The following is a 60,948-nucleotide window of genomic DNA, read 5'->3' as shown; positions in this document are numbered from 1 at the left end:
CTCCTCTTTGTCTTTGGATTTGAAGGCCCTCCTCTTCTGCTTGAGGACAGCTTTAATTTCTGGGGTAATCCAAGGTTTGTTGTTGGAGAAACACCGTACAGTCCTGGTAGGTACGGTGTTATCCACACAGAAATTAATGTAGTCAGTTAAAGCGGCAGCTTTGAATTAAAATAAATAAAATGTATAAACTCTTTCCGTCTCGCGTACAAACGGCAGAAAACACACACACGTGTACAAATATAAAAACTAATAAACCTTTAATATGAGCAGTTTGTACAATTTACAAATCGCATTAAAATGTCTGAAATTATTTGCAAATCCCAAAGTCGAACCACACCCATACAAGAGAAATCAAACTGCATATAATGGCATATTTGAGTTATATCAATACACAGGGTTTACATAAAACATCAGGTGTATGCGTTTAAGCAGAGGAGCCATCACATGAAACACTGACATGCAGCCCCTGTAATCACTGTGGCGGACACGTACAAAAATAGATTACACTGATGCACTAACAACTGGCTGATTTCTGAAAAGTCTTTATTTATGTTGTACACGTCCTGACAATATAAGGTCATCCCTGATGGAGGAAAAGATATTTAACCGGTCCAGCGACATAAGAATATATCAGCTCGGTTGTCAAAAATTAAATAAATACAAGCTTTTGGTTTCATATCAAAAGAAACTGCTACAAAACACCAAATCTCAAGATGTCACGCAGAACTGGCGTTACTCACACTTTAAACAGTTTCTCCATTTGTTAAGCCCGTTACATTATCCAGTAATGCATCACCAGTTCAAAACAATGAAAAGAAAGGGGAAAGGTTTAAGGCACCGTTGGGTCGTCTACTGCAAACTGCTGCAGCAGCCGTTGAGCATTTTAAGTTTGCGCCATCTGTTCAACTTCACACTGCAAAAAGGAAAACGCTCATTGTTCAGACCACCTGGAATCCTTGGCCTCCTTACAGTCTCTGGAATATTTGGAAATTAGTATTCTAACCTGTAAAAAACGTGATAGTGCTTTAGAGACAAACCAGTGGTTGTATCAGTACAAGAGGCTGACAGGTGAGGAAACACGATCAGTTCTGTAGGCCAGCATGTAAAGACCACACGCTGGCGCATTAACGACCCAACACGTAAGAGGGGAAACAAACAAGAGAAACAAAAAGATTCGGGTATATAAAGGACTATAACAAGAGACGAGAGCTCCAGGTGAATGTTAAACACTTTGCTATAACAGCAGAGTACTGGGGCGCCCCGCGGGCTGCTGTCCCCCAAATCGAGCCCAAAGAGTGGCTGAAAAACCAAACGCAGCGACCACGACGCGACCACGACGCGACCGACGCTCCGCTCTTCCAGCTAAACCTCGTGCATCCTTGTACTGCCGAGCGCGGCGTGAAAAATGTGCGCCGAAGGTTTACTTTGAGTACAAAGATGTCGTAAAGCTCGTGCTTCACATATTTACAGCACAACCTAGAAGCCTGTCTTTACTAAATGGTACTAAACAGGTTAAATACACTGTTGTACTGAAAGTTTATGTCGAGGCACGCTCTGCCACATGCAGCCGTACATGGCCAAACGTATTCCATTATAGCAGGACTTTATACTACGGATAATAGAAGACTGGAGTCTCTGCAAAAACCTTAAACATCCACAAGAGCTTTGCTTACTTCTAAAATCTGTGACGTTTCTAATATAAAGAGTATTAAGAAAAAAAACAAACACTGCTGAACATCTTCTCTTGCAAATTTCCTGTTTTCAGAAAAGTAAACTGAAACAAATGAAAACGCTCTGCTGTGACACACTGAAGGCTTTCCTGTTATAAAGCAGCAACATCAGACTGGTGCTGTGACGTGGGAGGAGCACACGGTAGGAGGTTCAAACACGAGCCGCCCTCACGAGAAGCCCGGGGAGCTGGCTGAGCGGTGATGCTGCAGGTGGGCTGTAGTGTTCGTGACACTTGTGGCGAGGCCAGAGGCCTTGAGCGGCGTGCTGCAGCCCTGTGCCTGTGGAAAGCGCTGGTGATAGCGGTCCAAGCGTAGATACTTCACCGTCACCAGCTTACCTGTGAAACAGAAGCAATCACTGCAGTGCTCCTCCATACATGAGCCAACCCATCACAGGGTCATAAATCATGAATATGAGCGACATGTATTCCCATAAAGCTGATTCTTTCAATGTTTGTGGCAAACTGGACCTCTAGCAGATGCGTAGCATACGAGGGTTCACCTACAGGTTGCATTTACTTCACTGTCGGCCACGTGCATCGTCACTCAGAAAGCTGGAAAACTATCACGTGAAACGCCTGAAGGACGGGTTTTTGTCCTTCGAGCATCTAAATCATGTCTGTTGATATTTTTGTTAAATTGGTACTGCTGACATAAACCACAGTGATTTGTAGACAGTGTTTCAAAGAGTACAGATTATTGCTTTAAATGTGATTATTTATTAGACTTGATGTTTTGGAGCCTCTGACGGATCCTCCAGCAGTGGTTTTTCAGTCTGGCGCTCGAATCAGTTTTAAATTTTGGTTTTAGGCACAAAAACACTTCTTGACTTGGATCAGACGCAGTTCCCTCTGACAGGCATCCAAGCAGCTGCCATTTTATTTTATTCAATTCTTACTTACAGGCCGACTCTGGAGTCACACTTTAACTTTCTTATGCGTGACACCAGACCGATTTTATTGATAGTATGCTGGTGTGTTTGGGCCTCCGTGACAAAACCATCTCACACTAATAACTTCTGTTTTTAGCCTAACATGTAGCCAGTCTTTGTTGAAGTTCAGTTACTGATATCGATGTTAAAAATCCCCCAAATTAAATTTTCTCTTTTCCGTTTCATAGCCCTACCTTTAATATTCAACACATATTTTAGTTTAATGTTCAAAGTCTTGAATGAGTTCCATCCTTGGATCGCTGTTCCCCTTGTTACAGACCATCCTTACTTACATGGCTTATATCATTTTGTAGGGAAATCCTGCTAAAGCCCAGAGTGAATATCAGAGGCTCCTCAGTGTTGAAGCACAACGTGTCCTGTTTGCTCTCATTTACAGTAGAAACTGATGTTAATCACAGGGTTGACAAACATGTTCCCTTTCTGTGCTCTTCATGTATCACATGAGTAATGATGGCTGTGCATTATAAAACCTTACGTGAGGGTTTGACATAGAAAACTATTTTTTCCAGTCATTCGTATAAAATTCTTCCATGTTTTTGGTTAAACTGAACATGTTCGACAGCAGCACCTGAGCTGTGAGCAGAACTGTTCTAAGGGGGAGATAATCTCGCATCTATCAGAGGAAATCAATCAGGTTATTTGGACGCTGCTTTAGACTCTGTGTGAACTCAATGAGGAGCAAATGTGAGCTGAACATGATTGTATTTCACAGCACGTCACTGAACTTGATCCAAACATCTCAGTTGTTCCTTTAACTGCAGCACGGGAGTAGCATCATGGAGATGATCAAAACTTTGAAAAGCAGCTGTAATCCTGGCTCCTGTTCAGCAGCATCAATACTGGCGTGGACTCTGGCAGCAGCTCCACTTACAGTCCACTTTCATTAGGAGAGTTTTGGGAGATTTACCTACGGTATCTATTTGCTTCCATCAAATTCAATATGATCATTTTTTCTTAAAACTGTATATTTTCTCAGACATTCGCTATATTTCATGTTTTATTGTGAATAACATATCATGTGTGATTTACCATCAAACCAGGAGCCATGAAGCGCCTTGAAGGCTTTCCCTGAGTACTCTGCAGAGAGACACTTGACATAGACGCAGCCCTGTGAAGATAAAGGAGGCGGGAGTGACACGTGCAGCTAACAGCATTAAAGCCAAACTGTGGGCAGGCACAACGTACCTCTCGTGAGGTCTTGTCCACAGCTATATGGACAATGCCATCATTATCGCTGCATTTCTCCAAGATGGCCTCACGAATGGCTAGGTCCCAGTTCTCCCCCACCTCCCTGAAAACATCAGGTAACAAGAGCAGAAAGTCACGTCTGTAAACACTGAGGACAGAAGCATCAATCGTTTGTCACCTCTGTTCCATCAGGACAGAAGGGCGATAACAAACGTGTAGTTCTTAAAATGATATAAAACACCAGCTTCCAACAACTTTCCACCCAAAGCAGAGCTGCTGGACAGGACTTTGCTAAATGTGCAAGGAAATTGTTGCTTCAACCTTTAGCAGGAACAAATAACACGGAGCCAACAGGTCAGCAGACGATGCTCTTAACACGGGACTGCATTTCCCCTCCAACATCTGGACTCTGCAGAAAGTTGTCTGGGAACTTTTGGGAACTTTAGTTCTGCTTTTTATAAAATCGTCCCAGCTTCCACCTGCAGCTGGATCACTTCCTGTCGGACAGACTAGGCAGGCATGCCTCACTCTCAGTGCATCGACACCAGTTCCCCCAGGACTATTTACACTTTCTCCTCCCTGTTCACCAACAGCTGCACCTTTAGTCACCAGCCCATCATCGGGCTCATCTCAGGTGCAGACGAGTCCATCTGTAGGAGGGAGACTGACAGCCTGGTGAACTGGTCGAGTCTCACAACAGCCTGTTTGTAGATATGGACACCTGGATATGCAGACTCACTGTTTGCAGCTTTAACTGCTTCAACTCTTCTGGCAAGGCTTTCCACAAGGTTTAGGTGTGTGCTCATGGGAATATTTGACCATCCAGAAGAACATGTGTGCAGTCAGACACTGGTGTTGGATGAGAATGCCTGTGAAGCAGAGGGTTGAGGGTGGGGTGCCGGGGGAAGGTTGGCTGTCCCAGCTGACAGCAGTCATCTAATCCCAGTAGGACGGCGGGGCCTGGGAGAGAGAGTAGCGACGGGCACGGAGAAAACGACGAGCGACTGAAAAGCTGCTCCGTCAAGAAACGGTAAATTAAACAAACACCAACAGCAGAGTTGCGTGTCTGTGGTGCCGGCTTTGGGGACTGGGGGCGTTACAGCATGGTGTGCAGTTCCCCCTCTGCTTCATCCCAAAGCTGTTCTCTTGGGTTGGGGTCAGGACTCCAGTTCTTCCACAACAAACTCACTCGTCCATGTTTTTAATGACTTGTTTTGTGTCCTTGGGTGCCGTCATGTTGGAACAAGAAGGGCCCATCCCCAAACTGGGAGCACGAACCTGTCCAAAATGTCTTGGTGTGCTGAAGCACAAAGAGTTCCTTTGACTGGAAGTAAGGGGGCAAGGCCGACTGCTTAAAAACAGCCCACCTCCACCAAACTGGACAATGCAGTGAATGAGCACCGTTCTCCATCCATTAAATGGTTATGGTAACATTAATATCCTAATATCACAATCCATCAACAATTGTTTTCCAAAAAGTCTCCATCACATCCCAACGGTGCTCCATAAGACTGATCTAGTGACAGAACATTAGAGTACAATGAGCTCTGTGACACGGAGTCGTATCCATGTCAGCAACAAGACTGAAGCAGCTGATGGCTTTGAAACGATGCTCAGCTGGTACCAAGAGGCCCAACGTGTGGCGATAACATCAGCCCCACACCGTGTCACTACCACCAGCCTGAGCTGCTGATTACAGGGTCGGTCCGTACTTTCAGAAACAACACATGTTCATCTTTTCCATTTATAACGTACTTAGTCTTGAAAACGTTCTAGTCCTCTACCCTGGGACATCTTTAGTGATGTATGTGATCCTAACAGATCATCAAACATGTAGAAGAAAGAACTTACATGACTGGATCAAACATGTTCCTGATTTTCAGACATGGGGTCAGGCTGTTGGGAGGTGAATTCCTCCGGTCCAACGGAAACGCTGAAACAGCAACATGATCAAACTGTTAACGGGCAGGTGATCGCAGTAAGAACATCTCCATAAAGTTTACAGACTGGTTAACGTGCCATTAGGTCCATCAGCATTTAGACAAACAAGTGGTCTGAAACGCCATCTGATCAACTAGACGCTCTTTAGTGCGTTACCTTTTCCTTGCCAGACTTTGGAGGAGCCCTTGTCACAATTAAGAGAAGGCTGGATCCACCTCCAAACCAGGAAGTCTGCTCCACCAATCCTCTGAGTCTCTGTTCGAATCCTTGATTCATTCGCTGAAAGAAAACTCACGGCTCGCTCCCAAATCTTTTTCATTTTCCTCCTGCAAAACAAAATCCCCAAATCATCAGTACCCCAACTGGGCACAACCCAGAATTTCTCTTATACAATATCCCGTCCATGATGTGGGATACAGACTCATGGAAATGTATCAAATACCTAGAAACAATTAAAATCTATAATTAAATCCAACAAATAACCCCCTATTCCACCCCAGATTAAATGAAGAAATAACAATAATGCACGTCAGAAAAATACCTTCCAAAGGTTACACATAGGGGTGGGCGATATAAACAATATACATTTGGCCAGCGACAGATTTTGACTACACCGCTCTATCGCGATAGCGCATGTTGATGATGTCATCAAGCTGCGCCGGTTTTGGTCGAAAGAATCGCAGCAGCTACAACCATTATCATCTGCAAATGATGGCGGGCGACAGTCACAGCAAAGAGATGAAGCACTTTTGGAATATGGGGAAAGCCAAAAACTGCACTTCCTCCTCTTCCGTAACATTGATTCATTAATGCTGAATCCTCTGCAGCTGCTCTGTTCCCATGTTGTTGCAGTATATTAAACACTAACCTCGTATTGTGGATGAATGATCTCAGTTGTTCTCCTGACTGAAGTTTGGCCCGTGTACAGCATCCTGCTATGCGACTGCATTTGTCCCTGACCACCAGAATCCCTCACGTTAACTTTTATCGAGTGGAAAAAAAAATTGGCTTCATCCTCCAGCTTCACTGTGCTAATGTTATGCTAACATAGCTGTGTCGCTAGCAATCACGTAGCACAACATTATATACCAGCTAGTCCAACTTCAGTAACCTGCAAACGTCACTGCTGTTTAGTTTCTGTCTTCATTTATAATGGCACACAAAGCGCTTTACAATGCCACTATGCATTCACTCTCACATTCACACACTGGTTATTTATGTTGGAAGTGGCAGCAGAGCTGTACGATTTAATTAGTTTCAGAAATCTCTCAGTCAGAACATGGTATGAAATGTTTAGGTGGAAACTAGCGAGCTAACTTCCTGTTAACTTCTAACTCCGTTAAATTTAATAACTTCTGTTTTCATGGATGCCTGGATGTTAAACTTAATTGTTACACCTGGTAAAGCAGCAACGCTGATCGTTTTATTAAAGATGAAAGAATTTAGACAGTTTTTAAACTCTCAGTGATGCTGCAGTGTTCGTTTGACTTTGGGACCTGAAGCTGACGGAGTTTTGGACCCAGATTACTCCATGAAGCTCCTCCCTACGGCAGCCGTAATGCTCTGACGATCCATCAAGCTGTGCGGCTTATCAAAGCTGTACTAAAACATTTTTAACAGATTTCTGCCAAAATCGGTCCGAGGTCAGTAAGCACAACCAGAATTCATACATAAGGCCCACTCTCGATTTTTGAGAACATTAAAGGATTTTAAGTGTGGAAAATACGTTATACAGAAGAATATATCGCGATACATATCGTTATATATCGTTACCGCACGTGCTTCAAATTATATCGCAAAATGAGTTACATACTAGTTACACAGTAATTCTACTTATTGATACCTTTCACAAACGGAGAGTTGAGTTTCAATCCAGCTCTGACGTCTGGACAGAAATGTGAAATTTCCTCAAAGACCAACGATGTAAAGTTAAATCTTATAACGTACAAAAAGTTCAGACCCACCTCAACCAAAGAAATTAAAAAATAACTAAATAAATAAATCAGTAATCTGATTACCCGAGGAAACTGCTTTGAGGTCTAACACTAAAGATGGGACTTACCGGTCCTGCGGCTGAACCAGCGAGTCTCTGACATGCGGGATGGGCAGGTAGGGCTGTAGGTCCTGGTTCTCTTGGCAAGCCTCACCATGAGTCTTCATCACATCTGGATAGGAAGAAGGTACCAAACTCATAAGCAAACACTTCCTGTCTGACATCCAAGTGAATACGGTGCGGTCCTTACCGATGATCCTCTCCACCATGTCGTACATTTGTCTCGTCTCCGCCTCGTCTCTCCTCCAGCGATACTTCACGTAGCACACCACGCTCCACACACAAGCTGCCGCTGTGCAGACAAACACAGCATTCACAGGTTCAAACAGACCAGCTAAACACTGCCTCCACATCTGTATCAATCTAAACTCTGATGGATGAATCACTGAAGCTGGTGCTGCTGACAAGAACGTATTCAGGGTATATTTAGTCATAATATTCGTTTATCCTTGTTTTAAGGAACCATTTCTTATCAATCAGCTGACAACAGAATGTCGCTCCTGCTCACCTACAAACTATTTGATCTTTCTGTTTAGTGTCAAAGTTTTTATATCATTTATTGAGAAAAATGCATGAAACAATCATCACCTGTGTGACCAGAAACTTGGTGGGTTTTGCTTTAATAACAATTTGGCCCCATTTTAGTGTCTTTGTAGCAGACCACACTTTAGTTGCCAACAGCAGCTACTGCAGCAGACCATCAAATGATGGCATTAACACCACATGGATCTCACACCTGGATGGGGTTTGACTGATTTCCAAACATCAGTCGAAAGACAAAATGTGTGTTCCTTTACAAATGACTAAAAAATAGATCCCATTAAAAAAAGAAGCTGTGTCTAAATCACGACACACTGCAAAGACATGTTTGATAATTCCTTCTAAAAATGACTCACGTCAGGTGCTCGCCCCTCATTCACAAACCAGATGCAGAAACTGCCCCCGCTACCATGAGGGGAAGGCTTTCTGAATCATCTCGTGAGGGACAGCACCCACCTGCACAGTCCTCATTATAAACTCCATGTTTACAGTTTGTGTGACGTGGTTTATTCACCGACTGCAATGAGGAGGACTCTGTTTATGATGGTGAAGAAGGCTCGGCGGAAACGGCACGTGAAGGACATCTTGGGATGAGTGGACTCCAGCCGAGCGATCTCAGACACCTTAGTCACCGGCTCATCCGGCACCGCTCCCACCAGCCTGCAAACACCGGCACAGAAAGTGAGTGCACGTGTCGCTCTCACGGAGGCAGCGAGGAACTCTTCAAAGAGGCTGAACATTACCTAATGCCAAATTCCTGGCCTTTTTGGATGATCCAGTCCAGAGAGTCATTAATTAAGCCTTTAAACGATTTATTTTGAGCCTGCACAGAAAGAAGAGACATGATTCTCATTTATTTTAAGCAATTTCTGCTGATTCACTTAAAGAGCCAGGTGCTATGATGTTTATACATGAAGACTCACATGTGCAAGCACATACGAGTAAGCTGCATTAACCTGGTTACTCCACATGGACAGCAATCAGACTGCTGCCACACTTTGATTTAACTGTGTGATAAAAGATGGAACTGCTGACGTTTCCTATTGAATGTGTTGTTGTGTGGATGTACCAGTAAATACAGCGAGGCCTCATCTATGGACACACTCCGGTTTGGATGATTTGGGTCTCCACAGTCATGCTGGCCTGTAATCACAAGATTAAACTGATGATAATCTCGCTTTAATCCAACTTCCCCAGATCAGCACACACACAACAACGAGCTGATATGAGCGGACAGACCACACAAATGTCACAGACATCTGTTTGTGCTATATGTTTCTGTAAGGACAATAATACAGCCTGTTAGAATCACCACATAATGTCCCATAATGATCATTCTCTGTACTCTGTGTGTGTCTGAAAATTTACTATTAAATCAAATTTCAAAGGAAGTTAAACGATGTAAAAATGGAGCAAATATGTTAAAATCTTGTGTTCACATTAGCTGATGTGGTAACTGTGCTGTCATAAATCTGATACTGTGAAATAACCGTTTCCATATACAGTTAATAAAAATTAAAATCATTACCAGCAACAAAGGCCAAGTGGTCATGAAGACTGAGCAGCAGCTTTTGGATCACATCCTTCTGTAAAAAGAAACGCCCGATTATATTAGAAAGTACCAACAAAACTGCACTGATCTGCATATTTATTCATTTTACTGACAAAATCTCTGCAGAGAAAAAGGCCATTACACGCAGAGGGCGTGGCCAAAAAGCAGCACGCCACTCTGAATCTTTCGGTCAAACACAAACACAACAAACATGTTGGGGATTTAAGTTCTTAAAAAACACGTTGTGAAAAGAGTCGACATCATCCCAATGAGCAGAGACGTTTCTGGACAATAAAAAGGAAGAACGACTCTGGGCAGCAGGAAGAATTTCATGGAGGCCACGTTCATGTTTCCGGTGGGCAGTGTGGCAGTGGGAGCTGAGACTAGACGTGGGTTTGTTTTTTAAATCAGTTTCCCAATTCAAATGGATTTTAGTTTGAATAAAGCGTTATTGATTCATTGAATCCTGAATGATTTTCAAGTATAAAATTTGCCAGAATCTCAGGTCAAAGTTCATAAAAATATTTCAACAATCACCAAACGAGAGCAGGACACAAAGACGTAAACACAGAGCGTGGATCGTTCACCCGACGGCACGTCTCAGTGTACCCACAGACCAGTTTACCATCAAAATCTGTTTGATCCTCAGTTACTCTGACACAAAGGCCTCTGCTGTGATGCTCACACCTCTGATCAAGTCTCACAGTGTCAGCTTTGTTTTTATACACAGATATAAACATGGAGAAGTAAGAATAAATGATCAGAATCATAATACTTCTGAGTCAAAACTCCGTGACGAGGCCCAGCTGAGGAGGCAGAGGAATCGTTTCAGAGAGCCGACTGACCCCAAGCAGCGTCTAGATGTGTCTGAGGACAAATAGGATTATTTTACTATGTGTATCTTCAGAAATGGTGCTTGTTTTGAGCCACGAGCGTACTTGTTGGTGCCAGAAAGTATTAGCACCAAATTTACATGCGTTTTTCTACCTCCACTCAGCAGCCATCTTTAATCCACTGTGGGTAGTTCTTATTTGAAGCATTATCTGAATAAACAGTAGATTCATGGTCATGGTGCCATGTCATCAGGTGTCAGGCAGGTTATCTGACCTGCAGTTTAATAGTTGGACACAGGCCTCTGACAGAAATCGCTCTTCATGAGCTTTTTTATCTGCTGTTTGTTGCAGCTTGGTCAGCTTTAGGCAAAACACTACGTAGGTTGAGATATTCTAAAATAGAAAGCATTGAAGTAGCACTTTTCCACGGTGTTGTTTTGTTTAAGCTGGGAAGTGCAGATACCCCACTTTGCTAATGACAGCGAGTCAACATCTGTCAGAACTTTAGGAACACTGCTGGCGCAGTGCTGTGAAAACATGTTGGCCACCAAACTGATGTGTTTATTTTTGCATGTTTGTTGTGCTTAAATGTTTCAGATCTTATATGAACAAAGATAAACTGAGGAAACTGAAAATGTCATTTTCAGATGATGACATCATGTTTTTAAAAAGCTATCCAACCTACACTGTCACACGCTTGGACACGCCTTCTCATTTAATGCTTTTTCTTTATCTTCATGTGTATGTATGTAGCTAACAAAGAAGTGTAAAACAACTCAAAACATGCTTGAGATTCTTCCTTTGCACATGCTGGTATTCTCCGATGAGCTTTATGAGGTTGTCTGCAACGCTAACAAACTGTGGACGGCGTGCAACTTTGAGGAGTCTAAAATATAAAACACATTTAGAGTTATTTATCAACTTTCTCTTTGCTACATAATTCCATCTTGTTTCATATATTTGATGTCTTCAGTTTGTATCTACAATGAAGAAAGCAGCAAAAATAAAGACAACATTAAATGAGAAGGTGTGTCTTCTGATTGGCTGTCAGTGTGGTTCTATGTAATATGTAAAACTGCCCACTAAGCCTAATAATTGGTGACGCCATGATTTGCAGCAAGAAGTGCAATCGAGCATGTGTGATAACTGCCAATGAGTCGTTGCTATCACTCTACAGGACTTCTGCAGACTTGTTTTTCATGTAGCCACCAAATCTGTTCATTGTTTTTACGGCCTCGATCTTTTTGGTAAGCAGTGGTTTTAGCTTCGAGCTCTCGTGGACGGCATTTTCACCCCATCTCTGTCTTATTGATGCTTCCCTCAGGGCACCAGTAAACCCACTGTAGCGTTCGCATTGCTCACCGCCGCTGATTTTCCTGCTGTTAGGGCGCAAGAAGCCGCTGCAGTATTCTTGTGAACAATAGGTGGCAGCACTCAGGCAATATCATGACATAAGTGTTGCTATAGGAAGGGAAGAAGTCACAACTGAAAGCAAAGACTTTCCCCGAGTGCCCATATTTCAAACAGCAGTAACAATCCCCTCTGCATACATGTCCATCAGAATGGGACGCCAACCTTGGCTAGGTTGTATTATTAATATTATGAAAACATATAGCTATGTTTTCATATTCAGATGACACCCAGCTTTATCAATCCATGAAATACGACGACAGGTTGTCTTAAAGACAAAGACCTGGGTGGCCTCTAATTTCTTGCTTCTAAATTCATTCAAAACTGGCGTTATTGTACTCGGCCCTGAAAAGCTTACAAACATGATGTCCAACCACATACTTTACACCGACTCTAGTAAAACCTTGGAGTTGTTGTTGATGAGGATTCAATGTGCAAAGTAAACAAATATGCAGGACTCCTTTCTTGCATTTGTGCAATATTTCTAAAATTAGAAACATCCCATCTCCAAATAATGCTAAAAACTGGCTCGTGCGCTTATTACCTCCACACTGGATTACTGTGATACATTATTGTTCAGCTGCCCTAAAAACTCCCCTGAAAGCCTTCGGTTGATCCAAAACGCTGCAGCCAGAGTGCTGTCAGGGACGAGGGCATTGATGATCATCTCTCACACTGGCTTCATGGCTCCAAGTTCATTCCAGAACCTAACTGAAAATCTTTCTCCTCACATACAGGGTTTAAGACCTCATAACAATATCATCTCAACAGAGCACTTCACTCTCGGACTGCAGGCTTACTTATGGTTCATATTTAAAAGTAGAATGGGAGGCAGCGCCTTCAGCTTTCAGGGCCACCTCCAGTTTGGCACAGACATCCTCGCTACCTTTAAGATTAGGCTTCAAACTTTCCCCTTGGATAAAGCATCTGGTCAGGGATGGATCCGGTCACCCTGAACCCTCCCTTAGTTACAGTGCAATAGGCCTAGGTTACTGTGGGCTTCCCATGATGCATTGAGTGTTTCTTGTTCGCTCACTGTGCTTACACACCTCTCTGTATGTAATCATTATTTATCTATCATCGTTTGCTCTTTTCCACAGTCTGTCACCCTCCCCTGGTTGTGCCAGAGGTTCTTCCTGTTAAATGTTGTTTTTACTTTCCACTGTGTGCTTGGTCACGGGGGGTTGTTGGGGTTGTCTCTGTATACGGTAGAGTCTCTACCTTACAATACAGAGCACCTTCAGTAACTGCTCTTGTGACTGGTGCCATACGAATAAAACTGAATTATTGTTGAATCATAAACACTGTCCTGTACTGAGGCAAGTGAGACTATCTGATAACTCTCCGTTTCTCTCGGTAGGCCGTCCACTCCTGGGGAGTTTCATCACTGGTTCAAGTTTTCTTCAGTTGTGGATAATAGCCTTCACCACAGTTTGCTCCCAAAGCCTGGCTTTGTAACCCTCTTCAGACTGATGGAGGTCAGAGTCTTTGTTTCTTACCTGTTCATACGTTTCTTTAAGTTGTAGTTAATTAATGATTAAACAAGAAGGCAATTACTTTTCAACATATGGCCCATTAGATCTGTATACCTGTGATCAGATCAAATCCTCATTTATCATCTTGTACCAACTTGGATTATCTGATATCTAATGTCACAATTCAGTTGATGATCTGAAACGTGTGACAAATACACCAAAAAAATAAATAAATCAGCATTGCAAGTTACTGAAATGGTACACACTGTTAATCTAATCATATTTTCTGTGCTGTACATTTGAAAACCTCTTAACTTAAAGAGTAGGGGGAGCCTGAAGAAAGTATTTACTTACATTAGGTGTGTCAAACTCTGGGGGAGGGCTATTAACTGAAAATGAAGAAGAGACAGACAGTCAGGACAATTCTCATAAAAGTTTCCAAAGTACACGGATTGAGAAAAACATCCATAAATTACTTTTTCTGTTAAATATAAAACTGTTAGTGTGTGCATTCGTAGCTTTTGCACATTGTGCATCATTTTAAGTGTAACGTGATTCTTTTGATAGTCACATAATCCTTTTATCTGTAGGGGCACAAAAAACAACTCAGAAATCGGTGGAAGTGAATTTGGAGCGCCGTCCCCGTCCGACTGCTGTTCTGTGCTTGGGCAGACTGACTGTACAGATTCCTGCCAGTCTAAAAATGCTCATCTTTGGATCTGTTTGTATTTGGGAATCTCTCCAACTTTGGTGTTTGTTCAGCAGGAACATCCACTCAAAATACACAAAGAATAAACACTTGAATACATTACCAGGCAATAAAACAACTGCATGCATTACAGTCCCTAAACGTTAACACTCCAAATAGGCAGTTCGCCCAGATACTCACTGACGTTATCCACCTCCATGGCTCCTGAACCCCTCATCCTGAGGTACATGAGGCCCAGCAGCACAAAGAAGAGACACGCCGCTGTGAGCAGGAACATGGACAGGTAGTGAGCGCTAAAACTACCTGAGGAAGCTAGCTCTTCCCTTTTGAACTGCTGGAGAAGCTCATCTTCGGGAGCAGACACGTTTCTCTTGAGCGCTGCGTGGCCGTAGGAATGGTTGGGAGCAGGGGTGTGAGTAGAGTGGTTGCGCCTGTACGTCTGCGACAGACCGCTGTAGGTGGAGAAGCGCGGTGTCAGCTCGGTGCTGTTGCTTCTGGATGCTCCGTCCTCCCCGGTGGCCGGACTGTTTTTACCGGTGTTGCCTTTGTGGTTTTCGGTAAGTGACCTGTAGATGGGTTTCCTTGGAAGTGTGTGACTCCGCGAGTCTCCCAAGCGGCTATAGTCCCTTCTCCTTAAATCATCTTCCTCTTCATCCTCACCTCGACTCCCCCCCATGCTTAGAAAACGACGAGGCGTAGCTTCTGTGTTCTGCCCATCGGTCGCAGACCCTCGATCAGTAACGTCGGAAGATAACGCCACACTGGGGTGGTTTCGTCGAGGCTCCAATCTGTCGCATTCTGGGTCGCCGACGCCAAGCCCACTAACTTCCTCCTCGTCCGAGTCTGAGTAATCTCCAGCTAATTTGCTAGCATTCAGGCGAGACGCCCCGCGACCATTTAAAGAGCGAGATTTCTTTTCCATATCCTCCTCATAATTGTCCTCGTCCCCTGAGTCGTCGTAACGCCGTAGTCCCGCATCGGGACTGGGTCTGTCACCGACTCCCCAGCCCAGTGAGACACGTCTCTCTCCGTTCTGACCCAGGGAAAAATTGCTGCTTGGTGTCGCACTGTGGTCGTACCGACTCTTGATAGCCACACTCGGCGGTGAGGCAGGCCTAATCTTAGGCTGCTGTTGAGAACTGGAGCTTCTGTTCGCTCTGCCACTGGGACCGAGGCCTTTCCTCTTTAGTGGGGTTTCAGCATCAGACTCGTCGGAGCTGAAGCCGAGGAGGGAGGACTTCCGGCCCGGTCTCCTGCTTGTATTCAGGTGCGTGACGTCATGGCTGACTGGCCTAGATGCCACTGTGCTACCGCCGCCAGTGGTACTGTTAATGGCACCGATAGTACGGGTTTTACCAGGTCTTAGTCCTCGCTGCTGTTGCTCCTCGCGAAGCTTCTTGAGTTTCTTCAGGTACACCGGACGAGTGTTTTCAGTAACGGGCCCTGGAGTGAAACCAAAGCGTTTTAATTCCAAAAAAAGCTCCTCATCCGTTAACTGTGTTGACGCCATCTTGAAAAGACCTCGAAGACGGTTCTGTGACGGAAATGACGTAGAGGTGAAGTGGCAACCAACTGGGCTGTGTTCAAAATCACCAACAAGCTGCGAAAATATGTCGCAGACACCCCCTTTATTACGTCGCGGATGTTTTCAAATAATAGTTTGTTTCACTTTTTCTGTGCGCATATTAAAAATCTAATTACTTTTTTTCAAACAAATAGCTTTATTGAACGTGTAAACAAACAAAAGTAACCATCTAACAACTGAAGGCACGGTAACAACGAAAAACATACAATTTCAATATGAAAAATATAAATAAATACAAATCACACAAAAAGGAAAAAGAGTCAGAGAAAACAATCACATTAAATCAAAATTGTTAGGTAATAAAAGTAATTTCACGTCACAGACTCACTGAACCGCTTTACGTCATTCTTCCAGTAATTCCAGTCAGGCTTTGCTTTGAAAAATCTGCATCAGTGAATAAAATATTTTCCAAATAAATTTACTTTTTTTCTCGTTTGTTTGTTTTCTGTTTTTTAAACAATTGTTGTTATTTTTTTATTTACAAATTCCACTTTACTACTCAGTGAATGGAGTAAATGGTCCAAAAAATGAACGAGAACATCTTCAGAGACTGGATGAAGTCCTGCAGCGATTAGAGGAGGCGGCCCTGAGTTTAAATGTCAGTTCACAGAGAAAGAAGTGACATTTTTAGGACACCGGGTGGATAAGACAAGCTTACATCCAGTGCTGGCTAAAGTGAAAGCAGTGCAGGGGGCGCTACCCCCAAAATCAGTGACAGAGCTCAAAGCTTATTTGGGGTTGTTGAACTACACAGCATTCTGATTTTAAGCCCTACAGACAGAGACACCAGGAGATGAGTGTGCAGGGTGGGTGTGTGCTGTGGGGGGCAGAACGAGGTGGACGCCCATGTTAGAACAGCTACATCAGTCACAACCAGGAAAAGACGCATGAAGGGCCTGGGCAGAAGCTCATGTGGTGGCCACATATGGAGACTGACACTGCAGACAAGGTGAAGTACTGCAGTACTTACTTTACGCAGTAAGTACATTACTGTACTATATATGTACTGTATATGTACATACACACACACATATATACATATAACCAAGTACCTGCAGAGGGTCAGGCAAGTCCTGAGGAGGGAAGGAAGGGGACCGGGGACTGGTGAGTGTCAGCACCACAGTCCAGGATGAGACAACGAACATCCAAGAATACATCAGGAAGATGGAACCATCATGGAAGGACAGGCCCCTGCACGGTATGTACCACCGGCAGATAGAGGAGGTGGCTGATATCCAGAAATCCTACCAGTGGCTGGACAAAGCTGGACTGAAAGACAGCACAGAGGCACTAATCATGGCAGCACAAGAACAAGCTCTGAGCACAAGATCCATAGAGGCTGGGGTCTATCACACCAGGCAAGACCCCAGGTGCAGGCTGTGTAAAGATGCCCCAGAGACAATCCAGCACATAACAGCAGGGTGCAAGATGCTAGCAGGCAAGGCATACATGGAACGCCATAACCAAGTGGCCGGCATAGTGTACAGGAACATCTGTGCCGAGTATAACCTGGAAGTCCCGAGGTCAAAATGGGAGATGCCCCCAAGGGTGGTGGAGAATGACCGAGCTAAGATCCTGTGGGACTTCCAGATACAGACGGACAAAATGGTGGTGGCTGACCAAAATAGGCGAGTGGCTCCAGCAGATCCCGGGAACAACAGCAGAGATCTCTGTCCAGAAGAGCGCAGTCCTGGGAACAGCTAAGACACTGCAGGACCCTCAAGCTCCCAGGCCTCTGGTAGAGGACCTCAGCTTGAAGGATAGACCGCCCACAGGGGCGTGCTGGGTGTTTTACATATGTCTTGCAGTCCTGTGTTGATTTCCTGTCATACATAGCACCGTGGTCTTGGAGGAACGCTGTCTCGGTTCACCGTATGCTGCACCACTGTACATGGTTGGAAATAAAGCCACTTGACTTGAAAATATATTTTTGGATTTCAAAACAAAAGTTCCCAGTTACTGTTGAATATGCCTAACATGGTAGCAACATATCCTGGGCGTGTTACTCTGAAGGAAGATTTCTGGGCCTGGATTTTGAACTTCTGGCTTTCGGGTTGTGTTCATTAGATCTATTCCACATTTCTCTACAAGCTTCTCTGTTGTTTTTGCTGTTTACAGATATAACCTATAACTGATTTTAATGATGTCTTACAAGACCGAACAAACTTCAATCATATGTCATGTGTCAACAGATAAAGCCAAACTTAATGCAGGCAAATGCTGGAAATGCATGCAGTGCTGTTGTTCATTAGCACACACACATTTACTCAGATCAACAGATTAACAGCTTACTGTTTTAATCAAGTTAAAATGAATCTAACAATCATATGTATACAATCATTATATAATCAGTTTCACACACATAAAGACCATGATTTCACCTAATTGTTTTAATAAAGTCTTTTTCATGTATAGACTTGCAAAAACAAACACAGTGAATTTAAAACAATACCAAGAAGCTCATAAATTAAAAAGTAAATATCACAATTTTAGAATTTAGATAGTGCATTTACACTTTTATAAATCAGCATGTATTCATCTGGCAGACCATTAACAGAGGGGGAGTGAGTCTGTGGTGACTCAGCAGTAAATCTTATGCATAACAAATTAAAACAGCGGGCCGTTCACAAATGTGCACACAGAGGTTTTGCCTCCTTCCTAATTTTTCTCTTTCTGCGTATTTGTCACACATTTCAGATGATGGACTGCTGTACAACAGTCATATAAATAAATACATTTTAATATTAGTTTAGAAGTTTTTAAATTCTAATTTTATTTAAATTGATGTCATGAACTACTTGACTACACCTAATAACTGCTCGTGTCACCCTCAGCCGCAGCTGCAATCAAGCGTTTGTGATAACTACCAGCGGGTCTTTGTTATCACTGAGGAACTTTGGCCCACTCCTCTTTGGAGATTTGTCATAATTTAACAACACTGGAGGGTTTCAGACATGAACCTGTTCACATCATACCAAAGCCGTGGCTCTCACAGGTTGGGACACACTGCTTTACATTGTGACAGGACGTGTTGCTTTTCTCTAAGCCTACTTAGATCTGCAAAGTTAAACAGAACCTGTGTTTTTCAGACAGGTCCGAGACCTTTTCTGTATTTTCACCTTTATTTCAACGTGATGTACAGTTTATATAATTACTTATCAGCATCGTTCTATGAGCACGTTTGGTTCACGTCGTGGAAAACTGTACTGACAAAATTATTATTCATTTTAAAGATGTGCTTAGATTTTCTAACAAAGCCAATGTTGTTTGCAAATCTTTGTGTGTGTGCATCATTCAGAATCCAATCAAATTCAGAAAGGAAGTACTGAGCAATCAGATTTGTGCACACACACACACACGTCTGTGAACACATCTGATTGGTCAGTGTTTCCTTTCTCAATGCTTCCTGCATTTGCATCCATCCAGCTCTCCTTTCAGTGTGAGGCTCTGTCTTCACCTGTAAACTGCATGAACTGGAGCAGCACGACTGGAGAGGTCTGTGTAGAGCTGCTGTTTAAAAGAAATGAGCTGCATTAGGGGCAGACGAGCTGCTCACTGGCTCCATATCAAATCAGGCAGTGTGGCCTTCCTCCACAAAACGACGAGTACTTGTTGGTTTTACAAGACAGAAAAACTGATAATAATCCACAACGCTGGTTAATTTGGGGTTTCAAACAAACAGCAGAGAACAACAGAAAGAGCTTACCAAGAACACACCGATTGTTTTAACAGTTACAAAGGTCAATAATGGGATTTTTGGTGCACCAACATCAACACTCACAAGCATAAATTAATCACAGAACAGGCAAATTGTGGGTTTGCAGCACTCAGTGCTTCTTCATCGAGTCGAGGACGCGGAGAATGTGCAGGAAGAGGTTGACAATGTCCAGGTAGAGGTTAATGGAGGCCAAGATGTGCTCCTCAGGAGAGAGCTGCTTCATCAGCATGCTGGTGTCATAGATGATGAAGCCACAGAAGACCAAGGCCCCAGCTCCAGCCAGGAACAGACCTGCATCGTCACTGTGGAAGAAGAGCTGCAGAGAGAACAGAGCACAAGGGGATTTAAAGTGACTCCCATCGGTTTGCTCCTAAAGCCAAACCACCACTGCTCTGCGTCCACCTCAAACTGTTATTTAATACCATCATCCCTGACGTTCTAGTGATTAGGCTGCCGTAACTTCCCACTTGGATCGAAAGCTTCCTTACAGAGATCAGAGAGCCCTTCAGTCCCGGCCTTGTTCAGCCGACTGCTCTCTGGAAGGAGGTAAAGAACCAGCACACTCCTAACACTGACAGCACCCAGCAGCAGTTTGTGTTTGATTTTACCAACGTGTCTATGTTTTGTTTCATCGTGTTTATAGCCGTGTTCAACTTCAGCTGCAGCACTGACATCATATCCTATACAAGGAAAAGCAGCAGAACAAAGGCTGGTTTTAAACTTGGAAGTCTTCTGCACTACAAGGCCTTTTATTTCAACAAGCCCTTTACCCCAGCAGGCAAGAAAAAGACCAGCTCTGCAGTTTGCACGCTTCACAACAGGGAAACTACAGGTTTCATTTGTGCACGCCGTCTCACTGCCACAGCTTGCTGCTTCTACCCGTGACCAGTTCACCTACTGTGGCTCAGCAAATGTTTGATGTGGAAAAAAGTCCAACATTACAATTCTCCAACTAAACTTCTTTACATTGGTGCACAGCCCATGTGTAGGCTTAGCTCAGAAATACCATCAGCCCTTTTTCTCTGTAGCTTTCTGTTGTTTGTAACTCGTTGGCCTTTGTTCCTCTTTCATTAGGCCCATGTGACACTGATATCAGGCCCCTCCACTCACCCTCATGAAGGTTCCAATGATGAGGATCCACAGACAGGAGAAAAGCCTGCAGGGATGAAACAGACAGTCCACTTTAGCTGGACTCAGTTTGTCTGAGCTGCACGTCAGATAGTAGGACATCAGTGGAAAGCTCATGTACATTTCTAGCTTCAGATTGAAGGTGTTTCGTGTCGTCACAACTTTCAAAATCTACGAATGTTATATTTATATACTCCACTCATCTCATCTGCATGTTACATCTTGTGTGTGATCAGGCGGCACATTGAAGGAGCTCGGACTGGACTTTGTTAAGTTTCTTTGAAGACGTTTCATCCGAGAAGCTTCTTCAGTTCTCAGAGCAACAGGTGGAGAGTCGCAGATTTGAAGCCCTGTGGGACCCAAGAGGGTCGTGGACCTCCTATTGAGCCTCTGCCCAAAAGGCTTAAAATCTGTGACTCTCCACCTTCTAGTCTTAGAACTGAAGAAGCTTCTCTGATGAAACGTCTTCAAGGACGTCTTCTTAAGTCCAGACGCTTTCCTGTCCGAGCTCCTCAGACTGCGATGAGCTGGACGACTGAGAACCTTCACAGACATTTAAAGAGTCCCATCAGAACACAGAACTTACCAAGCTCCCATTTTGCTGAAATCTCTTTTGGACTGAAAGGTGTAGGCTGTTAATACAGCGAACACAGCACAGGTGAGAAACAAAGCTTGCAGTATTGTGGAGTAATCATAGAAGGTGACTGTGGAGAGAAAGAAATCCCATCAGAGTCTACGGTAGCCTGGAAGGCTGGACACTAACAGAATGCAACTCTAAACACTTACGAGCTGTGGCAACAGACAGCGCCTCCAGAAGAGTCTGCAAGCAACACAACAACACAGCCATTATTAAAGCAGCAGTTACTGCGGCTGCAGCTGCTGAGCAGCTCAAAATGAAAAAGGAAACATGGCAACAAAGTAACGTGGGGAATGTTACAGCTTCATGCTGGACAGCATCAGGTTTATGGCTCTGTAACCACAGCTGAAACAGGTCACATATAAAAAGCCTTAAAGACCATTTTACACACACAAATACAAACAATAGAAAACAAGAACATTTTATGACTTCATACCATCTTAGAAACAACTTCTGTCATCTTGTTTAGTTGATATCATCCACCATTGTTTACAGTATGCCTCATCAGTTACTTCATCTATTATACATCTATAGTGAGTAAAACTGGTATTAAACACAAAAGGCCCATCAGTGCACTGATGGGTGTTACTGTCACCTGTGAATAGAGTCTTTTAAAATATATTTACTTGGAAAATTGGTGACGTGTTGAATACTTATATTACCCACTGTTCATAAACAAGCTACTGTTATACGTGTTAGCTTCTCTTCATGGAGGAAATAAACTGATCATTATGATTGTAATTCTGATCATTTGATCTACCAGAGACAGACGAACGTTGCTGATAACAAATGTGAATCATTTTTGCTTCGTGCCAAGGCGCCGACTGAAAGAGGCCACCACCATCGGTAATACCAGGAAAGGCTGAACATGGTCTGCAACAATGCTTAGGCAGGTAGTAACAGGACTCCAGGTTTCCTAGCTGAAGCATCACACTGCCTCTGCTGGCTCGCCTTCATCCCATAATGCACCCTGGTGCCAGGTGTTTCACAGGTAAGTGACGCACACACGCTCAGCCGTCCACGTGATGCACCAGAAAATGTGACTCATCTCTGTGGTCCACTGCTGAGGCTCACGTGCCCATTGTTGGTGCTTTGACAGTGGACAGAGGTCAGCACGGGCAGCCTGCAGCAGCTCGTTCTTGTTAGCTTGAGCTGCAATAACTCATCCATTGGATCAAACCAGACAGGCCAGGCATCGCTCCTCGCGTGCATCAGTGAGCCTCGACCACCCACGACTCTGTCGGTGGTTCACCAACGTTCCTTCCTTGGATCACTTTTTAGATACTGACCATTGCAGACTGGGAACGCCCTCAACAGCTGCAGCTTTGGAGATGCTCCGACCCCGTCATCAAATGTGGCTCCTGTCAAACTAACTCTAACCTTAAGCTTGTCCATTTTCCCTGCTAGTAATATACAAACTTCGGGGATAAAATCTCCACTTGCTCCTTAATCTATCCCACCCACTAACAGATGCTGTGATGAGGAGACGATCAGAGTTAATCACTCCACCTGTCGACGGTCACAATGATGATTGGTGATCATCGTCTCCTGGTGTAAAAGTATGTTCTTATAAAACATTCGTTTTATCACGAGCAGGAATTAGACCACGAATATTCTTGGACTGGGTTCACTGAAAAATGACTCACTGCCCATCACCGTTACTTTCCTGCAGCAGACAACAATTTTGACTGTTATGACAATCAATCAAATTTAAAAAATGTATTCAAGAAACTGAAAACAGAAGAACTTACAAAAGCAAACAGGAGGTAGAGGTTAGCTGGATGTTGGTGCCTGTACACAGCGAGAGCCACCAGAAGAACCAGCGAGAGCAGAGATGAAACCATCACCACAGCTGGGCTGAGGAAGGAACCAGGTCACAGTGAGACAATAAGGAGAACCAAGCTTCATAGAGATTATGTGCAAAACGAAGGATCATTTTATAACAGCAGGTAGCACAGACAGCACGCTGTGGACAGGTGATCAGACTGTACATGCAGCCACTCATCGCCTCTTAACACTTTGCTTGGAAAAAGAGAAATAAGAGCAACAATTTACTGAACCGTGCAAACAGAAGAGGAATTTCAGTTTACAGGCAAAACTGGTTTCGTACAATTCTCCTGAGCTTTAAAGTTCATATTTGGGAAAACCACCGTTCCTCCTCAGCACAGCCTGATGTGTAATAATGTCTTTAAATTAGAGCTGGGCGATAGAACGATAACGATATGTATCGCGATATAACTTTTACTCGATAGAGAAATTAAACTATCGCGATAGACCTCGCCGCTCTTGTCCTCTTAAAAAAAAAAAAAGAAAAAAAAAAGGTCAGCCAATCCAAATTAAGTAGCGCAGAGCCGAACCAATCACAGCCGCAGCGTCACGTCGCGTGACTTGTTACGTACAGCACAAGTGCCAAGCCGCACGTGTGTTTGTTTGGGAAGCAGCCAGCGGGTAATGGAGGAAATGAGTGTGCCGACTAGAAAAATCAACCAAGCGTGACCGAAGAGAAAACAGATGATGGTTCCAATGCCGGAGAGATTGTCGAACGGAAGAGCCATAGAAGTTCCGTAGTGTGAAGGTATTTCGGCTATTTCAAGTCTGACAAAAAACAGAGTAGCTGCACTGTAAATTGTGCCGAAAGCAAGTCTGGAAATACAATAAACTGGTGCATGCGTCACACTGTGCGCCACGTTATTGTTTCGGTGAAATGAATTTCTACAATACTGTTACTGTTAATTCTACTCTCTGCAGTGTTTAAATGCTTACATATACACACAGTTACTGTCCCCAGCTTTGTTTACTTTTTCCCACCGAGGCTTCTAGACTTCTGATTGGCCAACATTTCTGCACGGTTAGGAATCTAGCGCCACCTGCTGCTTTGGCATGTTCATAGCAGCGTTTTCCTTCATTTCTGCCTTTATGTGTGGACGGGATTATTTTTAAAACGAAAACGGAAAATCTCCGTTTTCAAAAATACCCGTGTACGTGTGGACGTAGCCTCAGTCTCTGACTGGAAGCGCTAATTCGTCATTCGGCTTTTGTCAGACTAAAGTAACTGTTAAACTGTTTGAAAAGCTCAGCTATACAACAAGGAGAGATTGAGAATTTCCTTTTAGTTCTCAGTTTATTTGATATTGACAAAAGTTAGTCAGTTTTGTCTGTTCTTCTGTAAAACAAACTAAGATTTATTTTTAGAATTAATATTTTGTTTCTAAGTGGAATTGACAATTTAGTCTGTTTCGTTTGTTCTATTTTGAAACTTAAACGCTTTAGCGGCTGCCTTTTGTGTAGTTTGCAATATTTGCCTTTATTTATCTGAAAAAGTCTCATGTTCCTTAAGTACATCTACCCTGTTGAACTTATTATGGGAAATAAATATTTAAATAAAAACAAGCTGCTGATTATTTCACATTTTACTTGTGAGCAACGGCACATTTAAATCTTACAAATATAGTTATTTGGCTTATATCGTGATAGATATCGTTATCGCCTGAAATGAAAAAAACATATCGTGATATGAAAAAATCTCATATCGCCCAGCTCTACTTTAAATCATCATCAGAAAAATTCCTCCGAGCTCCCTGAAGGACACCCCAAAGCTGCCTCTTTGGACACTGGCCACCTTTAACCTCACACTGTTTCACTTTTCTATCCAGACATCCTGAACTGCATTTGGCAGTTTGGGACCACTGCCATGAAAAATCAGTCGCCAATCAGAAGATTTCCAGATGGTGCTGCACGATGGCTCAAACTCTGAAAGTTCATTTCTATGTTCAGAAAACTACATGACATGAATTTTTGACAGGATGAAATTGAGCCCCAAACCACGACAGAACTGGTGATTTAATAATCTGACGTACTGGCCAATCAGGACACAAAGCAAACACGTTTCTCTAACATTTGTTATCAGCAGTTATTTGAGGCTTTGCTAATATGACAACGTAGCTTAACACTAATCTTGTCTACTTGTTAAATAGTCACCAGTCGTGAGTTAGTCCTTCATGCTCTTCCTGACTCTGCTGAGATCCTAGCTGCTATGTTTATGCTGCTTCCAACAGGGACAGCCACACTGATGAACACGCTAAACACATGTTTTATTCACACATACTGATCGATGCAATGGGGGCAACTCAGGGAACAAACCATGACACTTTCAGTGGCAGACAACCAACTCCAACCCCTGAGCTACGGCCTCCTTTTCCCTGGACTTAAAATGAATGGGGGGGGGGGGGGGGGGGGGGGAATCAACACTCGTGCCTCATCCACAAGATTTACAGAAAACTTGACCTCTGACCTTGAAACTCTGTCACAGGTCAGAGTTGTAGTAAACACACTATGGGATGAATTTCTATTTCGACGTCCCTCCTTCTCCAATGATCACATTCACAAACCTGCGTGTTCAGGTCCAGTTAAAACGTATCTGTATGTGACACTAACGTCGGGACTGAATGGCTACATTTACAATAACTGATGACTGTTTTTCCTTCTTTATCACTGCAATAGAACTTATTTATTTCAACGCTTTTGTAACATTCTCCAGATTAAAAGTGAAATAATAGAAAATATTCTGTTAATTAAATAGCATTAATATTCAAAAATAGAATAGCCAATAAAACCTGAAGGTTGTCAGGCTGGACACTTCATTATTTTTAAAAATTAATAAACATGTACACCATCATAACATCTTGTTCACAGCAGCATAAAATCCTTTGATCAAAGCAGAGTTTAGAATGCTGACACACTCGATATACTCGCTTTTCTTCACTGCAGCCCTCACACACTCCTTACACGACATCACACACTCCTTTAAAGAATTACAGACACAAACTTACTCGTTCGCTCGCACACTTATCAGTTTCAGGTCAAACTGTGCAATCAAAGTAGTTATCCTGTGCTTTTCAATGACATTAGGGTCATTATGGTAATCCCAGGCAAGGTGCCACATCCAAACCTCGTGGCGCTTTTGTGGATCTATACCTGTACCGGGCTGTAATCACAGCAGATGAAGACTGGTGAATCACACCATCTTTTGTTTATGTTTATTTCATTGATGTACTGTAAGAAGTATTCGTTTTTTGTGTTTAAAGACTAACCATAAGGCAGTGCACCTAAAAGAGCTGTGAGAGATTGTACAAATGTGTAACGTTGCTGTCTATACATTTGCAGCAGTAAAGACGAACTCACAAAGCTACACTGCTTTTGATTCATCTTCCAAGTGTGCAGCATAATGATAAAGCAAATCTAATATTTGCAAGAATATGATGACACTATGATACAACAATATCAACTCTCTGTCTCTTTGAAACTGCACAACACTGAGATAGGAGATTTTCTCACGTATTTGTTGGCATCACTAAATATTACACATATTGAGGAGGCGGATTTAACCATTACTGCCAACTCTTGCGTAAACATGGATGATGTAATGAAAGCAGACGAGGAGCTTCCGCAGGAGATAATGTAACTTTAGATTCTCGTGAGAGGAGACGGAGTACTCTCTTTGTCTCCTGTCCTTAGAAAAATGAAACAGACAGCAGCACCTGGTTATATATGAAGCAGCTCATTCTCACCTTGCGATAACAAACTCCTTGATGGTCTGAGAGAACATGAAGAGAGCAGAGGTGGCTGTGGTCAAGATGATCTGCAAGCTCAGGAGGGTGTACACCTTCCTTAGAAAGCCTAATGAACCAAGAAACAGCGTTACAGTAGCTCAAAACCCATCGGAAGCTAACGAAACCAATAATAACTGTGTAGAGGAAAACCGTGAACACGGCCAATGATATCAGTGTTAGCTAGATAGCACGGGTCTGTTACTCACCCATACGGATCTGAACACTGGCCGTAGCAACATTAGTGCCGTAGTTAAAATCGTCTTCGATAGAAGACCGCGGGTATTTTTCACTGCTCATCTTGTTAAACCAGCGTTTTCTTGAGGTGTTCTTGTTTCTCAAGCTACGTAGTTGTTTTACGGAAGAGCAGAGTCCTTTTCTTCTTCTAGATTTTATCGGCTGTTGGCAAACAACTGAATGGTGCATTGCCGCCACCAACCGGTGTGGAGTGTGAACTGCAACGTGGCTCAAAAAACCCCTCAAATCCTCCCAAAGTATTTACCCTCTTTTCAAGGTTCAAGGTTCAAGGTTCGTTATTTGTCACATGCATAGTTATACAAGTATAACACACAGTGAAATGTAGCCTGACACGCTCCTCGACATGTGCAAAAAAAATGGGGGGGGGGGGGGTGTAGAGGAAGAACATTATATATATATATATATACACATATAGTATATACACTGGGTGAATGTGCAGTAGTAGCAGCAAGCAGGTGAATTCTGTACATTAATATGAATAGACATCTGACTATTTTACAGGATAGACAATATAAACATATTTAAAATTAAAGGAATTGAAATGTACATTGTGCCTTGGTTTAGTGTCTGGAAGAGTCCTGTCTCAGTCAATTATAGATGATGTGAGAGGGCGGGTGTGTGTGTTTAGGGCTCGGATGGCTTGGGGATAGAAGCTCCTCTTGAGTCTCTCTGTCCTTGCCCGGAAGATGCGGAACCTTCTACCAGATTGCAGAAGTTGGAACAGTTTGTTGCCAGGATGGGACGGGTCCTTCAGTATCTGCGCTGCTCTAGTCCGGCATCTCCTGGTGTAGGTGTCCTGAAGCGGGGGGAGAGCAATCCTGCAGCAGCGTTCTGCTGTACGGATCACTCTCTGGAGAGCTTTTTGGTCCTTCACACAGCTGTTCCCAAACCTGAATGTGGGCAGCCCATGTCAGGTCTGAGGAGATGTGGACACCAAGATACTTGACGGACTGCACCCTCTTCACTGAAGCTCCATTGATGATAATGGGCTTGTAGTCTCTGTGCTGACTCCTTCTGAAGTCCACCACCAGCTCCTTGGTCTTGCTGACGTTCAGCTGGAGGCCACCTCTTTTAAAACTGAAATTAAGACCTGATAACGTTCACTTCTTGAGTCCATTTGCAGTAAATCAATCTATGAAAATGAAAAGATCTAGTTTCATTTTTATGTTTCTGAGGTTTTGGGTCAGTTGTCTACTCTCCACCTGATACTTGCAACAGTGTAATATAACATGTTCCATAGTCTAAGGAGCTTGGAAAGAAAAGCATCTGGACTTCTTTAAGTTGCTTGAAGACGTTTCACCTCTCATCCGAGAAGCTTCTTCAGTTCTAGGGTGAAATGGTGAGAGGTGAAACGTCTTCTCTAAATAATCTCAAATGATTCCTTGAACAGGACAATGAGTTCACTGTACTTAAATGACAACGATGGCCACCAGATCACAATCCAATGGTGCGCCTTTGGGATGTAGTTGAATGGAGGATTTGAATGAATGGCAGACAAATATTTAGCAACTATAGTTATATGTGATGCTATCACATCAATAAGGAGCAAAACTCCAGAATGTTTGTCTTGATGCATGCTCAATCATCCAGGTAAGGAAATCCTAGAAAGTTTATTGTGTCCATCTGGACGTTTTCAGTGGGAGAAACGTTTCGTCATCATCAGGTGATGTCTTCAGTCTCAGCTGACTGCTGCTATAAACAGTGACTGAAACCAGCACCACTGAATGAACAATATGCTGAGAGGTCAGTTCCTTCATCATTAATGATCAATGCTCATGCAAACTGCCATGACCATTGATCAACAGCCACTGATCAAAGATAATTGATTAATGACAATTGATCAATGGGGAATGGCTGCAATCACAGCATTGTAAGATGGTGACAGATGTACCTTTAGGCCCCCTCCTCCATTCAGAGATGGTCTTTCCCTTTTCACGTAAATGGCTTCCTTGACTCCGCCCTCAAACCAGCGTTCCTCCCTGTCCAGGATGTTACATCCTCATCATTGAAAGAGTGTTCACTGGCCTGTAGGTAGACAGACTGCAGAGTCCTGCGGGGGACCTGATCCACAGGATGGACCAATTTTTGCCACAGTGTGTTTTGGGGTTAAAAGCCACAGAGACGCAGTGTTTAGAGAAAATGCGTCTCAGCTGTTTCAATACTCCGGACACATACAGGATCACGAAGGGTTCCCCTTAGGCAGCAGTCGTCCTTCTTCTCTCCTGGATCAGCTGGGGATTTTTTAGGCGCCTTTCCAGGTTTGACAAATGTCCAGCTGGGATAAACACATTAACTCAGGGCTTCTTTGATATGATGTTCTTCTGCTTCCCTAGCAACTGTATCTATGGGAATGGTGTTGTAGCGTCCTGATGACACCTTGACGAAATGAAATCTTAAATACTGAAATGTATGCTTTGGTTTGTGGTACACGTGGAGTTTAAAATGTTCCCCATTACTGACGAAACTCTCACATTCTAAGAAGCCTAGCCTATCATTATTCACATAGTTGGGTTATTTAACATAATCCCTGGTTCTTTGATAACAGAGTGAGGTGTTTCACTATGGGTATCGCCTTGGCGTGACTGTAGAATATATATAAATATAATGGAAGTGCTGGATATACAGTCCGGCCCAAGTCTTCTGTCAGAAAGACTGCAGCAGTCCAGGAGTTTGGTTAACTGTCTTTAATTAAGCTCCACAGAAGAATTGATTCTTCTGAAGAACATCAGAGCTTGCCAGGCTTAATCCAAATGCAGTGCAGCCATACGTGAACTCATTGTTGTAGAAGATACAGTTTATGTTACTATAAGCATGGTTTTCTGGAAACAGAAACAGGCAATTCTGTAATTAGTCGAGTCAATAACAACTAAGAAACAATCACAACACATCTACGCAACACAGCAATATTTTACCATGTCCACAAGGGGTCACTGTAGACCATAAGTTGGCTAAATAGCACATCTGACAAGTTGCTAGTAGTAAGGCAAGAACATGGCTAACAACAGTTAAACTAAACAATTAACGATTGAAAAATCCTTTAACCGCTGGATGTAATCATCACCGGAGATTCTGACCACTGCTACTAACTCTTTACTAAATAATTAAATAATTCTACCAACGTGGTATCACTATACTGAGGCACAACGTCAACATTCACAAACAGCTACAGCCATTATGATACCAGTTAACCTGTCAAAGGGAATAACACTTACAGGTTCATTAACACACATGTAATCACACAAAACCGCGTTACAACTGTTGCTGCTTTAGTCTCTCCCTCCCTGAGCACATGACCACTGATGCGCTTATTCCTTTTGGGTGCGCTTGATTCATGCCTCTAGACATCCTGAGGCCAAGACAGAGCAGGAAATTTGACCAGTGACCAACTGCAGAAGCTCCAATGACACCACAGGTATGTCCTAATTCCTAGGCTGCATCCTTCGGAGGCTGCATTTGAAGTCACATCCAGGCGACAAAGGCTGCTCTGAATGTGGCCAACAATTGCGTCCTCCTTCTCCCCAGATTTAAAGGATGGGTCGGGTGTGTCCTTCGTGGCCCACCATATCCCAGAACTCATAGCGCGGCCCAGCCAAGTCCAGTTTCCAAAATGGCGGCAGCTACTTAGTTTTAATATTTCTCTTATTACTCTTTCTGGATCACAAAATAAACTTTTAAGATGTTTTCATGTAGCTGTGTCAACTTCAATTATATGCTCGGTTTATCAAGACATCACATATTTGCAAAAGTGCTCCGTCGTTTTCTGAGACGTCTGTGACCCACCAGCTCGATAGCTGACCGGGAGGTCGAGGCTCACTAGAGCCCGGCGAGAACAGCGAACTCCATCGTTTTCAGACCCTGCGGTGACACTGTGTCATTTGTCTTTCCTCCATGAACTAGAGGAGATGCAGACTGACAGAGTGCTCCTGGTGTACTGTAAAATTCTGGAGACTGAACCTTGAACTTGGATTGGTTTGGTTATCCCAACACTTTCTTGCTGTTTGGGGGAGAAGAGACGGGGGACACAGAGTGTTGCTCATGACAAAAGACTGAACCTTTCTTTTTCCTTTCACCGAGGTGTGATGGCTTGTTCTTTGCAGCAACTGCTGTCTTGGATTTTCTATCTTGAGCTGGTGGGCAGACACAGTAGGCCGGTGCTGAGAGTAGTCCTGTCATGGTTCTGGGTCATTTTGACCCAGCATTTTAATAATAATAATGGATTGCATTTATATAGCGCTTTTCGAGACCCTCAAAGCGCTTTACAATGCCACTATTCATTCACTCTCACATTCACACACTGGTGGAGGCAGCTACAGGTGTAGCCACAGCTGCCCTGGGGCAGACTGACAGAAGCGAGGCTACCATATCGCACCATCGGCCCCTCTGACCATCACCAGTAGGCAGTAGGGTAAAGTGTCTCGCCCAACGACACAACGACCGAGACTGTCCAAGCTGGGGCTCGAACCGGCAACCTTCCGATTACAAGATGAACTGCCAACTCTTGAGTTCTTAGGTTTTTGTTTATTTTTACATTATGGATTGTTTTCTGATCCTCTTGTGCTTTGTTGATTATTATTAGGATTCTATGTTTCTGTTTATTGGTGTTTAGGGATTAGTTCTTTGGTTGTGTCTCATGTTTAGTGTAGGTTCAGTTCCGTGTCTAGTCTGTGTCTTTGTGTAATGGTTTCTTGTTTCCTGTTTTATTGTGAAAGTCCGTGTCTCATGTGAGTGTATTCAGTTTTGCCTCCCTTGTCTCGTCAGTTACTTCCAGCTGTGTCCCCCACCTGTGTGTAATCTCCCCGTGTTCTTCTGTGTGTATTTAAGTCGTGTCTTCTTATGTTGTAGTCGCTGGTCTGTCTGGTCGTGCTTCAGCTGTCATAGGCCGCTGTTCACCCTCCTTCATGCTCAGTAGTTTCGTTTTCCCAGTTCAGGTTATCTTTAGTCTGTTCGCTGTTTTCAGCTTGTGTTTTGTCTTACAATAAACCTCCTTCGCACCTCCACGAGTGCCTGCAATTGGACCCTCCTTTATTTTTCCCCACTCGCAGGGACAAGTCCTGTTGCTGAGGTTGGGTTCATCCTGTAATCTGTCATGAACTACTTGCACTGTTTCAATGACTGGAGTGAAGAGAGATGTAACATCATATGAGAAGAAACATTGCTCCCACTGGAAATGTTACAGTCAGATGAACTCAATCATCTTTTTGGGATTTCCAGCATGTTATTGTTCACATTAAAGCAAATCTTAAGCCAAAGAGTTTTCATCCATCAATCAATCATCCATCCATCTTCATCCGCTTTATCCGAGGCCAGGTCGCGGGGGCAGCAGCCTAAGCAGAGAGGCCCAGACCTCCCTCTCCCCAGCCACCTCCTCCAGCTTATCCGGGGGAACACCAAGGCGTTCCCAGGCCAGCCGAGAGATTTAATCTCTCCAGCATGTCCTGGGTCTGCCCCGGGGCCTCCTCCCGGTGGGACATGCCCGGAACACCTCACCCAGGAGGCGCCCAGGAGGCATCCTGGTCAGATGCCCGAACCACCTCAGCTGGCTCCTTTCGAAAAGGAGCCAAAGAGTTTTTACTTTGGTCAAATTTGTCTTTGTCACCTGTCCATGAGTGCTGGTGCAAATATTTACTAAAATTTAGCATAAATCGATGACACTGATTGTTATGTTGTGGTGGGTTTTTTATACTGAGAGAAGTTCTGGAGACAGTCTTGCAGATCACATATTTTATTATCTGGTAGTTAAAGCTTTGAATTGCACAGCTGTGGACTTCTCTATGTTAAGTGAAGCACAATTCATGATTAAAAGTATATATTAGACAACTGAAAGCAGGAAATATTTGTGACTATTGATGGGAAGATGCTGTGGTTTAGACTCAGCACTCCCCGATTTGTTCTCCTCGTGGTCCTTCCACATGGAAATGCTCTTTGACCTCCAGTCCTGTGTGAGAAAACTCCTGCCTACCTTACAGTTGTTACCGGGCTACACTCAGCTCTGCCTGTCCCTCTGAGTTAACCCTTCACACCCTGAGGTTAATGCTCGGATCCTTTTAATGAAGAGTGTATCAAACCTATTATCGGCATACTAATGTTAAAAAGAAACTGTCAAAAAACACATTTTTTATTTGTTACCACAGATGTATAATCTGCTGCACAAACTGTCTTAAGAAGGCCAATCTGATGGAGGCAATCCAGGACAGCTGGGAGATGACCTCATATGCTCCACCCCGGACATGAAAGGAGAAAACAACAACTAACCAGCGCTAGTCTGTCACAACACTGAAGTCATGAAAATGAAACTAAACTTAAAGATTTTTCACACAATAAAAACTAAAATAGGCGACAGGAAATTAACTGAAACCAAACCGAGCGCAAACAGAAAACTAATAGTGAGAACAGTTTGATTAAAACACGAAATTATGGATTTATTCATTATTTTGTTTCTCTTGTGATATCAAATCTGGTGATCATGGCTTGTATCCGGTAGATTTTCCTCAGAGTCCCCCTGTTTGTATGTTAATGAAGGAGATGCATTATTTGTCTTTTGAAAGTATGAATAAATGTAGACGCTAGCACAAAATATACCAAATCATAAAGAAATAAGACTTACTGATTATGGTAAATGGCCTGGTTGTTATATAGCTCTTTTCTGCTCAACATGAACAGTCAGAGTCCTTTAATACAACATGTATCACTTTATACGAGCACCCTTTTCCTATGATTAAATGCTTTCTATCTAACATTCACACACTGATGGATCGGAGACCAGCCTGGGTTAGCAGCCAGGGATCAAACCACCAACCTTCTGATTAGGTAACCTGCTCTACTTTCTGCACTACAATCACCCAAAATTATGTTGAGCTGTCCAAAATGTGCCTGAACAAGTCATATACAAATTTAAAGGAATTAAAACCAAACCAGAATAAAACTGAGGGGGAAAAGTTAAGAAAACAAAAAATAAGTGAATAAAGACAAGAAAAAGAAAACAGAATCTGAAACGAAGGAACTATGAATACTTTAGCATGAGATCATTATTATTATTAACAACAATAATTACAGAATATCATAAATAATAGTTCTATGGAGATTAAAACTTCAGGTAGTTTCCAGGGAGGTTCCACATGTGCCTGTCATGAGTGAGCGAAACCTCTTTACTAGGATTCTACCTGGTAACAGCATGAGAGAAATGAATGATTGGCCCGTGTGGCTGTGGGCTGTCTTACAGCGTTCGCATATCCTCACGCGCTCCACTTTTTTACTTTATTCCAGCTTCGCGAGCGCGAGAGACGAACAGCTCTCAGCAGGATCTGCGACTACAAAGAGAAAACATGAAGGCCGTCCTGTGTTTGGCTGTTATCGCAGCTGTTTACTGCGCAGTGGAGGGGAAATACTGTAAGTACTTTTTTCAAAAAGTCTCCCTGAAATACTGAAGGTTGAGTCCTGTCATTTTACTGAACTTATAAAAGTCTGAACTTCAAGTCAAACGGTTTCTATCCTTTGTGTAAATCTTAATCACGGTTTGGTTAGTCTGTAAGTTTTACGTCATATTTTTATACGTTTTTCAACAAAGACAAAACAAAGCCGTCAGGGAGGGGTTCATAAGGTGCTTTGATTTGAGGAAAACAAAGCTGCGTTTATCGACTCTAAACAGTTTCAGTCCAGAGACGATTCGTTTTGACTGGACAATAAATATGTAAGGAGAAAACCGTCCATGGTGTTTTTAACAGAGTGGAATTCCCCCCCAGCTTTTTGGATTTGGTTTCGATTTCTTGTAAATACATAGAGCGCCCTCAGCTGGCTGCAGGATATTTTAATACAAGGATTTCTCTTCTTACTATTTCTGTCCTTTCATTGCAAAAGTAATTACTTGGTTGTATTTGCTGATATTGTTGAGGACAATCCACTTTCACACTGATTCAGTGTGAAAGCATCAGTATGTGAGCACGTCCCATTTTATCAGGGGTAAATAAATTTGTCGTGTTGGGGATAAAAATACATTTACAGGTAACATATGGGCCACAAAACAAAAACAGGAAAGTCATTCAAACACCAATTCAGTTCTGTTTTCAGCAAGCGAGTCTTTTCATATTTATAGTCTAAGCCAGCGGTCCCCAACCCCGGCCCGCGGACCGGTACCGGCCGCAAGAGTTGAGGCTCGTGTGTGAAATTCATGGTTTTCAAGGTTTTTATCGTTTTTAGTGTTAACTCGGTTTCCCTGGGTCTTTTCATTGTGTTATGAATAAACCTTCTTTTTTGGTTCCGGTACTGGTTTTATTTTGTCGTATTTATCACCTCAAAGGCTGGTCCGTGAAAGTATTGTCAGATATAAACCGGTCCATGGCGCAAAAAAGGTTGGGGACCGCTGGTCTAAAATCATCATAACGAAATTGGCCTCAGACAGGCTGGACCACTTATGAATACTGATCCCTTATTAAGGATATTACTTTCTCTTTCATTCTTGCCTTTAGCTCCACCAAAGACTCAGGTTTACAGCCGTAATCCTGGAAAGTATGGAGAGGAAAATGTCTTGATCTGCCACGTGAGTGATTTCCACCCCCCTGACATCACCATCACACTGCTGAAGGATGGGGCAGAAATTCCTGATGCCAAGCAGACTGACCTGGTCTTCAACCAGGACTGGCACTTCCATCTGACCAAGCACGTCGCTTTTACACCAAAGGAAGGAGAAAACTACGCCTGCAAAGTCACTCATGGGACACAAGAACCAAAAACCTTTGGTTGGGGTGAGTTAAGATAGCCAAAACTATATACAGTCATAAGCATTATGTAGTAACCTCAAATTTAAAAAAATACAAAAGAAAATTAAACATGTTTAATACTTTTATAAATGAATCAGCGGTGAATGAAATTGTCTTTCTGTGCTTTTATGAAATGAATAACCTTAATATTTTCTCTTTACAGAGTCAAACATGTAAACACCAATGGGGACCAAAGAGTGTCACATCGGTCATGTTGTCCCCGCTACCCAACATCTGTCCTTCCTGTACAATCAGAGTCCGCCGTGTAGCGTCAGATTTGTTTCTTCTCATCAGAATAATTATCAGTAACATATTAGGTAACAGTAATTTCTCAATATTATTTTGGTATGATGTAGAGATTATAAAAATTTAGGGTGTCACTTTTTGCTGGTTTGCCTTTGACTAAGTGGATTTGCTCAGCTGTAATCACAAAAGCCTCGTTTGTTTCACCCTGTTGTAATATTTTTCCATATGTGAGGGGTTCTTTGGCCATTATGCAATAAACTGTTTTATACCTAAATGAGTTTCTCAAATGATAGAATAATGGGTTATATGTATGTGTGTATACATATAAAATAATAAAAATTCTTGAAAATTTCTGGTGTTTTTATTATTATTATTTTACAAAAACCCTAAAATGTATCATTTTATACAGAAATATTGATTCTTTATGTTGTGAAAACAAATGTGCTGTGTGTTCATCAGGCATAGGTCTCCACGAGTTTGAGAGTCCTGCAAAGTGTCTCTTGACAGACAATCATGAAAACGATCATTTGCGCGAGGCTTTGTAGTCCTGTAAAAACTAAACAAACATCTCACATCCTCCAGCTTCACTGTGTTTATGCTAACATAGCTGTGTAGCTAGCGATCACGTAGCACATCATTATATAGCAGCTAGCTCAACTTCAGTAACCCTACAAACGTCACTGCTGTTTAGTTTTCTGTCTTCATTTATGTTGGAAGTGATAGCAGAGCTGTACGTTTGAATGCTTCAGAAATCTCTCAGTCAGAACATGCTATATCATGCTTAGGTGGAAGCTAGCGAGCTAACTTCCTGCCAACTTATAACTAAATGTAATAAATCCTGTTTTCATGGATGCCTGGATGTTAAACTTAATTGTTACACCTGGTAAAGCAGCAACACTGATCATTTTATTAAAGATGAAAGAATTTAGACAGTTTGTAACTCTCAGTGATGCCGCAGTGTTCGTTTGACTTTGGGACCTGCAGAAGATTTGTATGTTATCATAAAAAGCTAGTTTAGGTATTTGGACTATATGAAAATATAGTCCAAATAGTTTTTAAAGTTTTAAAAACTGAGCTTTAAATTATTAGCGGTAATAAAAAATGAGAAAAGCCGACAGTGATCCCTGACTGTTTTTATGGGCTTGTTGAGATTAAATAGAACAAGATACAAAGAATTAAAACACATTAAAAACACAACTGACTTAATAAATGTAAAAAAAAAAACCCAAAGAATTACCAGTTGTTGGGGGGTTTTTTTTTTACCTTAGTTTTGGGGCGACCTTTGCTCAGGGAAGCGTATCTGTAACCGGAAGGTTGCCGGTTCGATCCCCGGGCTCTCTGTCCTGGTTGTTGTGTCCTTGGGCAAGACACTTCACCTACCGCCTACTGCTGTTGGCCAGAGGGGCCGATGGCGTGATATGGCAGCCTCGCTTCTGTCAGTCTGCCCCAGGGCAGCTGTGGCTACAACTGTAGCTGCCTCCACCAGTGTGTGAACGTGAGAGTGAATGAATAGTGGCATTGTAAAGCGCTTTGGGTGCCTTGAAAAGCGCTATATAAATCCAATCCATTATTATTATTATTATTAAATGCAGAGTACGTTGGGCCCGGAAGCAGGATTCATCATGTCATCACTTAAAGACCAGATAAACTTTTTATAAATTAATTAAACAAATGTAACAAGTACAAAAAATATGGCAACAATTGCAAAGCCTTTTCCAACCCTTCACACAGACACTGCTATCAGGAAAGCTCGCCAGCGACTCTACTTCCTGAGGAGGCTGAGGAAGCTTGGCATGAACGCTAACATCACCTCAAATTTCTACAGGTGTGCGATCGAGAGCTTGCTGACGAGCTGCATTACAGTTTGGTACGGAAGCTGCTCTGCCAGCAGCCGGCAATCACTACAGAGGGTGGTGAAGGCAGCAGAGCACATCACTGGCACGAGGCTTCCTGCCATTCAGGACATTTATCTCCAGCGATGCCTCCGCAGAGCACACAGCATCACCAAGGACCACAGCCACCCAGCACATCAGCTCTTCTCCTTGTTTCCATCTGGCAGACGTTACAGGAGTCTGTCATCAAGCCATTCGACACTTCAACCACAACACCTAAACACACACAACACAGATGCACTCAGAATCGGTCCTACAGTTTCATAGGTACATTTTACACTCTGCACGGGTCACTTCACTGTTATTAGTATTTAAACAAATAAAAACCGTACTCCATGCAATACTGTACTAAGTGCCACTCAAAATTTGCCACTGCCATGTGCAATATTTCATTTGCCCCCCCAGCCCACAATTGTGTTGATATTATTTTCATTATCTGTAATTAAATTAAATAAATAAATAATAACTAATTAAATAAATTAATAAATTAAAAGACATAAAATAAAATACAATTCTAACCTAGGGGTTTTCTAAAAGCTTCAGTGCAGAGCCACAGCTTGTTTTTGTCCATAAACTTCACTGTTCACTGTGAGAAGTGAAAAAGGACGGCCTTGTTGTCAGAGATCGACATTTATGAATGAAGAATTTACCCATAATAATGATCGCAGTTAAGACATTTTCAAGTTTCTTTTTTTCTTAAAGATCCAAAAATACTTTTTTTTGAAAATTCACGTAAGTTTGGAATCTTTGGGAAAAGCCAGTAGTGTACATCGTCCCACGGGGCTTTACAGTGTATACACTGGTAAAATAAATGTTTTGTCATTCAGTATTCCCATCACAGAAAGAACAAGAGTTATTATCAACACCAAAACGATGTGTGGGAAATTCTTTGGAAAGGTAAACACCTGAGAGGATTTTCTAAGGTCTGACAAAGCAGCAATTCCGGGCTGTTGTGCCAAAAAGTGATTGCTCGTATTTAAACTGCTATAAGTAACTTGTTGGGCTATAAATTGTGAAACATAAGTCAAATGCTTCCCTCATGGAGGACACAAAGTCACACTGAGCCACAAACAACATTCGTGTAACAAGCTAGAAGGCGCAACCAGTTTTTGGCAGTGACTTTTATATAACCTTTATTTATGCAGTTAAAAAAAATCTAATTAACATTGAAAATGTCTTTTGTAAGAGTAAGTTGGCCAAGAGGACAGAAGAAATGGCAGCAAATATTACAATAGTTCAGTAAAAATATTTTAAGTGGGGATAAAGGACCGGATTGGTTATAATGTAAGTACAACAACACAGAGTTGTAAAGATACTTGAAAAACTGATAATTTTTTAATTCTATATAAAACCTCTTTGTAAACGCTGTTCACCGAAGTCTGTTTACCAACATACGTAAAGATATTACACATAAAAAATACACGGAAACATTTGTTTTTGGCACAACACCGGCAGCCATCTCAAACATGGCGGCTTATTTGCTCAAACGACAGTGAACAACAACATGTCGGAGTAAATTCCGCCTAGCAACATGACGTTTGGAGTTTCCTATTGGTAGAATTATAGGCACGTGTCGTCTTGTCACGAGTTTGTGCTGCTTTTTTTTATAAACGGGGCGCCATAACATGGTTTTGGTGGGCGGGGTTACAGACCCCCTTTTTGTTAGTTAGCATTAGCACTGCCTGGACGTCCCGGTGTCTGTTAGCTAACACTCCCGATGTGAACGGTTTCACTTTCGTTGTGGATCGTGACGCACTGTTGTCTTCTCTCTGTCGAGCGAATCTCCAACAGCGATATATCGAGTCGGTCTGTATGTGAAACAATGAAGACGTTTGTGTGTCTCGCCGTCGTCCTTCTGCTGGGACTCACAGGTCTTTCGGCAGTCAAGAACAGTAAGTGATCTCCGGTAACTGAACATGTTTGTGTTTCCGAAATGGCCCGATGTTATCAGGCGGAAGGCGCTCGGGCCCAGTGAAAGCAAAACGGCTTTAAAGGTAGTAAAGTGGAATCTCTGGGAAATGGCAAACAGTAAAATACTTACAGTACTTACAGTATTAAACGACTGATAACTTGTACTTAAAGGCGCTGTAACGTTTTACGAGTACTACGAGTACTTCCTTGTTTGGCTGTTGTGCGTGACACACTGTGACGCAGATAATTGCCGTGTTTATATTTAATAAGTTGGTGGAATCTAAATGAATAATTATCATCTGGATTAAATTATTGTCTTTATTTCATCTGTAAGTGAGTGACTGTTTTTGTGTTTGCCAGTTTCACCCAAGGTTCAGGTGTACACCCGCTCCCCCGGACACTACGGGACCGCCAACACCCTCATCTGCCATGTCAGTGGATTCCATCCTCCTGAAATCACCATCGAGCTGCTCAGGAATGACAAAGAGATGCCAGGCTCTCAGCAGACCGACCTGGCCTTTGAAGAGAACTGGCACTACCACATGACCAAGCATGTGCCTTTCACCCCAACCAAGGAGGATGTGTTCACCTGCAGAGTAACTCATGGGGGGAAAAAGAACACATATATTTGGGGTATGAGTGTTTTTCACTGTGTCTGTGTGTACGTGTTGTTTCACAGGTCACAGTACGTGAGGTTAGAAAATATTTTGCTAAATTTTCTTAGTTCTGTATTTTAGTTTTGTACACACATATCATCTGTTTTTATATATTTATTTCTTATTTCAGATCATGTATTTTATTACATTGACTAACATTGTTTACAATAAACAAAACTATGGAATAAAAAACGGTTCAGAAACAGAACAATTACAGAACATAGAACATTGTGCAAGTTCCTAATACTCCATTCATCACTCATTCATATTAAAAGCATCATGAAAAGAAACACGTAGTCATTCAAACGCTCATTAACAAACAAGCCAATAAGAACAAATTTGTAGTCTCAGATGTTGTCCTCTTGTAAAAACACATTTTATATTTTCAGAGACGCTGAAATGTTTTTACAAATGCATCATGTTCATCAGTCAACACTTGCCTGCTTTAAAGACCTTATTGAAGTTTTAAGTTGAAATTGTTGGTGTTTGTAACAGGCGGGGAGTAACCGGCCAGATCACAGCTAGCATAAACATGTTTTGAATGTCTCGTTTCAGAGGCAGATATGTAAGTTCTACACGTGTCCAGCTCCAGGTATGTATGTGCTCATCAGTATTCATACTTCAATATAATGACATTACATTGTTGTGGTGGAGGAGTGTGGCTTGTGTCTCAGCTGCAGAGCTGTGTCTGATAGCAGGGAAGCTACAGTCAAATCATAGCAGTGTGTTTGCAACCGTGCCAGCCACCCTCCCCTGAATCCGCTGCAGCTGACCCACAAAGCACTGAGTGATAGACAATGTTTGTATTATGTTTGTGGTCCCCACAGGTCTGCTCAGCAGGATGGAGAAGATTGGAATATTTCTGGAATCTTGAAAATGTCTAAAGTAATGGATTTGATTATGCAACCGTTTGAGCTTCACAAAATGAAAACACTGCACTTCCACGGGCTCAGACAGCAGCCATCCTTCAGCTTCATTCGTTTCTGTGACACACAGCGCCACAGCAGCGTGCGTTAAACCACTCAATTTTGCGTCTGCTGTCAAAAGTGAACACGAAGTATCAACATCGACAGCAGGCGTCATGTTTGAAACGTGCCCAGCTTACTCCAGTCACGTAGCTGAAATGTTCCCTGAGGCCAAACCAAATGTATTTTCTGTGCCTTATTCTCTTAAAACAGCTGGAAGACAGAACAACCCATAACTACACTTTGCCTTTAACACATCCAGAACGTGTGAAGCACCTGATTTGAAGTTATCTCGAATGATGAGTTTTGGCATCTGCTGTGAAAGGTCTGGATGTGTGTTTCCTACTAGCTGTAGGAAACACACATCCAGGTGGTGTCCATGGGTGTGGTCGTCCGTGGAAACGTGCAGAAGTTTTGAGGATTTGATTAGTTATGGATTTCTCTTCAGATAAATATTCCTTTAGGAATCTTGTGGTGATCTGAGTATCGACTTTGTGGTGGTGGTGAAACTGAAGTGTTTGCATTGCTCTGATTTTTAAGGTAAATCTATACAGACTAAAGACTTTCATATTAATGTTGTAATAAGGTAATCAATGTAAATATGTATCCAATTTGAAAATGTTTATTTTACTAAAACATGCTTTGTGTTGAAATGACTCCAAACGTGACCGTTTGCTTGGTTTGTTTGTAACATTACAAGTTTATGAAGTTAACCAGACGGTTCCTGTTTGTTCTGGCATATTTTATGCAAAATAAAACTATATTGGTTTAATTCACATTGGAAGTCCAGCTGTGCACAGCGAGTTATTATAATAGTGATGTTAAACTGTGTCATGTGACCTGGCGTAGAAGAAGTCCTCCTCTCGCCGCCTCCACGTCACAGCTAAGAGAGGTTTAAGGTCCTAATATCCAACCTCATAATCTGCTAATATTTATTCGTAAGCAAAGATGAATCAAAATATAAGTTTTTTCACTGTATAAATGAGAAATCAATGAGTGAGAAAATGGGGTGAGAGTGATTCCACGTACTGTTAACAGGTGGAGCTGGTGGGTTCATGCATGGCTGCTCATTTTTCTTCTTAATGGTTTAGCAGGGAAGGCAGCTGGATGAGTTCGGACTGAGCGAGTCCCCTCACCTGCATCGACTACACTCTGCATGCTTGCTGGGTCACACTCATAGTCAGGACTTTTTAACATCAGAGAGCCAAGTCCGACTTCCTGTGTGGGGTTGTGGCCCTGCAGGTGATACATTGTGTATGTTTGAAGCTTGAATTCTTCCGTACATGAGAAAGGTCGTTGTTTCTCACCACTAAACGGTTTGTATTTAATTCTCAATTCACTGGAGAATCCAGGAGAATTCCAAGAAGTGCATGAAAGTCTGATGCTTCGGTGTATTCACGGATCATTTAGTATATTTGGGGTAACGTATGTTTTCACGCTTTATTGACTTTTTGGTGTAAAAAGGAGACCGTGTAACATCTCCACAGAGGAATCTGGAAATGACACGTTTGGATCTAAATTCAGACAAATTCACCAAAACAATCGAGGTGCATTAAACTTTTTGATAGGCACCAAAGTTCTTTATATGATTTAACTACAAGAATAGAAACAGCTGTTCTTACTGACGGACCTCGTGTTTCCACCCACCCCACTGCCTCCACCAAAAGCAGCAGAGCACTGTGCATCTCCTCTCCACCTGTGACCTCATGATCCACCTGCAGGTAGGCGGAGTCTGGACTCTTCGGTAAACACGACGTTGCTCCATGTGTTCAGGTTGCAGGACAGATGGACACCAGCACATCAGTGTGAGGGGACTGCAGGGTCTGGCCTGAGCTACAGAAAACTCCAAACAATCAATAACATAATAAGCTGTTTGCCACTGGCAGAGAATATTTTATATATAAAGTTTATAATAATATAATACAGGGATTATTATAAAGTTTTTACTGTGCACAACCTGCATACTCAGCTCTGCTAACCACAAATATAGCTCTTTATTTCTGAATGATTGGTGCCACGAGGTTTACTGCCAGTCAGCGTTATTAAGATAAGATAAGATAAGATAACCTTTATTAGTCCCACACGTGGGAAATTTGTTTTGTCACAGCAGGAAGTGGACAGTGCAAAAGTTATGAGGCAAAAATTAGAATACAATAAGAATAAATACAGTACACAACTGTACAGAATAGAATAAAATAATATACTATATACAGTAGAATAAAATAGAATAAAAATATACAATAAGATGAAAATAGAATACGAATGCTATATACAACTGAGTAAAAATACAACGATGACAGAAAGGATTATTGCACTTAGTATTATTGCACATGTGTGGATGTGTGTGCTTGATCAGTTAAAGTCTTTATTATGGAGTCTGACAGCAGTGGGGAGGAAAGACCTGCGAAATCTCTCCGTCCCACACCGTGGGTGCCGCAGTCTCCCACTGAAGGAGCTGCTCAGTGCTGTCACAGTCTGCTGCATGGGGTGGGAGATGTTGTCCATCAGGGATGACAGCTTAGCCGCCGTTCTCCTGTCACTCACCACCTCCACTGGGTCCAGAGGGCATCCTAGAACAGAGCTGGCCCTTCGGATCACCCTGTTCAGTCTCTTCCTGTCCCCAGCAGAGATGCTGCCGCCCCAGCAGACCACGCCATAAAAGATAGCAGAAGCCACCACAGAGTCATAGAAGGTCTTCAGGAGTGGGCCCTCCACCCCAAACGACCTGAGTCTCCGCAGCAGGTACAGCCTGCTCTGCCCTTTCCTGTAGAGGGCGTCTGAGTTATGAGTCCAGTCCAGTCTATTGTTCAGATGAACACCAAGGTACCTGTAGCTGTCCACAGCCTCAATGTCCATACCCTGGATGTTCAGTGGTTGCAGTGGAGAATGCTTGTGCCTGCGGAAGTCTACCACCAGCTCCTTGGTTTTACTGGCGTTGATCTGGAGGTAGTTCAGCTGGCACCAGTCCACAAAGTCTTGAGTCAGTCCTCTGTACTCCTTGTCGTCCCCATCAGTGATGAGGCCGACTATTGCAGAGTCATCAGAGAACTTCTGCAGGAAGCACTGGGTGGAATTGTGGGAGAAGTCTGCAGTGTAGATGGTGAAGAGGAACGGAGCCAGAACCGTTCCCTGTGGGGCCCCCGTACTGCAGACGACCCTGTCCGACACACAGCCCTGAGTCCTCACATACTGTGGTCGGTCGGTGAGGTAGTCCAGGATCCAGGTAGTGAGGTGATGGTCCACTCCAGAGTTCACCAGCTTGTCCTTCAGAACCGAGGGAAGAATAGTGTTGAAGGCACTGGAGAAATCAAAGAACATGATTCTCACAGTGCTTCCAGCGGTCTCCAGGTGAGCGAGGGAACGATGTAGGAGGTGAATGACGGCATCATCCGCTCCAATGCCAGGCTGGTAGGCAAACTGAAGTGGGTCCAGTGATGAGCTTGTTAGGCGCCGAAGCTGAGCCAGGACCAACCGCTCCAGGGTCTTCATCAGGTGGGATGTCAGAGCCACCGGCCTGTAGCTGTTGAGGTCCTTGGGGCGTGAAGTCTTTGGCACTGGTACAACACAGGAGGTTTTCCAGAGCTGTGGGACTCTTCCCAACCTCAGGCTCAGGTTGAAGAGGTTATAACAAAGAGCTGACCAAACAAAAATATCCTTACTTATTGTGTAAGTTTACATATATATACAATTAAATTACTGTGTCTAAATGATATTAAATCTAATTTATGAGTGTGAAGCGTCGTAGCAGAGCCCTGCGTGGGATTATTTCCTGCTGCATTTGCTGCACAAACCCACAGCAGGACTCTGCTTCATAGTTTTAGTGAACGGTGTTACTGCAGTAATGAATGCCCGAGGTTTTAAAAGCGCTCTGATGTGATTTATTGTATGTTTACTGTTACTTCTATCAACTTAATATGAACTGTTAGCTATCACACAGCAGCAGCTCTTATTCCAGGGGAATTTCTAATTTCCCCAATAACAAAAACATACTGTGTAGTATGGCAGAGCTGCAGTAACGGGTGTAATTGTAGGATGGGAATCAGAAATGTTCAGACATTTTTATGTTTACTTTTACTTCGTGATTATCAGGTAATTTAAGGTTTTTTAAGTTGTTCAGCGATCATTTAATAAGTGTTTAATAAGGAGTCTGAAGTACAATAAGGACAATCAATGTAGCTGATAATCAGACCACTTCCTTTGGTGGCTCTTTGTCCTGGATCATCCAGCCAGGCTTCACACTCTTCTCCCAGGAAGCTAAAATGCTTCTCAGCTCCACAACTTTCAGTGTTTTAAGCCCATCATTACACAGATGCTTCAGAAGAGGCACTACAGACTGGACACAGCCCTTTTTTAAAGCTGTACTACATGTACACGAGTATTTGTCCCAAGCTATTTGATCGAGCTATTTTTAAGCTCTGTAAAAGAAATCCAAAAAGTTCTAAAAATTCGAGACTGAGGTTCAGTTCAATGCATACATCTAAGTGCTGGGCTCATATTACATAAACGTAAGTATGTAGTCCCATTACTTAAAGGCAATCATCATAGCTTGTAATTACCATTTCCTCTCGTCTGTGTTTCCTGATTCAGCTACAGTCCGTTCATGACGTCGCAGAGACTGTCCACAGTCTGTCAGTCTCTCTTTTGGGTGCAAATTTGGATGAAATTGGGACGATGTTCTCAGTTAAACTACTGGTGCTGATAGTCTAGAACTTTAAGTGTTCACATAATCTGTCCACATCGTCTCATATCTTTACCTCAGCAGCCGCTGTTCAGCTGTAAACAACAGGTGATATTCATGACCTCGGTCAGTAGGGCCCAGTTTATAAAGTCATTCCTCAGGACATGCAGACTGATGTCACTGTTGCTCAGTCAAGCACGACACATAACCTTATAAATAGGATGACAGAGAGGTTTATTTACTTTGTACATAAATGCTTTGTATTATCTTAACAACAGTGTCCTTTTTTAACAGACATAATTCTTTATGCATCAGGCTCCGCCCCCAGCTACCTTCAGTCTATTTTGGATGCTTCCCAGCGTAATGACTTAGTCACTACCAGACATTGACACACGTACTTAGTTATAGTCTGAAATATGTTTACAAATACCGGTAATAAAAGAATTAGTGCAAAAGGAGAATCAAAGCGTGTCAGCCATGTACATTTGATTTGTTTCAGTTTCACGGACATCAAACGGAAACGGTCGTTTGTCGCCGTTTCTTCAAAGATATGACTGGTTAGTTGGCAACTACAATCATACAGCCACAAAGATATCTGCAAAACAAATCATGAATACAAACAATGATATTAGAGTAAAAAAAAAAATAAACATCAATACTTCAGAAAAAATACATGCTTTTGTTTTGAACTACTCCAAGAAGAAATTCTTCCGGTTCAAAGGTGAGGAGAACCGGATCCATGTTTGTCGGTCTTTTGGGCTGAGGGCTGGCAGCATGTCGGCGATTGGGGTTCATTTCGGTTATACATCCGCTTGTGTGGCGATATTTAAGGTGAGTATCGCTTCATGAAACCTCGCATGTCGTCTTTGATGTGAACATTTACATGTCCTGAAGGATGGCGGTGCTCGATAAGCTGCTGGCAGAGTGAATATAAGTCAATGAATTGTTTCAGTTAGTTCAGTGGGTAAAATAAGGAGAGAGGATTGCATCCAGATTCTTCATCTCAGATTAATAACTAAGCATTTTAAACTGGGACACAGTTTGGTGCTCCGATAGGACATCGATGCCAAACACATGAGAAAACTGAGTGTCCAGTATTGTACTTGGACAACATCCACCTCTGACACCACCTTTAGAGTCCAGCTCCACCCCAACATGATTTAGAGATGACCTTAAACTCCTGGATGGCCTTCCCGAAGCCCCGCCCCCAACCTTATAGTGTGGACTGCAGGGTCCAAGTGATTTAAGTGAACTTCCAAGAAAAAGGGTCAAATATGCTTGCTAAGGAAACATGAACTAAATATTAGTGGAGTTTATAATGTTCATGTTTCAGCTTTTGTGTACATAAAGTCACACAGCTGTGTCAGTGGATGGAGAGGCTGTCCTCTGAGCCCCTGAATGACTGACCTCCATCGCTCAGGGAGAGCCCCTCCACACTCACACAAAACCAACTTTTCGCCGCTTGTATCTGCAATCTAAGTTTTTGCTTTTTTTAAAGAACCAGAAATAATAGTGTGAACAAAAAGATGAGATGAACAGATTCATGGCATTTCTCAACAACGATGCGCCATCTGGTGGCAGCATAACATTTAGGACACAACATTTGGGTATCAATAAATGTAAAAGAATTAAATTACATGACGAGTACTTCTGGACTAGTGACATCACTGCTGACGGCGAGTAATCGCGTACATCCCTGGTTGAAACTGTCACAGCTGCAAACATCATATTAAACTTTAGAAAGATTAACAATGCAGCGTCACTCAAGTTCACATGTGTGTAAAGGCAGACGAGTGAATACTGTGCAGTGTAAATCAGACTTGTGCTCCCAGCCTTTGCTTTTTAAAGTCATTAAAGATTACTTTGTCCACGATTCAGACTAAAGGCGCTGACAGGCTGATGCTTGGCCTGCATGCTTGTTACTGTAAAAACTACCCAACTACCCTTTTTTATACAACAGCCTTAACTTGTTACAAAGTGCACAAAGGAACACAGAAACTGCACCCAGGCCACTGCAGCCTTTCAGCATGTTGGGTCTTAAATCCAAGCAAGTTTTAGAAGTTTCACATTTTAGGAAACTTGAAAGCAAAAAAATGAAAACGTTGGAGTCTACCAGGCTTTTTGCAGCTGCGTCATTGCTGCCTTCCTGTAATGGCACATGTAGACGATACAAACTAAGTACCACAAACCTTAATTAGATATTACTTTGAGGAGGCTGAACAGCCTCTTGTCTCCTTTCATTTCACGATTACACAAAACCTTTCGTGACTCTGATTATTAAGGCTCAGTTCACATTTGTGCTGCATGTTAATTTGAGGTTTTTCAAGTAATTCAACAGTAAACCAGTTTAGGACAGTGATGTCTTTCCACTCCAGTCAAACAACAGTCTTATGGCATGTAGTCAAGGTTCCTTGGGCCAAGCTGAACTCCTTAAGGAGCCCTACGGGGACTGAAGTCTTCTCTGCTTTTTCACAAAGATCTGCAGCTTGGATTCATACATGAAATATATGTGGATAAGTGAGCCTGGAAATCAGCTGCTGATGCATCTGAATATCCAAGAGTTTTGAGCAAAGTATATATTTAAGTGTTTCTGAATGTATGCTGCGTGTTGTTTAGGATGGACGGGCTGATGTGGTGGCTAACGATGCAGGAGACAGAGTAACGCCAACTGTGGTGGGCTACAGAGACACTGAACAGGTACGACTTTGGCTTCACTTCTTGGGTTTGTGCCTGACCCATGCACTCAGTCTTTCCTGTTAGCACTAAGGCAAGGCAAGGCAAATTTATTTGTATAGCACAATTCAGCAACAAGGTGATTCAAAGTGCTTTACAGAGACATTAGAAACAAAAGCAAATAAAAAGCATGATTTAAAATTGATTAAAACAAGCAAACTAACTAACTAACTAAACACACACATTTCACACCTGTTCGCGCGATCTGAACCCTTATCGTAAGGGGAGCTACCAGTCCTTCTGTGGACGAGCTACTTTCTATTTTAAATTCCCTAAGCATCATATTGGCTTTGCACAATGTCTGTATAGAAGAAATGTTGATGACCAATCAATGAAACATATTGCTAAAATATTTGCAGTGTTAAAAGTAACTGAGAAGTTCCTCTGTTATCACAGGTCACATGTTTCTGTGGTCATGGTCTTGTCATATCACCTTATAGTGTCTAGCATAGATCTGTCTAGCATAGATCTGTCTAGCATAGATCTGTCTGCTGTTTGGTCTGAGGAGCTTAGAAACAAAAGCATCTGGACTTCAAGTTGCTTGAAGACGTTTCACCTTTGCGTCTGTCCTTCTTATCCTCCCTCGCTGGTGTCTGATCTTCTTTTCTGTGCATCTTTGCTGATTTTATAAAAGCCCAATTAGGATAACCACTCCCTCAAATGTTCCCTCTAAGCCTGAAGGGAAAAAGAAGGAACACACATGTAAAGGAAGCACTCAAAACATGCGGCTATCCTAATTGGGCCCAATCACATCCTGGGCCATCTGACCTCAGGAAATCACATGATAGGGTGGGGCCAGGTTTCACAATGAGCTCACCCGAAACTCTGGCTGATTGTGACCCACACCCTTTACACACCTTGGCTCATGTGATTAGAGGATCATCAGGGGTCCTTTTGTCCCTCTGTGGGGGGGAAACTCCCACTGAGTTTAAATCTGGGACTCTCCACCATCTGACCCTCAAACTGAAGAAGCTTCTCGGATGAGAGGTGAAACGTCTTCAAGCAACTTAAAGAAGTCCAGACGCTTTTCTTTGCAAGCTCCTCAGACTACGATGACCTGGATGACTGAGAACCTTCACAGACACGTTTGCTTTTTGGGTTTTGGAACTTGGAGAAGATGATTTTTTGCATTGAGGTGCAGAATTATTCTTACATTACTGACGGCTGCTTCCTGCACCTGTGAGATATCTACTGCAGCAGCCTTTTAACCTCTGACCTCTTCTGCAGATTGTAGGTATAGCAGCAAAACAGGGACGGGTCCGCAATGCTGCCAGCACAGTCATCAAAGTGAAACAAGTGCTCGGGAGAAGGTGACACAGCTGACGATGTTTTGTTTGCAAATGTGAAACCTACATCATATTATTGTAATTATTAATAACTCAAAGGAAAAAAAGCAAGATTATGCAGCTCTAACATAGAAAATAATGATGATGATGATGATGATGCTTGTTCAGATTGATTGTATCATCACACGTGGACATCAGTCTGGTTTCTCCTCTGGGAAAAACAGTAACACTGTGGCAGGAACATGGAGGCTCCTGTACTCGCTGCTACATCCAGTCAGACACCTGAGACAGACCATCAGCTGTTACATATGAGAGGATGGCTTTGATCCATGTAGCAGTTGCTCAGTGAGCTCCAGTAGAAAGGAAACGATGTTTTTGAGACAGAAATGACAAAAGTTACATTTCTGACAACATTTGTACTCATGCTGTGATAGTTGTAGCCTGAGTGAGGAAGGAACGAGTGTTGTTATTATTTATTATCCTCGACATCCTGTGGACAGCAACTCATAACTGTGTGTGTGTTGTTTCTTTCTCTCTGATTGAAAAGCTTTGATGACCCAGAGATACAAAGGCACAGAACGGAGACCAAATGTCAGGTAGGTTTCACCAACAACCCTCTGAAAGAGCCTGCAGACCAAACGCCAGGAGATCCACACAGTTTGGATCCTGGTGTTTTACAGATGGCAGGAGGCGGTGCTGAGCCAGCTCGTCTCATTTTCAACACTTCTTCTGTGCTCACAATTTTAAAACGTTGCCTCAGGTCTTGTTTGATTTAAAGCTGATGATCCATTAATGTTAAACAGCCCTGTGTCACACTTCTCCCTCCTGACTACATCCTTAGATCACAGCTCCATTTACTGACTCGTATTGACAGGATCCCTCTGATGTTGGATTCAGTAGATAATGAGTGAATTGTTCTGCAGGGATTTACAGATAACTGCAGTTTGTTTTCTTATTTACATTTTACACATAATCCTAACTACACACTGGCATTACTTACACTGAGAAGCATTATAGCATTATATTATCATTATTCGTTTTTTAGAAGCTGCCTTCAGCGGCACACATGCTGAGATTTAAACTTCCTGAAAATGCCAGTTTATGGTCTGTGAGAGAGTTTCTCTAGAACGATCTGTGATGACGGCACAAAAACACAGTTTGGTTTTTGGAGTCTGAGGATGTTTTGTGTGTTTAGGTTGTCAGCAGAGAAAACAAACCTTTTTATGAGATCACATCAGGACAGCAGCCAAAGTATGTTGCTCCAGAAGATGTCGCAAAGCTCATCTTCCAGAAAATGAAAGGTAAATCTGTTAGTGTGAAAATGTTCGTCATTATTTCCAAGGAGCCAAAGTTGCTGGTAGATTTATTATTTTTCATGTGGTCTTCAGTGATGGTCCTCCAAGCTTTCTGCAGCCTCGAGGGCCAGTGTCCTGCAGGTTTCAGAGCTCACCCTGGCTCAGCACACCTGATTAGTTCATTACCAGGCCTCTGGAGAACTTCAGGATATGTTGAGGAGGTCATTTAGCCATTTAGATCAGCTGTGTTGGATCAAGGACATCTAAAACCTGCAGGACACCGGCCCTGGAGGCTTGGGGTTCCCCACCCCTGCTGTTGGCAAAGTCTTACTCAACAAGTTCCTGTTATCGCACAACACCGCCCCGAGGCGACAAAAAACGCTTCATATAAGCTTCATACAAACACGTTTTTGTTTTTACAGTTTATATAGTTTGACATATTATTTCTGGGGCAACATTGTCAGCTTCTCACAGCGTGTGGTCCTGATAATGTGTCAGAAATTTCCCACCATCAAATCGTCCTCATTGGACATCTGATACTTTTGAAAACTCTCTAATCGACTGACATCAGTTAAGTTTGCATGTCCTGGGCGTGTTAAAGTGTGAGAGCATCTGTCCAACAGCTGAACCGCGTCATGCAACAGAACGATGCACAGCTATTACACAGTGACTGAAAGTGGACTGAGCAGTGCTGTAATAATGTCCTGGTGTTTGTCATGTGGGCTTGTTTCACTTCAGAAGGATGAGATTTTGTAATGTCCTGATACGTAAAGCCTCAGAAATGAATTGTGGGTATTCAGTTTTCTGTAAAGTAATCACCCGACTGATTATGGCTGTTTCCACAGAAACGGCTCAGTCGGCTCTGGGAGGCTCGGATGTAAGTGACGCTGTCATTACTGTTCCCTCAGAGTTTGCACATGCTCAGAAGCGTGCTCTTAGGTAGGTGCATCTTTTTTATGTCACTTTGAAAATATGCATCTGTTTCAGTTTTTAATCATCACCTCTGTTTCCTTCAGGAACGCGGCTGAAGCTGCAGGGTTCAATGTCCTGAGGCTAATCCACGAGCCTGCTGCTGCTTTGCTGGCCTATGACATCGGACAGGAGTCGCCGTCAGGGAAGAGGTGTGTTTTAGGAAAGGAACACCTCAGATTTCATTATGGTCACTGGTTTCAAACTGACGTGGTCGGCGTGTACCCGAGCCTACATGAACTCTCCTGAATCTAAGGAGGATGGGACTGCCGTTACTTCTACCACCTGATCCAACTGGTAGAATCAGCCTAACATTAGTTTGGGCTCCTCACAGCTTGGGGTCCTTTGTAAGCTGTGTTGGCGAGCAGGGATCGACGCTCCTGCTGATCCGACTTACGGCGCAGATGTGAATGTTGTTTGGAAAAAACTTTATCCAACAACATGTTTAAAAAGCTGGAGCATCTAAAATCCTTGTGGGAGTTCTGCTCGACCTCTTCCACTGATACCTGCTCGACTCCACTCGAGTAGGTATCAGTACCACGATGTCCAGGGGTCGTTATAGCAACCCAGTCCAAAGTCCAGTGATGTCATTTGTATGCAAACACAACAAACAGCGGAGGACACGTTAGGCGTGGTCTCATGAAGGAGACGCTTTCATTACTCAGTGACGCCACTGACTAGCCAATCGGTGGTAGGCTGTCTGCTGATGTCACATTTTTAGATCGGCTCTGATTGCTGGGAACCTCGAAACGAAAAAACTACCGGGTACTACGGCCAAGTGGAAACCCCCCAGAACCCCACCCACAGCCAGCAGAAGTAGTGCGTGCGTCAGCTACCAGCAGACAGAGCAGTCACCGTTTGAATGAATTTTCCATCTTCTTGTCCTTTAGCGATGCGTCCTGTCTCCACAGTCACGTCCTCGTCTACAAGCTCGGTGGGACGTCCCTGAGCGTGACAGTGCTGCAGGTCAATGGAGGAATGTTCCTGTGTCGCAGCGCTCACACTGACCACAGCATCGGAGGAGAGGCTTTCACTCAGGCCTTAGCGCAGCACCTCGCCTCAGAATTCAAACGGTACCAACCGAACATCAGAGTCTGAACGATTTACTGAGAAGGACCAAAGCAACAGACGAACATCTTAAAGATTTTTCTGTATGTTTGAGTCCGTGTAGCTGTCCTCACTGTGTGTGTGTTTGTGTGTGTGTGTGTGTTGTACAGCACGTTTAAGCACGATGTGAGCTCTAATCCTCGGGCTATGTTGAAGCTGATGAATGGTGCAGAGATGGCTAAGCACTCCCTGTCCTCGCTGGGTTCAGCCAACTGCTTTGTTGACTCCCTTCATGATGGTATCGACTTCGAGTGCAGCGTCTCGAGGTGAGCTGTTGTGTCGACGCACAGATTGTAAGAATCTGAATATTATCGTTGGCTGAGCCTGAGCTGAAGCTGGACGTGGAACGAAACATTTGAGATAAACGTTTGAAAGCATAAAGCTAACGAATAAGAACTAAATGAAATCAATTGAGCAGCAGAATTAAGGGAAAAGTCGTTTGTTAAATGACTTTTCCAAACACACATTATCAGGATTCTGATAACTGAGATGTTTTGTCCTTCGTGACGACCTCTGTGCGTTATTTCTTTCAGAGCTCGATTTGAGCTGCTCTGCTCTTCACTCTTCAACAAAAGCATCCAGCCAATCAAAGCCGTCCTCGAGGAGGCGGGTCTTACACCTCACAACATTAGCAAGGTACGGCGTGCAGGTCTTTACTGATGCACGAGTGATGGCATAGCTGTGTGTTAAATAGAAAAGCCGCTCCTCGATCGCTGCCATGTGTTGCAGGTGGTTCTTTGCGGCGGCTCGGCCAGAATTCCTCGTCTGCAGCAGATGATCCGTGAAATGTTTCCGGATGTGGAGCTTCTCAACGCGGCACCTCCTGACGAGGTCATCGCTGTGGGCGCAGCCCTGGAGGCGGGCCTGCTGGTCGGCAGAGATGGCCTTACCCCAGAGGAAGACTCTGTCACAGTGGATGTGTCTTCCATTGACGTACTAGTAAAAGTACTCAGACCTCAGATAAACATCTTATGTTGCACATGGTCTTTCTTGCATGCACATGAACATAAATGTTTCAGCTCTGCAGAGCTAGTCTTTGTACACTACTTATGTATTTGTACATAATATCATTCGTTAATACTGTAATCGATTTCTAACGGCTTCTGTCTGACCTTTGTGGTGTGTTGGAGGAGATGGATGAGTCTGGAGCTGAGATGTTCACGGTTCTCCTTCCTGTGGGCACACCCCTCCCTGCCCACAGACATCACATCCTCAGGGGGGACGGAAAACTGTCCTCGCTGTGTTTGGAGATTTACCAGCGATTCATCACAGAGCAGCCGGAGAAGCTGTCCAAGGTAAGCACAAACAGACTTCCTGCTTCCTGTCTGCCTGCTGGTGCAAGTCACAGTTTACGAACTGCTTTAGAAAAACGTCACAACAAGCTGGGAACCATGTTGGCCAAAAGTCCGGTGACGTCATTTGTTTGCAACACAAACACAACAGTGGAGGACATGAAGGTGAAAGCATGCTTGTTAAGCTGATGTTAAGCATCTGCACCTTGTTGCCGAGCTGGACAGAGACGTCCTGCAGCAGTTTCTGAGGTTCATCTGAACATGTTTCTCCTCTGATGATATGAGAGAGAGAAAAACTAAAGTCTAAGCAGAGACTTCGTCCTCTCCGTGGCCTCGTGCTCCTCTCAGCACTGATGGTGAAGTGTCTCCTAGAACAGATACCCCGTGTTGTCACTTACCTGGACAAGACCAGGTGCACTATGGGAAGCAAGCCAGAGTTGATGATTTGGCCAATGTTCTCCTGGGAAATCTTGGGTCCATGTGGATGTTACTTTGGCACATAGTACCTCAGCATTCTCTCAGACCACATACACCCTTTCAGGGAAATGTTTTCTCTGAGGTGTTCCTGAGTTTTAGGCTTGGCCTCTAAATTCCTCAGATCGCCTCGGGGGAGAGGTCTGGTTTCTCTGCTTAGGCTGCTGCCCCTGTGATCCAGGATGGATAAGCCAGAGAAAATCATCATTATTATTAGAATCACTGTCAGGTTCCTGCTTATGTTTGTGTCTGTGTCACAGATTGTTTTTAGAGACCTGCAGCCCACAGAGGAGAGTCACAGCATTGACACTGTGGTGACCATGAAAAGGTATTTCCTTCCTGGGTAACATCAAGAGTCACGTGATGATGATGTTGTTGTTGCAAACATGTATATGTTTCTTCTTTATGTTGCAGCGATGGCTCCATTCATCTTTCCTGTGTAGAACAGGGCACTGGAAGGTCAGAGGTCGTCACCATAGCAGCTGCATCGTGACGTGTTTTCCAAAAAACAAACGAAGCATGGTCTCAGTGCGATGTTATTTTCTGTTTTTTACCCAATAAACGTATTAAACGTGCGTGTTTCTGACTCTTTGTTCAAACTGACTGCAGCACGTTTGTCGTCACGTTTGTTCTCTGCTGTAGTTTAACAGCAAACATTTGTAAGCACAGCTAAGACTGAATACTTATGTCAGTTATGATCATCTATAGAGAGTATGTACCTGTATGGTTCATAATGAAAATTGCAAGTCGATGTATCCAAGTTGTACAAAGTGTAAATGTTTAAGTGTGTGTTTATAACACACACGACAAATGCCTGACAGTATCCGCTCAGAAAGCCCGCAGCCTGATGCTGGACTTGAACTCAGGACCTTCTTGCCGCTGTGCTGCCAGGAGTTGTTGTCGTGTCAAACGGTTAAACAGTCTTGGTCCCAATCTCTGGACCACAGCACAGGATGAGCACACGCACGTGTTTCGTTCAGCTTCCTGTAGTTGAAACTTAGATCAGCGTACAGATTACTGCTGTTCGCAGGCTCGTTAATATGATTTCTGCTTTCCACAGTTTGTGAAGCAGACAGGTGAGGTGAAAGGTCATGAAGTGTCCTTCTACAAACAGCCAGGGCTTAAAGTGGTCCTCAACAGACCAGTGCACCGACACACCGAGGCTCTCAGCAGGGAGACGAACTATAATTCATCTTTCATCCTTATCCCGCTGAAAACACAACGTCCACACAAACAGGAGGATCTTCCTCTGAGTTCCTGAGCATCCATCGAGATCTTCATCAAATATCAAACTGCTGGAAAGCTTCCACGCTGACAGCATCACAGCTGCTGCACATCAATGATGCAAATTTCCTGCTCCACCAAATCCCTCGGGTGGAGCTGCCTAACCTGTTTTGACTGCACTGCCATAAGGTCAGGATTTCTCTCATTGTTTAAGGTTTTATCGAGCTCTTTGCTTGTTTCTTTTTCTCCGCCTGTCCCGTTTGGCTCTTTTGCCATCAGAATTATTGTCTAAAGGCAAAGAACCAACGGATTTACTTTACCAACTGGGCCATCCCAGCCTTGCCGTATTGGTCTATTTGATTCACCTTTTATTGTTTACTTCATTTAATTTTCACTTGCTACACAGACTTGACTGGGAGAAGAAACGGGAGAAAGAAAAACAGGGACGGGGATAAAGGGCAAAAACCAACAGACAAAAACACATCTATCAATCACCTGGATCACCTGCTGAGAAAGAAAAGAGAGAAAACAAGCAAAAAAAGAGCAACATAATAAACATGATCGCAATAATCTATGTGAATATGACAGTAAATACTAAATATTAAACATTATTGTGCAGCACATAAGATCAACAGAACACAGTGAGCTTTGAGGTAGGAGCCAAAAAGGGTGTAGTTTGTGGGTGTGATCACCCGTGTGTACACCTGTGAGCATGGACGCGCTTGTTTTTTGTTTTTTTAAAAGGTTCCTTCATGTAATGATCTGCTAGGGAGTGTGGGGGGGCCACAGCCCCGTCCTCCAGGGCATGAAGCAGGTATGGAGGAGATCAAAACTCCAGACATCCAGAGGCCCCCAGAGCACAAGAGACCAAGGAAGACCAACAGAGGGGCAGCTGCGCCACAGAAAGAGCTGAGGAGAGTCCCAGATGAGGGTTCACTCAGCAGCCGCGGAGCAGAAGCCAGGGGGAGTTGCAGTGACGCACCCGTGAGCTCCGCCGGCAGCCAGCCGTGCCTGAGTGACCGAGCCCCAGGCCGAGAGGCCGGGGGCACCCCACCTCCGAAGTGGCCCGAGCGAGCCCCAGGCTCCAGGACCCGATAAGCGGCCGCCAAGGATTGAGCCGGTGTGTACCTGGACGCCCACCCCCGGACACAAAGAACCACCAACGCACCGACACCTGAGGGAGTCCGCCACTGGCAGGGGGAGTGGTGGTAGGGGGAGATAGGCCTCCAAACCTTGTTTCTTTGCTTGATTCCTAGAAACTTGGTCAGCTCCTTTTGTGTCATTTCTTTGTTTTGAGCTGTTACAGTGTATATTATTAAAAACAGTTTTATTACAGTGTTATTTGTAAATCTGGGTGGAAAATAAGTATTTGGTCACCTCAAACAAGGAAAATCTCTGGCTCTCACAGACCTGTAACGTCTTCTGTAAGAAGCTTTTCTGTCCCCCACTCGTTACCTGTATGAATGGCACCTGTTTGAACTCATCATCTGTATAAAAGACACCTGTCCACAGCCTCAAACAGTCAGACTCCAAACTCCGCCATGGCCAAGACCAAAGAGCTTTCGAAGGACACCAGGAAAAGTATTGTAGACCTGCACCAGACTGGGAAGAGTGAATCTACAATAGGCAAGCAGCTTGGTGTGAAAAAATCAACTGTGGGAGCAATCATCAGAAAATGGAAGACATACAAGACCACTGATAATCTCCCTCGATCTGGGGCTCCACGCAAGATCTCATCCCGTGGGGTCAAAATGATCATGAGAACGGTGAGCAAAGATCCCAGAACCACACGGGGGGACCTGGTGAATGACCTGCAGAGAGCTGGGACCAAAGTAACAAAGGTCACCATCAGTAACACACTACAACGGCAGGGAATCAAATCCCGCAGTGCCAGACGTGTTCCGCTGCTGAAGCCAGTGCATGTCCAGGCCCGTCTGAAGTTTGCCAGAGAGCACATGGATGATACAGCAGAGGATTGGGAGAATGTCATGTGGTCAGATGAAACCAAAGTAGAACTTTTTGGTATAAACTCAACTCGTCGTGTTTGGAGGAAGAAGAATACTGAGTTGCATCCCAAGAACACCATACCTACTGTGAAGCATGGGGGTGGAAACATCATGCTATGGGGCTGTTTTTCTGCCAAGGGGACAGGACGACTGATCCGTGTTAAGGACAGAATGAATGGGGCCATGTATCGTGAGATTTTGAGCCAAAACCTCCTTCCATCAGTGAGAACTTTGAAGATGAAACGAGGCTGGGTCTTCCAACATGACAATGATCCAAAACACACCGCCCGGGCAACAAAGGAGTGGCTCCGTAAGAAGCATTTGAAAGTCCTGGAGTGGCCTAGCCAGTCTCCAGACCTCAACCCCATAGAAAATCTGTGGCGGGAGTTGAAAGTCCGTGTTGCTCGGCGACAGCCCCAAAACATCACTGCTCTCGAGAAGATCTGCATGGAGGAATGGGCCAAAATACCAGCTACTGTGTGTGCAAACCTGGTAAAGACCTATAGTAAACGTTTGACCTCTGTTATTGCCAACAAAGGTTATGTTACAAAGTATTGAGTTGTATTTTTGTTATTGACCAAATACTTATTTTCCACCCTGATTTACGAATAAATTCTTTACAAATCCTACCATGTGGATTCATGGATTTTTTTTCACATTCTGTCTCTCACAGTTGAAGTGTACCTCTGGTGCAAATTACTGACCTCTGTCATCATTTTAGGTGGGGGAACTTGCACAATCGGTGGCTGACTAAATACTTTTTTGCCCCACTGTACATGTATGTGTGAGGATGTTTTTAATGCTTTTGGTAAATGTTAAATGGAGCGGTTCTTCCATCCATTCTCTTCCGCTCATGTTTACCAGGATGACGAGGGTCTGAAGCCTATCACAGGGCAAGGCTACACCCTGGACAGGTCACCAGTCTGTCACACAGAGACAGACTGGTGACTCACATCCCCAACCCTAACCCACACCTGTGGGCAGTTAAGAATCACCAGTTAAGCGGTTCATTGGTCAGCTGGCTTCAGGAAAACCGTTAATTCATCGTCATCATCATATATGTAAACGTGCTTCTTTTTTAATTAAACATGAGAAACCACCAACATGTTTTTCATCCCATAGACTGAAATCAGGAACTTCTCTTAAAATGATTTAACAATCTGCTTCAGACTGTCAGACATGTAATACTGTCTGTTATCCCTCGATAAATAAATGCATTAGGTGTCATGTTTTTGTTTTTGTTTATGTCCTTTACTGTCTTTGTTTTTTACGTTTAGTTACAATGTTTCAGATTTTTTATTAGGACAGAACATCGTTAGTTTTTGTCATGATGCTGTGATGATGTGACCTCAGTGTATTTCTGCACCTTTTCTGTAGAAACAACAAAAAAGACATGATTTTGAAATATTTATATAATATATTGAAACAGACGATTTACAGGTTTCTCTTATAATAATTAGTGATTCTGTGCATTCATCGCACCCTGTCTGAGGATGGAAAACATTCTGACAGACGGGGCGGCCGTTGTATCACTGCAGTCATGATGAGATGTTTCTGATTCTCTATAAGTAGAAAACAAAACCTTCAGCTTTGTCAAGAGTTTCTAGCTTTTAACATCCATCCTCTGGAACAATACGACACTTCAGGATCTTCAGGTAGTTTTGGACCTTGTTGGAGTCTCGGCGAAAGCAGTAGAGGAGCTCGTAGTCTTTCATTAGGCGCCACTCAGCGCTGCCTGGTGCCAAGAAAGCCTCAGGAGACATGAGGCTGCTGACAGAGTTACTTAATATTCCCAACATCTGCATCTGGTGTGAAAAGAACAAAACATATGGATAAGACAAATTGTTTATATTGTTGTGTGTTTACTTAGTTTCTTTCACCCACTTAAGTAAAAAATTACAAAACAAAGTACTACACAAACACAGACAATCTAAACTGTGCATATGCTAGTGCACACACATCAGTGCCTCTGTCTCTGTTTCTGCCCTGGTTGAATTTTAACTGCAGGAAAATAAGCATTTGAACATGAACATGAACACAGAGCTGTGTGAAGCATCATAGATTAGACTGCTGCCCTTCACAGGCTTAAATATACTACAAGAACATCTGCTGGTCACCGTCAGTCTGTGCTCACATCAGTGATTAC

General features: G+C 43.2%; 6 protein-coding genes across 7 annotated transcripts in view; 3 read left to right on the top strand and 3 right to left on the bottom strand.

Annotated features, from left to right (window-relative positions):
* Nucleotides 1-235: 235 nt before the first annotated feature.
* Nucleotides 236-15,924, bottom strand: lemd3 (LEM domain containing 3). The gene is made up of 13 exons (XM_080887677.1): nucleotides 14,564-15,924; nucleotides 14,029-14,063; nucleotides 9,933-9,990; nucleotides 9,474-9,547; nucleotides 9,148-9,227; nucleotides 8,919-9,064; nucleotides 8,055-8,156; nucleotides 7,874-7,976; nucleotides 5,968-6,137; nucleotides 5,722-5,803; nucleotides 3,868-3,973; nucleotides 3,712-3,790; nucleotides 236-2,068 (listed from the first exon to the last, which is right to left on the bottom strand). Exons 1-13 carry the CDS (start codon nucleotides 15,891-15,893, stop codon nucleotides 1,899-1,901), a joined length of 2,535 nt encoding a protein of 844 aa, XP_080743803.1. The 5' UTR covers nucleotides 15,894-15,924; the 3' UTR covers nucleotides 236-1,898.
* A 2,367-nt stretch (nucleotides 15,925-18,291) lies between these two features.
* On the bottom strand, nucleotides 18,292-27,454 carry tmbim4 (transmembrane BAX inhibitor motif containing 4). Its single transcript, XM_080887678.1, has 7 exons — nucleotides 27,267-27,454; nucleotides 27,019-27,127; nucleotides 23,203-23,308; nucleotides 21,601-21,634; nucleotides 21,401-21,518; nucleotides 20,797-20,842; nucleotides 18,292-20,002 (listed from the first exon to the last, which is right to left on the bottom strand). The coding sequence occupies exons 1-7, from the start codon at nucleotides 27,355-27,357 to the stop codon at nucleotides 19,796-19,798; spliced, it is 711 nt and encodes a 236-aa protein (XP_080743804.1). The 5' UTR covers nucleotides 27,358-27,454; the 3' UTR covers nucleotides 18,292-19,795.
* A 7,093-nt stretch (nucleotides 27,455-34,547) lies between these two features.
* LOC308400387 (beta-2-microglobulin-like) lies at nucleotides 34,548-36,665 on the top strand. The gene is made up of 3 exons (XM_080888048.1): nucleotides 34,548-34,701; nucleotides 35,778-36,053; nucleotides 36,232-36,665. Exons 1-3 carry the CDS (start codon nucleotides 34,638-34,640, stop codon nucleotides 36,243-36,245), a joined length of 354 nt encoding a protein of 117 aa, XP_080744174.1. The 5' UTR covers nucleotides 34,548-34,637; the 3' UTR covers nucleotides 36,246-36,665.
* A 3,195-nt stretch (nucleotides 36,666-39,860) lies between these two features.
* Nucleotides 39,861-42,514, top strand: LOC308400386 (beta-2-microglobulin-like). The gene is made up of 4 exons (XM_080888047.1): nucleotides 39,861-40,098; nucleotides 40,478-40,750; nucleotides 41,329-41,365; nucleotides 41,601-42,514. Exons 1-3 carry the CDS (start codon nucleotides 40,029-40,031, stop codon nucleotides 41,340-41,342), a joined length of 357 nt encoding a protein of 118 aa, XP_080744173.1. The 5' UTR covers nucleotides 39,861-40,028; the 3' UTR covers nucleotides 41,343-41,365; nucleotides 41,601-42,514.
* Nucleotides 42,515-47,140: 4,626 nt separating this feature from the next.
* hspa14 (heat shock protein 14) lies at nucleotides 47,141-56,147 on the top strand. Of its 2 annotated transcripts, none has more exons than XM_080887937.1 (14): nucleotides 47,141-47,247; nucleotides 49,033-49,113; nucleotides 50,377-50,459; nucleotides 50,983-51,031; nucleotides 51,631-51,736; nucleotides 52,576-52,669; nucleotides 52,747-52,851; nucleotides 53,611-53,772; nucleotides 53,917-54,072; nucleotides 54,340-54,442; nucleotides 54,536-54,751; nucleotides 54,937-55,101; nucleotides 55,833-55,900; nucleotides 55,987-56,147. In XM_080887937.1, exons 1-14 carry the CDS (start codon nucleotides 47,191-47,193, stop codon nucleotides 56,063-56,065), a joined length of 1,524 nt encoding a protein of 507 aa, XP_080744063.1. In that variant the 5' UTR covers nucleotides 47,141-47,190; the 3' UTR covers nucleotides 56,066-56,147. The 2 variants fall into 2 exon arrangements, with proteins under 2 accessions (XP_080744063.1, XP_080744062.1); XM_080887936.1 differs by having other exon boundaries at nucleotides 53,590-53,772.
* Nucleotides 56,148-60,243: 4,096 nt separating this feature from the next.
* prl2 (prolactin 2) overlaps nucleotides 60,244-60,948 on the bottom strand; it is a 7,469-nt gene continuing 6,764 nt past the window's right edge. The window contains exon 5 of the mRNA XM_080887193.1: nucleotides 60,244-60,607. Within this exon, the coding sequence (XP_080743319.1) occupies nucleotides 60,413-60,607 (195 nt within the window). The 3' untranslated portion in view covers nucleotides 60,244-60,412. The remainder of the gene's footprint in view (nucleotides 60,608-60,948) is intronic.

This window comes from Rhamphochromis sp. 'chilingali' (assembly GCF_963969265.1).
Source record: "Rhamphochromis sp. 'chilingali' genome assembly, chromosome: 7".
Taxonomy (NCBI): domain Eukaryota; kingdom Metazoa; phylum Chordata; class Actinopteri; order Cichliformes; family Cichlidae; genus Rhamphochromis; species Rhamphochromis sp. 'chilingali'.
Note: the sequence above shows the minus strand (reverse complement) of the source record. Positions and strands in the feature narration are given on the sequence as shown.

Bases quoted from the DNA above. Each gene is read 5' to 3' on its own strand.
- tmbim4 (XM_080887678.1), bottom strand. From the start codon at position 27,357: ATGAGCAGTGAAAAATACCCGCGGTCTTCTATCGAAGACGATTTTAAC. The intron at 23,309-27,018 runs GTGAGAATGAGC...TTCCTTCCTCAG, and splicing joins AAGGAGTTTGTTATCGCAAG to CCCAGCTGTGGTGATGGTTT. The intron at 20,003-20,796 runs GTGAGTGGAGGG...TTCTCTCTGCAG, and splicing joins TCATTGGAACCTTCATGAGG to CTCTTCTTCCACAGTGACGA.
- lemd3 (XM_080887677.1), bottom strand. From the start codon at position 15,893: ATGGCGTCAACACAGTTAACGGATGAGGAGCTTTTTTTGGAATTAAAA. The intron at 9,228-9,473 runs GTACATCCACAC...CTTTCTGTGCAG, and splicing joins AGGCCTCGCTGTATTTACTG to GCTCAAAATAAATCGTTTAA. The intron at 2,069-3,711 runs GTAAATCACACA...TCTGTTTCACAG, and splicing joins TCATGGCTCCTGGTTTGATG to GTAAGCTGGTGACGGTGAAG.
- LOC308400386 (XM_080888047.1), top strand. From the start codon at position 40,029: ATGAAGACGTTTGTGTGTCTCGCCGTCGTCCTTCTGCTGGGACTCACA. The intron at 40,099-40,477 runs GTAAGTGATCTC...TGTGTTTGCCAG, and splicing joins TCTTTCGGCAGTCAAGAACA to TTTCACCCAAGGTTCAGGTG.
- LOC308400387 (XM_080888048.1), top strand. From the start codon at position 34,638: ATGAAGGCCGTCCTGTGTTTGGCTGTTATCGCAGCTGTTTACTGCGCA. The intron at 34,702-35,777 runs GTAAGTACTTTT...TCTTGCCTTTAG, and splicing joins CGCAGTGGAGGGGAAATACT to CTCCACCAAAGACTCAGGTT.
- hspa14 (XM_080887936.1), top strand. From the start codon at position 47,191: ATGTCGGCGATTGGGGTTCATTTCGGTTATACATCCGCTTGTGTGGCG. The intron at 54,752-54,936 runs GTACTCAGACCT...GGTGTGTTGGAG, and splicing joins CCATTGACGTACTAGTAAAA to GAGATGGATGAGTCTGGAGC. The intron at 55,102-55,832 runs GTAAGCACAAAC...TCTGTGTCACAG, and splicing joins AGCCGGAGAAGCTGTCCAAG to ATTGTTTTTAGAGACCTGCA.